Source organism: Chenopodium album, chromosome 2 (assembly GCF_948465745.1).
Source record: "Chenopodium album chromosome 2, dcCheAlbu1.1, whole genome shotgun sequence".
Taxonomy (NCBI): Eukaryota; Viridiplantae; Streptophyta; class Magnoliopsida; order Caryophyllales; family Amaranthaceae; genus Chenopodium; species Chenopodium album.
The window spans coordinates 10575093-10647181 of NC_137835.1; the positions used below are offsets into that span (position 1 = coordinate 10575093).

Below are 72089 nucleotides of genomic sequence, written 5' to 3' on the forward strand. Positions count from 1 at the left end.
ATACATATTCCGTCTGTGTAGTACTCATGGGTAGCAAAGTATGGAGTGGAGTTGAAATCAAGTTCAGGGGTGGTAGTGGTGGCGAATGGCCGGAAGTACATGACAGGTGTGGTGGGGTGTGGTAATAGCGGCCTTCCCCAAGCCCTTCTTGATAAGTTTTGTGAGCTTGACATGGTTATGGTGGTAACTGTAAAGGAAGGACTTAGGAACAAATGAGAGGAAAGAGTAGTTTAAAATGCAATTATACCCACAACAACATAATTAATACTGGCAAAAAAGGGAAAAAAATCCCATGAAATCTTCAATAACTGAGGACTTCTAATTTTAAATATAAAAAAATGAAAGGAAGTACATCTAGGAAGCTAGTTTTGTTCAACTTCAGAAGCAAAGTTACTTATTGACAAGACAATACACCTGCAAAGAGAGTACAAATTTGGTGTTGGGCTCAATGCATTTCTGACATTAGTTGAACACATTTAGGAAGGTAAGACTCATTTATGTTACAGCTGAATTGCACTATTACAGTAAATGCAACCATTGGTGTTGGGTTGTTATATAATAGTCAACAATACACTGAAATTAAATCACCACTTCCCCCATAAACTAAAAGGTCTCCACCCTGCTTCCTCCCTCCCCCACCCCCCCCCCCCCCCATTGGCAATGGCGAATAGAGGTATCATAGTTAACTCATGAAATTAAGTTTTTGTGTGTATTCCTTTTAACTGTTTAATTTCTATTTGTGATTCTTAACGCTTAGTAATTTATTTGTTCAAAACTAATGAGTAGTAAACTTAGTATAGCACCCATATTTCCCAGCGAAACTAAAATCATTGTCAGTGAATTCTATTAGCGTTTCTAATGCTTCAACTACTGTGTTGTTTGTATTGTCACCAATTCTAATGTCACCAGCGTGATATATTTATGTGTGAGCAAGAGTTATTGTCATCTCAACGACAGTTATTTGTTTTGAAATGACATGAAAACTTACATGAATATAAAGTACTATTAGAATAGTATATAGTCCTATTACAATCATTGATTGAGTGTCTGTTGGTCATGCAAGTAATAGAGAATCTGAAAGACGACGTAAGAGAGTGCTAAGGAAAGTACGCAAGTTGAAAAACGTCGGACATCAAGATCCCAATGGTATCATTCGGGATATGTATATGCCTAGGCGTAGTAAGGAATTGATGTTCAGTCATCAGTTGGCAACCATTGCTAGAGGGGGATTACACGACCCTGTTAAGGGAATAGATTTCCACCCCGAATACCCTTTCCTAATATTGTTTAGAGTAGGGCGGGCTAGGTACTTTAGAAAAGAAGCGTATTGTTTCATGTATTATTTGGTAGATGTGGCAAAGATAGCCGTCTGTTTCAACTTGCGCACTTTAAGAAGATCATTAGCGGAGTCATATGCATTCCCTAATTACCACATCTACCTTAAAAAGTTTTTCGAGTTTTTTGCTTACCTAGAAGATTGGTGGCTGGAGGTTGATGAAGCTGTGGGAAAGGGAGAGGAATGGGGAATTGTGCTACTTGGGAAAAAAATTTACAACACCAAAGGGGGGTGACATCAAAGTTACTTGGAAGTGGATGCAATACTCAAAAGAAGACCCCCTTAAGAAAATGGAGACTGATTTCGAGCAATTGGTTTGGTTCAGAAGGAAAATGCTAGCTGAAAATGGATTACAAGAAGATGAAAACATGTCTATTAATATAGCTCGACCATTTCAGTACACCGACTACCCCAGTGCCTATGTGAACCGCATCCAGCATGCACAATACCTTTTGGAAACCAACTCAAACACTGATACCTCGGCAGAAGGGTTTGGATGGACATCGGAATCAAGTTTCGAGTTCTGCTGAATAAACTTTGGGGGTATTATTTAATATAGCATATAACTATGTTGTGTTCTAATTTCTTTTGTATTCAGTAGTAGTAAAGTGCTAGGAATGCTAGTAAGTAGTCCCCATAATTCATAATGGATCATATCTGAATTAAGACTAATTCATGTTGTTCTCGTTTGCATAATTAATTAAGCAAAACACTGCCTAAATAAACAAATAAAACACCACAGTCACGACGATTGCAGTTGAACAGTATTTTCAGTACCAAATTCTGACTAAACTAAGCAAAACACAAATTCCGGTTAAACAATATTTTTTAGTAATTTTGAAATCAAACGCCTAAAAAACCTAGTTGGTCATGTGCGAACCGCCCCTACGACTCCCTCGACGTTCTTTAGGCCGAACATCCTCCAACTTTGGCTTCATCTGGTTCAGATCATTGTTCACATCAGACAGAAACAAGTTCTGCCTCAAGGTGTGAATCTTGTCCTGAAATAATAGCACATATTATTTGATTAGCAAACAGACGGGTTACATACTCCTGAAATCATAACCACGATACTCACCATGTGAAAGGCAACATCAAAGCTTCTTACACAGTGTTTGATAGCAGCTAGCATAATTGCACCACACAAGCACCTAATGAAATGGCAACATCAATCAGGCTAAAACTAGTTAAGGTTACCAAATCATACCACAAGTTTTGAGATTACATATGTGTCAGGTTGTGTGACGGGGAAAGAATCCCGGCCCCAAGTAGAAATTGTCCCCTCGTCCCAGGTGGGATACTAATTTGGAACAGCTCCCCTAAAGCCTCAATCTGCATAAAAGGAACACAAAAGTATTAAAAACTAGTAGTTTAGGATTTTTAAACTAAGACAACAATATATGAAAACAACAAACAAAGCAATTACCAGCTTATTCACATTCTTTTCATGTCTTTCGTACGCATCATCGTACATTGAATCAATCATCCAAATACGCTGACCTTTCATATCCAAAGCAAGACAATACCAGTGTTCTGCATCTTTCTCCTCTGTATCTAGGACAGGGACAAACACCTGTTGCAAAACAAACCTAATTAACAACCTAGAAGAACAGGGACAAACAACCTTAATACATTTCCCCATCACAACACACTAAACCTACACTACAAACAGAGGCAACAAGCAACTTACACTTTGAATTTGGCTTAGTTCAAAGCTTAGAAGGAACTTTGCGTACTTCTGCCCCAACTCCTTGAAATCACCTTGTCCAAGGCACACAAAATGCTGCGAAACACAAATGTTACGAAAGAATGAGAAATAGACACTCATCAACAATGACACACATACACTGTCACCTTTCCTCACCGAGTACGATGGATCAAGGAGAACCCTCTTCATAGTGTGTTGTTCTGACCAGGTTTTGGTATACAACACAGATTCCATCCTCACATACTGGTTTCCAACCCGGCTCCTCGGGGATAGAACACGGTAACAATCCCTTTGCGATGCATCCATGCCATCACACTCAATTATCGAAGGACCGGGCCTGCACAATTCACCACAAATAACTAATAAATACTATAACAGATTTGCATTCCATAAATTAATTCCATTACATTGTAACACTCACGCATTTTCTTTCTTCAACTCCTTCCACCCCCGAACAAAGTTCAGCACCCTCTTGTCCAGCACAGTTAGCTTACATGTCCTTTGTTCTTCCTCCACCACCATGGCTGATGGAATATTGTCACCCGTGCAAACAGCCGGTACTATTTTCTCAGCAGGTTTCCGATTTTGAGGAATCAGTCCACCTGTACTCCCTGTAGCTAAGTGGCTATCAGTTGAACAAAAATCATCAGTAGCATTTCCGACATTGTGCTGTGTAGTCATTTTTGTGACAAAGGCACTGAAAGCTCTTCCTACTACACCCTCTACAAAGGTCTCCAACCTTGGGGTCAACTTCTCCATCACCTACAACATTACAACCAATAAAAGCTAATATAATTCATAAATATGTTGTTAAGCATGTTTGCGGATTGTTAAACAAATTTATACCTTATCCAACACTTCTGTCACAACATCATCCACCTTTTCCCTTTCCTTTTCCTGAGTATGACTTGCCAGTGTTGCATTTCCGGCAGAGACAGATCTTCTCATACACTCTTCATCCCTTGGATCAAGAGGATGCTCCTCTCCATAAGCTATGTCCAAGGCCTATGCAAAACACAAGTTCATGACATAATGACCTCATAATTAAAAATAATAAAAATATTAACCATTAACTATTAATAAAAGGGACACTATACCAGCAGCTTTCCATATTCACCGCGGCTAATCTTGTCTTCCATCAAGGCAGCCTTTATCTGAGCAGAATTCCACACCTTCACCCTAGGGAACACACCCCATTGCAAGGGTCTCCTATGCAAATGATCTAGATAGAATATCTACAAAAACAGAGACAGTTGTGTTCATACTCAACATCAACTATAATCATAATCATAAACACATAATTATAATAGATAAACAAAACCTACAAACTCACCATCACAAAAAGAAAGCTACCTCCTGATCAAGACCTAAAGCCATCACGCAGAAACTTTGCTTGAAAACGGTGCACAGAGTCACAAAGCCAGTCCATAGTGAATGTGCACCAATCATATTCACTAGCTTGTGTCGCCACTGTCAACGACGGAATAAGAGAGGCAGCCAAATTTGACGAGTTCATCGTTGTGCATAGAAGTTTTCCAAGGAAAACAATCAAGAAAGCTACCATAAACTCCTCGTCATCACTTTCTGTCACCAAAGGAACAGGATTGTTCTCACTATCAACAGGGCACAAAACCTCAGACACCCTTTTCAAAGATATAGTTTCTTGCTTTGGCCCCACACCATACACATCATACAAGGATTTAACCAACATTATCTTGTCTTCATCCTCACCTATGTCCATTGGCACAGGTCTCGAACCCATCGGAATGCCTAAGACCGCTCTAACTTGACTAGCACACAAGGGCAACACTTCCCCTTCACCAAACACCATTGTCCCATCTTCAAGTACTCTAGCCATAAGCCAGTAGCAGAACTGCCGAGGGATATTATCCATATCCAACTCAAGCAATCCACCAAACCCCATTTGCTCTACTAATTGTTTCCTCCTCGAATCAAACAACTTCACAGAATCACAAAAGGATTCAACACGGCAGACAATGTTCGGATACTGTTCACATGTAACAAATAATGCTTACAAAATGAACTTCCAAACAAAAAAAATTAAGCGTCGACACTTTCTATTCACAAAATCCCAAAACCAAATTACACACTATTAAACATCCAAATTCAAGATCCATTACCTTCCCTACATTGTCATGGTGAGTCTTCAGAACCTCCCCTTTACTCAAAAATTTATGCCCTTCAAGTTTTGGTACCTAACAAAGAAATAAAACAACACACACCACCCATTAAACACAAGCTTCCCTTAAAACAGAACTAATCACATATAAAAATAACCCCTTTTATATTTTACCTTTTGCTTCTGCTTCCTGTACACACTTTGTTCCAATTTCCCTTTCCTCTTCCTAGACTTCATCTTTATGTACTCCATCATCAGGTTCTCCATAAAATCATCACTACTTGCTGACTGTACTTCTTCATCACAGTAATCATCATCCTCCATAACTTCATCATCTTCATCCTCAACTTGATAGTCCTCATCATCATCACTTACTTCCTGCCTTCCTTTACCTTTCACTTTCCTATCAACCACCTGGGATTTATTAACAGCCTTTACACCACCACCCTTTACACCCTTTACACCCCCACCCTTATGCGCACCACTCTTTACAGCAGCAGTATTACACTTTGAAGGACCTTTCACAACACCACAATTTTAGAAGATCAACACAAAACAGCCTTTCACATATGACATAATTAAAATGATACACAGATAAACAACTCACCAATCCCTTCTTCCAGCCGATTGCTCGCACTACTGACTTCCTCATCCCTTTATTCCTCTTTCTATCATATAAAAAAGTCCCAACACATGTAAAACAAATTCAACACTAAATACAGAGACACTCAACACAAATTTTGCTCAATAATATAACCTCACATTAATCAAATACACATATACATACCCAAAATTCAACCACTTTTACACAATGAACCTCACAATAAACCTCTCACATACACATACCCATAAATCACCTTTTAAACAATTCAATTCTTCAAATTCAACCATTTTAAAAATACCCAGAATACATAACCAACCACATTTTGAACTTCTAACCTCTACATATTCGACCTTTTTTACATACACACAAAAATAAACACCAAATATCGAACTATTCAATTCTTCAAATTCAACCCTTTTAAACTAACATATTCATGCCCAAATTTCAACTTCTAACCTCTTCAAATTCAACCTTATACTCCTGATATTCGACCTTATTATACACCTAATACAAGAGGATAACAATTACCCATAAATCAAACTTCAATAAATTGCGATTACGATTACAAAACACACATTCATAAACAATGAAGCCTAATTCAAGAGGATAACAATTACCTTATAATGAACCCTAATCTTCGCCACTAACATAAAAACCCTAAAAACCAATCAACAAAAATAAACATGCACAATTCAATTGAACCCATAAAATGAACTAACCTTGATTAACAAAATAAGGCTCCAAACACAACGATTCGCCGACTCCGGGGAACTCGATACAACGCCGACCAAGATACAACGCCGAACAACTTTAACCACCCCGCATAAAATAAAATCGCCTTCAAATAATTATTTTTTAACTTATTTGTAGAATAGAAGTATCGGAAATCTCAATTTAAAGGACTACGGGTGAAGAAGACGAAACAAAAAACAAAATTGAAATGAGGAGAGAGAGAGAGAAGAGGAAAAACAAAAAAACAAACTTGAAATGAGGAGAGAGAGAGGAAGGAGGACAGAGATCACAGAGATCAAGACAAACAGGACATTAAAAAATTCAAATAGTACAAAACGGGAAATCGAGTTGCAAAACGGGGCTGCTGAGTAAGATTTTTCAAATTCCAGGCGAATTGACAAATTAGCCCTTTGATATGTATTTGCACGTACATATCAGACCTCCCTTTGGAAGCCCTCCTTATTTTAATGCTTGCATAACTAAACTTTCGAATATTGCGTGATTCCAACTCTTTTTTTTTTTTAATTGAGCACAAAGGAGCCAACGACGTATATACGGATAGACCGTAACATGCACGAGTACAAATCACAACTTTGTCATATTCATGGTTCCATATTTAAACAATTTTAATCAACAAACCATCGAATCCAATTAGTATTCGAGATTTATGACATTTGCAAATTGCAATGGGAGTATTACATAATCACATCAATACAATGTACTAAAGTAATCACCAGGAATATTCTACAATTACACGTGTCATGTTTATATTAAAAAAATTCCCGTCAAATGCTTTTTATTTTTTATTTTATTATTTTTCTTAGAAAATAAAAAGATAATTAATGAAAAAAATAAACAACCTTTTTCAAAAAAAAAAACAAAAAAAAATATACAGCCTAAATAATAGAATAATAACAACAAATTTAAATAAATAAAATATTAAAAATATACACAATCTATAAACAAATACGGAGTACAAATTTATAATAATATATAAATATAATTTTTTTTTCCCTGTGAATATTCGAGCGTTGTTCGGACAAAAAACTAGTGAATAGGAAAAAAAAAATCACCATAGATAAAATGAATGCACTAGCCTTAAGTAATCGAAAAAGAGGATATTCTCTATTAATTTAAAAAAAAAAATAGTTTAGTCAATAAAATGACGGTTGTATGTTATGGGTGAAATTCTAGATCTAATAATAATTAACGTACGGTTTGGATTAACAATTTTGTTTTGACACAAATGAAACACACGTGGCACTGAATGGCATTTCAGGCCCACACTTACAACTTTTTAGAATTTTCCAAACCAAGATTTTACACATTTCGTGGCTTCTTATGTGCTCTCGTATATGCAAGTTGCATTGTAATAGTGTTTTCCAACATAATAAAATATGCTATAAATAACAATTCTCAAGTGGCGATTATCAAACATAAATTTTATTTTTACACAGATTTTTCTTTGGTGCACAACATAAAAAAATAAATAAATAAATAAATAAAATAATGTACATCATTGCAAAAGTATTACCCTCAAATTTCCCTGCCCTATTGTCTACCATTTTCTTCATTGTAGCTCCCTTCATACAAACATTTGTTCAACTCTTTTCCCATAATATCTTTTATATTCACTTGTTATTCAACTTTATTCTTGTTGCTATACTCAAGAAGTACACCATCCACGGCATAGCTTGCTATCTTCGCGGTGACGGAGACGGTGTTACTAATGAAGGTGATGGTGGTACTAACGAAGCCTTCACTGTAAACATAAGGTCATCGTATGATGAAGATTGCGACGGCAGTTTTTCCTCGAGATCTAAAGACAGTTGCATTGATGACAACGATAACGATCATGGTTTTGTCTACGATGATGATGATGATGACGACGACAATGGGAGCTATGATGAGATAGGATGGGAAGATGATACGGTGGTTGAGGTTGACGACGATTTTGATTTTGAGAGAGGAGCTAAAGAATTCATTGCCAAGGTATTCATGGATGGATGGGAAGATTGGTTTAAGGACAACATGATGAATTACTAGTTTAATGCAATAGCATGGATTTTAAGATTGATTTTATTCATGCATGTATGATTTTGAAATGTAGAAGCTTAAGTCAAGCTAGATTGTGACGTTTAGTGTAGTTATCTGCGAGACGATGCGTTTGCTAACGAGAGTTTGGGAAATTGAGAATTAGAGCGTGTGATGAAGGTTGAGAATTATAAAAATATCTCTAATTCTCAATATTTTAAAATTAAAAAAATGGATATTAATATAATATACATTGAGATGATTCAAACAAGATCCCACTTGACTGTGTTGTATCGATCTAGCTATAAATCACAAAAGCTAGTCAAAGTGTAGTTTGTGTATAGTTTTAAAGTCAAATGATGTTGGAAGTTGTTGGAAATAAATTGTTGCAAATAAATTGTTGTTGGAAATAAATTGTTGCAATCAAATAAATAATAACAAGAACAAGGACAGATGTTACTTTCAATGTAGATCTCAATACATTGTGACGCGTTTTACGATTGCCATAGAAGCGTATTTCGCCACCACCGGTACGAGGTTCTCAATGACAAATGCTCCCCAAAGGTAACACAACGATCCTTCAAATCCGTACCCCGAATGAAGGATTGGAATTATACCAAGAACTGCTCATCGGATCTCTTTTTGAGGTTTAGGGTTTTTGGCTTTTATTTTGTAGGTGTATTAATCTTGTAAATTGAAAAGCTTTAAAGGTTTGGTACATATAGGTTATGAAAAAGAATCAAAATAAGGAAATAAAATCCGGCCAAAAACGTGTTCTTGAATCCTTGCTCGATCGGGCGCGACAAACGCATCTGTAGGGATTATTTCAAGCATTATCCCTAGCTTGAACCCCACTGTGATCATACACTAAAGTATGGTGGCGTCCAAAGGGAAAGAAGATAGAGCAAAAGAGTCGCCAACAAGTTTTAGGAACTTGTAAACCGTTCACGAGGTAAAGGTTACACCCCTTAACGATCCAGGAGATCGTCAACTCCAATCAGGGCCGTCTCGGAGATTATGGGGGTCCTATTCTAAAATATAATTTGGGGCCCTATATATTTAAAAATATATACTAAAGTAAAAGAAAAAAATGGATACAATTGAAGATTTTAGTAAACAAATGTTGTTACAGCAAGATAAGTAAACGTTAGAAGATGCAGTACTAGGTTATTGGCTTGTAGCATTGTAAATAAAACAAAAATAAAAAAAAATTCAAACTTTGTCAAAAAATAAAATTTTAAAAAATATACGCACTTCAGGCACTTCACTACTTGTAGTTCACTTCAAAATGCAATTTTGCATAATAGTAGAGATGAAACCAATTATAAAAGTAGTATTGTTGTAGTTTACCACAAATTCCCAATATTGAATAATGTTTTTTTTTTTTTTAAATATACGTATTAGGAATTTCTAAATCTAATTGACATTCTTGTATGGAAAAGAGGGGAAGTATTGAAATTAATTGATTATTTTGGAAAAGAAAAAAAATTTAATGGGAAGCTAAAAGAAGAATATGGAATATAGAAATTAAATACAGTAATAATTGTAATTCAGATTTGATAATTTGAATAAGCGTGACTTTTTCTTTACAAAAAATACAATAAGCGTGATATGATGGAAGAGACTCTCTTCAAGAGAGAGTACAGAAAATTGATTTCCAAGCCATAAAAAAACGAGAATACAACATTGTTGGGCCCTCTAATTTTTTGGGCCCTGAGCAATAGCACACTTTGCACACCCTCATCTACGGGCCAAACTCCAATAGGTCTGGAACCATGACTGGTAATTCGGAGATGAAGGTACAAATCCAACCTAAAAGAGATTGAACGTGCCCTAATAATAGGCCTCTACTTTATTCTGATCGTATTCATGTTCGCTTTCTGACTAACATGCAATCAATAGGTTAACCCTAAACCTGTTTATCTATGTTGGTTGAATATTAATGCACAAATAAACTCACTACTAGAATCCGGACAAATAGCGACAAATTTTCTACAACAGCTAGCAAAACTGTCGCAATTTTTTAATTTTACGACGGTTTTTGTTTTAGTCGTAATATTACGACGGTTTTTGAATCTGTCGTTGATTTACGACAATTTTTATCCAATTAAACTGTCGTAATAGAAATTAAAAATTATTATAATTTTTTTAATTTTACGACAGCTATAAACTGTCGCAAATTACGACGTTTTTAAAAACTGTCGTAAATTGCGACAAATAATGGCTGTCGTAAAATTAAATTTTATTATTTTGATTATGGGTATTTAAAAACCCAACAAGCCCACACCAAACCCTATTCTTGTTTTCATCCGCCGTTTCACCTCCTCTCTTAGTTTTCTCTCTCCTCTCTCTCTCTTAGTTCATCTATCCTCCTCCTATCTCCTCATCTTAATTTCTCTCTCCTCTTCTCAATTTCCTTAGTCACAAATTCATCATCTACACAACTCTGTTCTATTTCTTTCTCATGCGAAAAAAAACATCATGGTCGAACTTCTTTAGGCTAATTCTTTCGTGGTTGCGGTCGTGGAGCACGAAACATCATGTTTGGAGTCTAATTTCGTGATGTTGGAGTTTACTTGGTCACATTCGACCATAAAAATTCCAGATCTGGTGTTTTTATGGTCGAATTTGACCATGAAAACCTAAAGAACAGAAAATTTTCGAAGGTATGTTAATTTTTTTTATATATATATTTTTTCTTTGTATTATTTTTGTGGCTTATATTTAATTTCTGGTTTAAATTCATAATTTTCTATTCAATTACCGATATATTTTGTTATTTTTCTTTTATTTTCGTGTAACTTGGTTCTTTGTGTTATCATTTTTTATATGTTAACTTTTATTTACTTTTGTTCGGTTTATTTGATGGATATTTTGTGGGTTTTTTTTTTTACATGTTGTGGCTTTTTTGTATGAATTTGCATAGTATTTTTTTTCTAGAAATTTCTGGTTTTTAATTAATTTTTTGTTCGATTTTATTGTGGTATTCTTAGTTGATGTATATTTGTATTTCATGTTTTGTTATTTATATTTTTTTTGTTTTATATTTACATTTTTATTTATTTATTGTGCACTGTTGGTTTTTTCGTTTAATTTATGTGTTTGATTGTTAGATCTAAACCTTGTACTTTTGTAATTTTTGGTGCAATGTGTGAGGGTTGTCTGTGGTGGTGGGAAGGGCGAGTTGGGGTGGGTGGGTCGGAATGAATGGGGGCAGGGATGCCTGAGTAAAGTGGGCAGGGGTAATGCCGTAATGGGGAAAGCGTTGATTTTCTTTTTTTTGTTTTTTTTTTATTATTTGCGACGGCCAGCCGTCGGTAACTCCGTGATTTACGACAGTTTTATTTCTTGTCGTAAAGTTATTGTAGCGACAAATTACAAAACTGTCGTTGAAATTAATAAAACCGTCGTAATAATTTTTTACGACAGTCAAACTGTCGTAATAATTTTTTACGACAGTCAAACTGTCGTAAAAATGAAAATTTGCGACAATGCTGATTACGACAAGCCCATTACAACAGTTGGCTGTCGTAACTAATTTTAGCGACGGTTTTTGTTATTTTTGCGACAGATTTTGGTTGTCGCAAAATCGCTTATTTCTTGTAGTGACTATTATTGGCGATCACTTGAATTATAATCATAATTAACCCTAAACAAGATTAATAATTATCTTATTAAGTGTGATTACAAATACAAATTCCCTTTAAACATGCATAAAAGGTGTGATCAAGCAATAAATAAAATATATCAAGCAACATAATAAATAATCATCATAATAATAATTATAACAATCATAATCATAAAAAAAAAAATCATCATCATCATGTTAATTATAAAGCATAATAATAATAGCAAGATCCTAGGCATGATACTAACAAAATTAATTACAAACCCTAGCATGTCATAAGCAATAAAAATCATATATTTAACCCTAACATGATACTAACAATCATAAAGTTAAATAATCATACTTTTAATCATACTTTTAATCATACTTGGAAGAACATAAAAGGCATCATACTTTTAATCATACTTGGTATTAAAGTTACCCTAGACATGATACTAGGAAGATCAAAACGCCCTAACATAACATTAGGAAGCATAATAACAACATAAGCATGATTTCTACATAATAACATCAATAAAAACCATTAAATTACTTACTTGGATGCCTCGTACCTCTTTCTAATAACAAAATACACACGTTAGTAACTTCAAGGAAAATAATAAATAAACAATTAAATTAAATAATTGAAAGAGAGATTTGGGACCAAACCCTCAGAAATTAAAATCTTTCACATCTAGGGCGAAGGTAACTTCGAATATGGCTAGGGGTATCTAGGTCTTGTGAATGTGGAATTTTGTATTTTGAGAAAAGGCTAGTTTGGAAAAGAGAGAGAAAATATCAAGAATTTCTTGATGAGAGTTGGGGAATATTCGTGAGAATTGGTGAATGAAAACGGAGTTTTTAGAAGGCTATTTATAGAGAAAATCAGCCAAAAAGATAGAAAATCAAAACAGAGTTCTGACGCGCAAAAACAAGGTTAGCGCCAGACGCTGACATTAGCGCCAGGCGCTAACGCTAGCGCCAAGCTTAGCGTCAGGCGTTAATGCTGCCGTTTGGTGCTGACTAAATTATTGACGCGTTTTCTAAAATCAGATAGAAATTGACCGTATAGGAGGATAAAATCGTATTTTCCTCAAAAACATTCTTTTATTTTGATTAAACTCTAAAAAGTCAACAACAGTCAATTTATCAATGCTAATTGAATTAGGAATGAAAAGAACCTTTTAGAAGAATCTAGAAGACTAAAACCATTCCTAATTGCATTAGGAATGATAAATCCATCTTGGGCCCTCCTCTAGATCATTGGGCCGCATATAAGGCTCAAACCAAGCCTATTTCAGTAATTTGGCCATAACTTCCTTAATATTCATCGGAATTGGACTTATAATATATCGTTGGAAAGCTCATTTCAAGCCCTATCCAACTACACTACTATTGGACTCATATCATGGACCAACCAAACTGGATTGGCTGTTTTCTTAAAATAGGTTTTCAAAAACAGAGAGAGGAGAAAAGAAATTAAAACTATCCGCAACACTAAACTTTCCACACTTTCACTTCATTCGATTATGATTCGACGTAAAAGGTACTCATCACTGGGTTTTGTTTTTGGGAGACACAAATGGGTGTCTACAGCAGCTCAAAAACCCCAATTTTAGGCTTTTCTTGGTTTGCCAGGCCGGGCAAGTCAGCCCTACCGAGCGCGCAGGATAAAAATGATACGGAGTAGTTTGAAGCGTCGCCCTGGCTGCCAGGGAAAATTCGCCTTGGCAGGGCAAGTGGGATACGAAAACTAAGGAGTTAACTATCTTGACGAGAAGCTTACTTCTCATCTCCCCACCCCCCAAGGGCAAGTCCGATCTGCCAAGGAAAGCAAGATAAGAAGCTTATCATAAAAAATAGCTTAATACAATAGATCGACCGAATCTTTCAACTTGCATTACTCCCAACAATCCCCCACAAATGCAATCGAACATGAGATCTAGAAATATGAGATAAGTGAAATAACCCATAAGGATTGAACTAACACATTAGTGGAGTGGGGTGTTCAACATTATATACACTACTAGAAAATAGGGAAATAGCGACAGACTGCTTCCGACGGACCCATTATTCCGTCGGAAAAATCGAAATTTCCGACGAATTTTAATTCCGTCGGATATTTCCGACGAATTCTACAAATCCGTCGAAATATATGTGCTTTCCGACGGATATTTCTGTCGGAAATTACTTTTTTCGACGAATTAATAGTCTGTCGGAAATTTCCGACGGAAGTTTCCGTCGGAATAAAATTTAAAAAAACCTAGAAACCCTAACACCCATGTTTTATTTCCGCCTCTTCTCCCTCTATCTCCTTCTCTTTGTCTTTCCTCTTCTCTCTCCTCTCCTTCTCTTATGTTCTCCGTTCTCACTCCTTCTTTCTCTGAATCTCCTGCTCATTCTCTCTCTCGTTCTCCTTCTTCTTTAATTTCTCTCTCGTTCTCCTTCTTCTATCTCTCCTCTACTTTACTTTCAATTCCTCTCTTTCGATCACCTCAAATCTCCAACCACCACCGCCAACACTAAATACCGACATCAACAACAACACCAGCAATAACGACATCAACAACACGCATCAACATCAACAACAATTTTCATCTTTTTCGCCCTTTCTATCTCTTTTCATGCTTAAAACAAAGGTTTTTGGGTCAAATTCGACCATGAAAACTCTAAATCTAGAGTTTTTATGGTCGAATTTGGCCTCTTAAACCTAATTTCAAGGTTATATGTGGTCAAATTAAGGTATGAAACTCTTTTTTCAATTTTGATTTTATTTTGTTGTTTTATTGGATTTTTTTTACAATTTATGGTGGTGGAATGAAGGTGGTTGTTGTTGGAGTTCGGGTTTTGGTTGTAATGGTTAAGGATTTTAATTTTTTTTTTGTTAATTTTTGGCGGTGACGGTGGTTTTCGGTGACCACTGGTGGTTTTTAGGTTGGTGGTGGGTGGTTTGCTTAGGTTGGGGGGTTCAGCCGAATTTGTAAGGGTTAGGGTTGTAAATCTGGGTTTGGTTTGGGTGGGCTTGGGTTTGGGGATTCTGATCTTTTGCAAATCTGGTGGAGGTTTCGGTGGGTTGGTGTGGGGCTGTTATGGTGCGGTGGTGGTACGGGTTAGGTGGGCTGGTGCTGTGCGTTGGTGGTACGGGTTAGGTGGGCTGGTACTGTGCGGTGGCGGTATGGGTTAGGTAGGATGGGAAGGTGTTGTGCGGTGGTGACTGGTGGTGGGGCAACCTTTTTTTTTGTTTTTTAAACCATATTTCGGCGGAATACAATCCGTCGAAAATTTCCGACGGACATTCCCATGCCCGAAAACCTCTTCAGACGGACTGATTTCCGTCGAAAAAGTGGTTCCGACGGAAAAGTGCATTTTTCCGACAAGTTATATTGCGACAACCAGTTCCGACGGAAATTCCGTCGGAAACGGGTTTTCTGACGGAAAATTTCCGTCGTAATTCAGCTGTTTTCTAGTAGTGATAGAGTATAAATTGAACTCCTAAGATCATTGAAAGAACCCGACACCACACACTATACCTTTAGAGGCTTGATACAATTCCGCGACCGTATGAAACGTCATACGAGGCCGACATTCCTTTGGATTTCTAGTGAGTGTTGTTAGGAACCTATATAGGTTCCATAGGAGGATGCCAACCCTGCTCACTCACATAAGTGTCTCATCAAGTTTATTTCAACATATAAACCACCCTAAGGGCTATGAGAGCATTAAGAACGAAAGTCCAACCTTACCGCATTGGTGCTTCCATCAAGTCTAGATCAATAGACCACTCAATTGAGCTATGGACGCATTAAAAACACAAAGTTCAACCCTTTGTTGAATATATATATCTATCAAGTCTTCTCACAATTAACTTCGCCTAGGAGGGAAATTTGTGAGGCTAGATATATCAACCACAATATTACTCAACTATTTATTATAAACTATGAGTCTTTAATTAAAATAAACAATTCATCATGTTCATCATATAAACCATTCACATAATAGAGTTATGGATACTCCTTATTAAAGGATCTAAAACATAGTAAATAAGTTACATAGGCTTCAAGCCCATGCCACTTGATGAATCCTCTACTTGTCCCTGTCTTAGACCTTTTGTAAAAGGATCCGCAAGATTCTTTTCCTTTCTCACATATTGCAAGGATCGATATAACACCATTCACAATAAATTGTCTCACTGATGCATGCCTCACACGGATGTGCCTCCTTTTTCCATTATACACACTATTGTTTGCTACGCATATTGCTGATTGTGAATCAAGGTATAAACGATTTTGATAACTACTAGCCATGATAACAACAGTAAAGTACGCTTCTAGCTGATTGTTTGAAATAAACTGTTGCAATATAAATAATAACAAGAACAAGGAAAGTTGTTACTTTGAATGTAGATCTCAATACGTTGTGACGCGTTTTACGGCTGCCCTAGAAGCGTATTTTTCCACCACCCGTATGAGGTTCTCAATGACAAATGCTCCCCAAAGGTAACACAATGCAACAATCCTTCAAATCCTTATCCCGAATGAAGGATTGGAATTATACCAAGAACTACTCAAATCTCTTTTTGAGGTTTAGGGTTTTTGGCTTTTGTTTGTAGGTGTATTATCTTGTATATTGAAAAGCTTTAAAGGTTTTATATATATAATTTATGAAAAAGAATCAAAATAAGGAAATAAAATCCGGCCAAAAACGTGTTCTCGAACACTTGCCCGGTTAGGCAAAACCCGTCCGGTCGGGCGTGACAAACGCAGCTCAAAAAACCCGATTTTAGGCTTTGTCCGGTCTGCCCGAGCAAGTCAGCCCTACAGGGCGCGCGGGATAAAAATGATACGGAGTAGTTCGAAGCTTCGCCCTGGCTGCCAGGGCAAATTCGCCTTGGAAAGGCAAGTGGGATACGAAAACTAAGGAGTTAACTATCTTGACGAGAAGCTTACTTCTCACCGCCCCCACCCCCCAGGACAAGTCCACCCTATCAGGGCAAGCAAGATAAGAAACTTATCATCAAAAATAGCTTAATACAATCGATCGACCGAATCTTTAGACTTGCATTACTCCCAACAGAAGTATTTTAAGCTTACGGGATTAAAACTCCTATGTCTACCCGCAAACTAGTTTCCACAATAAACGCCCCCTCAATAGTCACTATATCCATCCATTCCTGAAAGTTCGACTCACTTTGCATTTGCAAGGTCTGTAATGAACATCTTTGATCATTAATAACTTCGACTATGTATAAGTAAATTTTTTAAACAAGGTTATATATATATATATATATATATATATATATATATATATATATATATATATATATCCATGTTCTTTGATTGTTAGTGTATTGTAATTTTATTTGTGACATAATTTTCAATACTTATTGTGAAAATGTTCTTTGAATTTTGTCTTCAAATTATGGTGGATAAATATAAATAATGTTGACACATAATATTATCACGTTCTTTATTAATATTACGGATGTTATATAGATATATAAAAAGAATATAAAGCTAGATGTTCTTTACAAAGAAGCTATATGTTCTTTACAAAGGCTAATGTACCGTGCTTGGTATATACGCCTCTTCCATAAAAATTTCATTAAAATTTGGTTTTGAACTGGATTTTTTCCACTGAGCTATAATCTTCTTGCTCATTTTTCTTGACAGAAATAATTCTCAATTAACCTACAAAAATTAGCAACGTATTTTAATTCGGATTTTCAGATTGGATCCAAATAACCGAATCATAATTCAGATTGGATCGGATTGTATTTGGGCTAAATCCAAACCGAAAACTAAATGTACACCCCTAATTCTCATCATAGGTTCAAAACCTAATCCCTTCACTTTTTTTTTTTTTTTTTTTTAATTACACCATAGAACTTTTACAGTATTCATATATATATATATATATATATATATATATATATATATATATATATATATATATATATATATAATCTTCCTTAACCATCTATTGTGATTCACCCGTTAGGAAATACATAATCATGTAAAATCTAGTTAGATTCGTCTCAAAATCTAATTTTCAAATATAAACTTTTTATAATATTTACAGAAGCATAATTAAATGTATTACTAACCAAATTAATGCATTGATAAGCGTAAAATCAATTATGGTACAATAAAAGCGGACAAAGGTAGTATATTAAGCTTGGCCCCCTTAATAAACAATTTTTAGCTAGGTTTTCCCCTAATACCACAAAAGTATTTAAGATACAAAATATGTATAAACTGTTAAATGTCTTTTATTTTTATTTTTATTTTTATTTTTTTACGAGAACTATTAAATGCCTTAAAAAATTAATAGTTGTACAACTGTAATAACCTTGGGCAACGCTTGGATTACCTACAAGTTAAAATATTAAATCCTAATTCCTGGGCTAAACTTGTTACTTTTTTTAAAGGGAGGCTAAACTTATTTCTTAGTTGTATGACTTGTAGAGAAGGTTTTGCGTGAGTCCGCTTCACGTGAGTCTTGTTTATAATGCATACTCTCATCCCCTATCCACTGTCAGAGTGTCAGCTCTATCACTTGCCAGCCCCCATCGGCGGCCGACGACCTTCTCCCTCCCAACCCCTGGTTGTCGGCGACTTTCGCGACACTCAAATCTCCTAGCTTAATTGTGCCTGGATTTCTTACAACAAAGATGTTTTCGCACTTGAGATCATTGTGAATAATCGGTTCATTTTGACTGTGAATAAAATCTAGCCCTGTCAGAATCTATCGACGCCATTTCTTAGTTGCATAATTGTTTTCTTTAACCTGATGTTTCCGGGTGTAATCCTTCAAGTTCCTATAATAAAGCTCAGTAATAATCATGTTAAACTCAACTTTGGTTTCTGCGTCAACCCAATAATGGTAGCATTTGATTCAGTGAATGAGACTAAATGGTTAGATATTAGGTTCGTGAGGTCAGAATTTAATTTCGCTATTTTTCTCAATTTTTTAGGTTGAATTCTTCTCATCTGATATATATTACCTAATATTTGATAGAGGTCGGCTCCACCCAGCACAGTGTTGGACCAACACAGGGGTAAGGAGGTCATTTTCACATTAAATGAAAGTATTGTGGTTGTATTGACACTGTTCATACATATATCTATACAACTATAAGAGAATTATCTACTCGTTTCATTATGTATATTCCGTTGGTCATCTTCCCTAATTTTATTTGATTTCCCGCTTTATTCTCTCTCCTCAATGCTTCCTCTTCTAAGCCACCATTAATGGCCTTCCTCTACCACCAAATTCTTGCCCGTTCCCCCTCCCATCAACTTGCTGCCCTTTTTTCTTCCCTTTTTCATTTTTCTTCTTCTCGACCACCCAGCCGTTTTCTGGGTTTTCGATGACGGGTGGGTTTTGAAGATGGGTTTTTTGGTTGTGTGGATGGCCTAAGGTAGTCGAAATCAAGGATGGGTGGGTTTCGAAGGAATATACGTAGGACAATAACACCAAAATACCTGACAATATAAATGTTTACATGACAGATGACAATAACTAATCTCTATTTTCATAAGACAAATAGAAGCAAAATATGACAATAACATATTGAAATATGATAATATAAATGTTTACATGACAATAAAATTTAACTATGTCTACCCTTTCCCTATGTCCTAAACCTTATACCTAATAGTCCATATCATCAATCCAAACCTCCCAAAATAGACAACGATCCAATAGTCCATGTCATCAATCTAAACATCCCAGAATACCCCAATCACAAACAACCAATAAATATGATAAAGGAACCAATCATCCATGTCATCAATCCAAACCTTCCAAAATGGACCAATCACAATCATTCCATGACATAAAGAACCAATTACCTTTATTCTTGATCAGCTACATGGATTCAGCTATTCAGATGATAGAGCCCAAAATACTAAGTAGTGGGACAACTCAGCAAATTAAGAGACATGACAGGATTATGATACAACTAATTACTGAGAAAATACATAATCAAATTTTTTAAAAGGTTTGCTAACAACAGTAATTTACAACTAAATAAATGTAACGACGGTAAACTAATCTGACAATGACAGTAATTTACATTCAATTGACAACAATTTATTCACTTATGAAAATAATTGTTACAATTATACTAGAATCGCTAACAACTGTACTTTTGAAGTGAATTATTGTTACATGGACTTTTCTTTTAATTAATATTCAAATAGGATTGTTAAATGGTTTGTTACTCAATTAGGATTGGTAATTGGATATGACTTTGTTACCCTAATGGAATGCTTAGAATCAACTACATTTAACAAAGTCTAATAAGTTCAAGTCAACTCAATTCCTAACAAGTTCAGTTCAGTTCAATTGAGTTCAACTCAAATCAAATCCTAATGAATTGTTTATGGAATTGTTTATGAGAGAAGGAAATTAGGAAACGAGAACTAAACTAAAAGCTAATTGGACTTGAACTAAACTTAACTTAAGTTGAAGAGAAGAGACCCTTAATCCTAATTGAATCCTTTGAAGAAGCCTTTAATCCTAATTGAATCCTTTGAAGGCCCCTTTATCCAAATTGAATCCTTTGATATTCAAATGTTGATTAACATTCTTTAACAATCCTAATTATAGTTAAAAACTATTAACAATGTAATTGAAACTCAAATTGAATCCTTTGAAATTCAATTTAAACACTATTAACATTCCTCATTATAGTCAAACATGTAGGAGTTTATAGGTACTAGTTGCGGAAAAACATTAATCATATTTATACAGTACCTAATCCCAAGATTTAATGCATAACACATAAAGAACATATAATTGTACCTTTGAAGCGTGATTCCACGTGCAATCAAGCAAGAACAATGGGAGATAAAGAACCCCAAACGTGATTCCTCTACTTGGTCCACGGGCACAGATTAAACCTCCACTAATGCTAGTTAGTTGTGATTGAACGCTGCAATCAGCCTTCGACGAAGAAGAGAGACACGAGCTAACCACGAACCACCACGACGAACACCACGAGCCACCACGAGGGGGCGCCGGACGTACGGACGAGGGGAGAGGGATGGGTCGTGAGGTGAGGAGAGTGTTTAGGGTTTTGGGACTTGGTTGTTTGTTTCACAATCTACTGTTTGTTGATTGTTCTATTCAACCCTAGGCATGGATCTTATTTATAACTCACATCTCTAAATAAGAGTCCATGTCAAGCCTAAACACCTTATCCCAAACACACTACTCCAGCTCAACACTCTACATGGTATGTCATAATCTCATGAGGCCCATTAATGGGCCTCTTACTTGTTTAACCCAATACCCTTGTTGTGTGACCTCATAGGATCCATTCTATTGGGATTTGGACTTTTTAACTAGCACAAAGATCATTTGTCATATCTAGCACCAAACAATGACAACCCAAAAGAACGAACTTATTATCTCCATAATAGTGATCCTTGATATATCTAGTAATTGCACTTATCGAAGATACAATTCCTTCAAAACAATGTAATTGAAAGTTAAATCCTATATACAATCCTTATTGGAATTGAACTCAATTACCAATCCTAATATAAAATGAAATGCATTTAACAACCTTAAATGAGACTCAACTTATCCTAATTATAGTTAAAAAAAATATTCTTTTATTAATGAAAATATGATAAATAAATGCCAACAACACTTTATGTTCTTGATGTCAATATCAACATTAAGAAATAAAGGTATGACATTAACACCAAACTCAATGACAATACAGTTCTACCTCGTTGCTAATACCCCAAAACGCAATCCCCCAAACCCCATTGCATTATGACAATGTATATATCAACATTACAATATATATGTTAATATGACAATATAAATAAATAAGATAACTATGTCTATATAAAAAAAAAACATATTGCAATATGACAGTGTATATGTCAACACGACAATACATGATAATTGTCATGTTATCATAAATGTCATGTCATCATCAGACAAACCCTCTGTTAACCCTCTGTCATGTTATCATAAATGTCATGTTATTCAACCTCATTTGCATAATAACGGACCAATCGTTGTAACGGTCTTGGAAAGCGCGCCAAAAATGTATAAATATGGGCATACAAATTCATACGTACAAAATACACACCAATACAAAATAAGGGCCCACCAATAACATTTAATATTGATAAAATTGGTGTGCTGGTCCAGCACTTTGCTGGGCTAAGCGTCACCTATATTTGATATGTATAACATAATTAATTTTATAATATAATATCAGATATTTATAATCTAATATCTGAGCATTAGATTATAATCTAATTTCTGACAATTAAGACGTAATATCTGACAATTATAATCTAATACCTGATAAGATAATATAAATTATGACCATTATTACCTAATTTCTGACACTAATAATCTGATATATCTGATATTTATAATATAATATATAACTAGTATTATCTAATTTCTAATGATTAAGATTTTTTTTTCCTTCAATTATTTTATTTTTTTATATATTTTTTTTCTTTCTGTGTGTATGCACGACTTGACTCACGTGAGTCCATTCTAATTAAAACTTTATCATGACTTGTATCATGTATGACATAGAGAATTAGAGATTGAGTTCATTTCTTTTCCTTAAACGGTTGAACCGCTTCTAGAATTTCCGGATAACCGAAGCAAATCATGTATAGTACTACACACTATATTGAACCCCTTCTAGAAGTTTCCAGATAACAGATGCAAATTATGTACACTTATAAATACCTACGGAAACCAAATCCATGCTTTATTCAAAGTTATAAATGCATACAATATACTTTTTTTTTTTTTTTTTTTTTTACACAATATCCATCTTTTATGTACACTTTTTTTTTTTATACACAAATACATACAGTACTTGATAGTTGGTATAATCATATAACTAATATATAAAGCTAAACTTTTAGTCAGGTCACGAAATAACGACACTTGGCATTACAACTTTTCGCCAAGTGTCACGCCACCTTAGATAGATTTTAATAGACTTCATGCATAAAAATCGCTAAGTGTCACACCACCTTGGATATATTTGGATAGATTTCATAAGATAAAAAGTTAGTTTAGAATAAGATTGTTAGTTTAGAGTATTACTTTTGATAAAATACCAAATAATAAACTTATAATTAGGCCACAAGACAACATCATTTAGCGTTTTATTTTCACACACTAAGTCTCGTACCACGTTGGATAAATATAGATAGACTTTGTAGCAAAAAAAAAAGTTACTTAAGAATTCTATATTCAATTAAATTGAATCATAATATAATTTTGGGAAATTTGCCAAAAATAACACCACCTTTGGGTGGTCTTCCAATAATAGCACGACCTTTTGATTATTCCAGAATAACACCACCTTTCACATGCATTTGCCAAAAATAAAACAAAAAACCGGTAACCTATTTTACAGGTAATCTTGTAACACGTGTCCCAATCTGACTGGTCAGTTTATATTTTTAATTTTTTTTAAAAAAAAAACCTTTAAAAAATAAACATTTTTTAAAAAATAAAATAAAAAAAACCCCTCCTTCCACATTCCCATCCTCCCTTCCCACCTCTTTTACCGGCATCCACCGGACCACCACCCCCCACCAAGACCTCCACCTAAAACCACCTTCTCCCCAGCCCTCTTCCCAGTTTCCGGCACCCCTCCCCTTCCCGACCCCCTTTCCGTCACCCCCTCCCTTTCCCGACCTTCTTTTTGGCACCCCTTCCCCTTCCCGACCCCTTTCTGGCACCCCCTTCATTCCCCTATTCTGATTTCTGCCCCAAATTCCAGAAAAAAGCAAAAAAAAAAAAAAAAACCAAATGTCCTTGATTGTCGAATTGAAGCTTCAATTTGACGACTTGGCTAATGCCTACTTCAATGGAGAACATAATGCTCATAAAGTCAAAAGCTGCTTCAATGGAGAATTTAGAGTACGGCTTCAATCGGGTGGGGAAGGGAAGGGGAGGGTCGTGTACTCGTGTGCGGTGCACCTACTTTGATTCTTGAGCGAAAATGGAGGAAATGGGGAAGGGAAGGGGAGGGTCGTGCACCGGAAATTGATAGAGGGTGGTGTTTTCCAATGAAGTGGGGGGCCGCTGATGGGGGCTAGGTTGGGAGGCTGGTGTTTTCCGGTGTGGGTAGTGGAGGCCGGAGGGGGGTTGGGTTGGAAGGGTGATTTTCTTTTCTTTTTTTTTTTTTTTAATTTTAAGGTTTTTTAAAAATTAATTTTTATGTTTTTCTTTTATTTTTTAATCAAAATTAAAAATAAAAAGAATTAACCAATGAGATTGTGACAAGTGTTGTAGGTAACCTGTAAACCGGGTTACCAACCGGTTTTGTACCATTTTTGGCAAATGCATATGAAAGGTGGTGTTATTCTGGAATAATCAAAAGGTGGTGCTATTATTGGAAGACCGCCCAAAGGTGGTGTTATTTTTGACAAATTTTCCTATAATTTTTCCCCTCAAAAAACAAAAAAATCATAATATAATTTTATCTTAAGAGTCCATAAAAAAAACCCGGGCATCGCACGGGGCACAAAACTAGTGTATAATAATTACTAGTCAGATATTAATGTATAATGATTAATATCATTGTAAAAATATCGCCCTCAAAAATATTTCTCCTCTTGCATTCCACTTTTTTCCTTGTAATAGCCTTGTTGTCTCCCTTGATACGAGAACTCGTTCTCCATCAACTCTTTTCCGGCAATATTTTCTATATTTATTTGGTATTCTTCTTTATCCTTTTTACTTTGATTTTACTCAAGAGATGCAACACCGGAAGTGGCCACAATTCTAATGTTTACAATGAAGACTTTATTATAAACATAAGATCGCTTGATGAAGATGGTAACTACAGTTTTTCTTCTATATCCGATGATGATGACGACTACGATAACAATCACAATTTAGGATGGAGAGAGAATCATTATGATTATGATTCGAGAGGAGAGCTAATGATTTCATTACCGAGTTATTCATGGATGGATCTGAAGATTATTTGTAGGAGAACGAATTTCGATCTTAATAGAGAATATCCATAGAATATTCTCATCTTAGGTTTAGTAGAGAATATTCTCATCTTGAATTTTGAAATGTAGAAGCTTTAGTAGATAGATGTAGACTAGTAGAATTTGATGTTCTAGTATATTGATTTGCAAAACTATGGATTTGATCGACATGTATTGAAGCTTTTGAAAGTAAAGATTGGATATTTTCCTTGCTTGTTGATTGCATTTATGTTGACCTTTTTTTTTTTCAAATATAGAATGATTATGTGCAAAGGTTGTTAATTAAAGGATGTTAATTGCTCATTTAATCATCAATGAGACAATGAGCATAAAAATAACCTTTGATGCATCCTACACCCAGGATTATATAAATATTTTCATATTACGTTTATGCTTCTTTTTTATAAATGCGAATGATTGAGGAGATAGAGGTATATTATGATATTTATAACTAGTTTGTGGCCCGGGCGATCCCCGAATTCCGTTTAAGAACAAATTTTAAAAAATTATCTTAAGTTTGCATAATTTTTTTAAAGGAATGTTAATTAAGGAATAAAATGGCATTGTTGTGTTATAAAAACAATAAATACAATAGATTAAAAGGAAACTTTATTTATGGTGAATCAATGTGAAATAGTTTTCCACTTAAAGGACAATAATGGTATTAAAAGATCGAAATTCCAAGGGGTGTAAGGGTTTTAATGTGGTTCAAATAATTATATGCATGGACATGTCATTATTCATGGGGCGCCATGTCATAAATCTCATGATGACTTAAGAGTGACTCATGTCGTCAAGATGTTGTCCCTTTGAGTTTTAAACATTTTATAGATAGCAATTAACTAGATTAGTCACGTACGTTACATGATTTAAATAATTTTAATTATTATGTCAAATAGTTTAGGCGGAAATTTTTTTTCAAAAGAAATTGACACGTGTCGACTCATAATTCTAGTATGGCCTGTTTTAGTAATAATTTTTCAAGACTATGGATAGTGTTTATGTGGGAATTAGAGGGTGAGATAATTAGGATTGGAAATTTATAAAAATTGACATAGCAAATGTTGTTTGGTGGGTAACTACGTATTGATCAAAAACATAATATGCTTTTGTTAAGTATTAGTTCTAACGTTAAGGTATTATTTGTGTGTCAAAAAAAAGGTATTATTTGTGAGACATATTAATTCCGTTATTAAGTATTAGTTGTAAATAAATTTGAAGTATTATATACAGGATATAAATATTCTAAAATTGTAAGTCTTGTAACTAATACATAATATATTTCAAAAAATAAGATAAAATAAAATAAAAAACTAATACTTAACAGATCGGATCGAAGATAATATTGTAAAACAACCCATACTAATAATATGTCATATCTTTCGCTTTCCTCCTAGAATATAGAATAACTTGAGATTTTAGGGATTGGAACTCCCATTTTAGGGATAGGCAACAACGATTGACCCGTGAAGGTTACACCCCATTCATAATCCATGAGATTACTAACTCCATATGGTTTGGAACCACGAAAGGAGGATCGAGGATGATAGTACGAAGTGAGTCATGGAGTCACATTCGCCTGTATTGGCCTCTACTCGATTCTTATAGTGAAAAATGATTCCTGCGATCTCAAAGGCATGCAAACAAAATATTCAATTTGCTCCAAACTGTTATTATGCTTAATTGATTGAATATTAATGCAACATATAATTCTAAAATATCGTGATCACTTGATTTAATAACAAGATTAAAAAGGATCCTAAACCGGTTGTCCAAATTATCTTATAAAGCATGATTTTCAATTACATATTCCCTTTAAACATGCAATATGGTGATCAATAAATAATAATAGAATAAACATTAATATTGGAAGCAATTTAACAATAACAGCGTTAGTCAAATCAAATATAAATTAACCTAATTATGAATTTATGATACTAGCAATATTAAAATTAAAAATAAGTAATTAAGTGACTAATTACTCACTTTCCGCGTTTCCTTGAATTGCTACATCATGAACAAACTGTTAAAAACTTCAATAAAAATATAAATCAAATTGAAATAATTAAATTAAATAAAAAGTAAAGTTGATTTGGTTCAAACCCTCTGTTAATTATACCTTTCACGCCTTGGTTTAAGGATAGAACTTCGGGTATTGTATGGACTCATTGGAGTGCTTAAGGAAGGAATGATGTAGTTAGGAATATAGGTTTAAGGCTTAGAATATGAGAAAGAAAGAGAGAGAAGAGAATGGTTTTTACTCTAAAAGAGAAGAAGAGATCAGAGAATGATTTGATGCCCCATACATCAGAAATGAGGGGATTTTTATAGGAAAAATGAGCAGAGGAAACACGCGGAACCCTAAAAAGAAAAAAGAAAAAAAAAACCTAAAAAATAATGTCGCGACACGGTAAAGATTGTCGTGACACAGTGGAAATTATTAATGTGACGGGGAGAAAACTAGAGTGACGCAGGACAGAAATAAAATACAAAAGATAAAAACGCGTGAAGGGTTTACACGGAGAAAACGCGAGAAAATTCCGTGGCATGGTACAGTACACTGTGTCACGGTAAAAAAAGTGCGTGAGAAAACGCGGAAAATACATGGAAAAAGCACCGTGACACGGTGAGAAATACCCTGTCACGACAACAAGTACCGTGCCACGGTGGATTTTCACGCGGAAAAAAGCACCGTGACACGTTGAAAATTACCGTTTCACGGCACCAGGCACCGTGCCACTTCAGATTTTGCCGTGACACGTTGTTTTTACATTGTGCGCGGTAATTCCAGTTTTTTACGCGTTTTTAAAATCATGATAAATTTTGTACCGTAACTCGAAATAAGTAATATAATATATCATTGGAAATCTTATCAAGTCTACTTTCCAACCCAATTAAAGTCAGGTAAAAATAATTTTTACTCCCTCCGTCCCAAATTACTTGCAACGGTTTGACTTTTTGCACTATTCACACATCTCCCTTTGACCATCTTTTTTAACTATTATATGAAAGTCAATGTAATCATGTAAGATGTTGTTGGGTCTATTTTAATGTATAGTTTCTTAATATAAACTTTTTATAACTTATATAAATTTATAATAAAAGATATCAACGGTCAAACATGTGCATCGGCAAGCTTGTCCAGTCAAAATGTTGCAAGTAAACTGGGACGGAGGGAGTAGATTTTAATATATGGACGTTTTAGTAGAAGGGTGTCGATTTTGGGTCGAGTTTAGTGTTTGGCTCATATCTTCTTCGTTTTAAATCGGAATTGGGCTTATGATATATTGTTGGGAATATTATTTCAAGGCCTATCCAACCAAATAATAATTGGATCATAATTATAAGACCAAAAAATCGGTTTCTCTCGGTTTTGCGATATGGACACGAAAAGTGAAAAACAAGCTATGGTGTAGGGAAATGAGCTAAGAAATGGATTGGTTTATGAAATGTATTGAATAGAAACATGGATTTAAGCACTCCAAAGATTAAATACTCAACCCGAACAATAATGGCGGTGAAAGGTTGTTCATCATCGGGTTTGGTTTTGGGAAGACATTTTTAGGTGTCTACATTTGGCGAGATTAAATTAGGAAGAATAGGTTTCAAACGATTCACCATCACTTTTGTAACAATTTTGTAAGTGATATTGCACAACCCAATCGCCCGAAAATATTTTGTTGTTTGAGGCACTTCTACTTTTGGTATAAGCACAAGACACGCATCAATCAACTCTTGGGGAAGCTACGACCTTCAAGCACATCTTTTACTGTACGCACAACACTAGGTTGTACCGTCTACCAGAAATGTTGATAGAAAAGAGGTTGGAAACCATCCAGACCTGGTGCCTTGTAAGGGTCCATGCTCATCAAAGCCTCATAATTTCACAATTGGCAAAGGGCGTGTTTAACGTTTCCCATTCATCATCAGAAATACAGGAAAAATAATTACATAATAAATCCGATGTACCTAGAAACCCCTTCCCCTCCTTGTACAACCGTCAGCCTACGCCTGGCTCCGATGTGCCTGCGGCGGTGCTCCTCTCTCATACCCTCTAAATCGCCTAAATCCGACCCTAAAACCACCCTTATCTCAACCCAATCCGTAGAAATGCCTAGTCCTACCACAAACCCTCCAAACGGCCATCCTCCACCCTCAAAACCTTGACGACTAGGAAACTGAGAGTCGGAGTGGGTCGATTAGGGGATTTGTGCGATGGGGTTGCAGTTTTTTTAGGTCTTTAGGGTTTAAGTGAGGAAGATTTCGGGTTCAGGTTTTGGTGGTTTAGGGGGTATGGGGAGTGGCAGCACCGTACTAGGGGAGAGGGGTTCTGGTCGCAGCGGCGGTTAAGGAAGGGGGATCGAAGTAACTGGGAAGTGGGAGGAGGTGGCTGCTGGAAAGTTACCTTGGTGGTGGATGGGGTTTTTTTTTTTTTTTTTTTGTGTAAATTAATTAAATTTTTTTCGACTAATCATGTAATGACACACCTTAAAAAAAAAAAAAAAAAAACCATCTTGTAGTTATTGGTTACATGGGACTATTTTGAGCGTATAATCGCTAAAGTTCAAATTATTTAAAATTAAACCAAAGTTAAGATTATTTTGAGCGAATTAGCGAAAGTTGTGATTATTTTTAACAATTTTACCAAAAAATAATAATGATATTTAAGATAGATATACATACCAATATTTGAATTTTGAAAATCATATCAAATCAGAATAAAATTTTCAAAATCGGATTTTAATTCATTTAACCCGACCCCAATCGAACATCAAATTGACATCCTTTTATTCTACGAATAAAATAATCATTATTTTAGATTAAAGCTCAAAATAATAGTTATCCTAAAACCAACAAGGCAATAAAAATTGTTTAAAAAATTATTCTACTATCTTATTGTCTAACAAAATACGTACGTGTCTAGTCAGTTCAAATTTGTGTTTCTGCCTTAGACTTGATAGTTGATACCACTACTATAGTTTTCATTACACTTGAATACTTGATCATTATTATAATGCTTGTATGACTAATTAAACTCCACATAAATCCCACTTGGTACATTTTCCACGGACTACAAGCTGTCGTTCCGCATCAATTCAATACATACACCATCTCCAAGTTATTGGGATTGACTTATTCTCTCTACTTCGAGAATTTTATTTATTTATTATTTTTATCATCAACTATTTGCTGGTGAATATAAATACCCACAAAAATCAGATTGATCATTCATTCATTCAGAAACAAAAACACACAAACGTATAAAAAGTAATCCTACATATATCAAATTTCAGTCTCAGCTAATTGCTTTATTTCTTTAGGTACATATGATGATCCCAACAAGTATCCACGGCGCTATGTTTTTTCTTATGAATACATTAGTTGAAGAAGGTCAGTTAAATAGTGCAAATGGAGCACTTACTAAGCCTTATGTTTCCAATCATTCGTGAAATTGTTCTTTGGTTTGTAGATAATCGTTTCTACATTCATTTGCTGTTTAACTTTTTACTTGTTATCGTTATTCTACTCAATAAAAGGAACAGCGGCCGTAACTCGGATGACAACCACGGCAATACGCCGTCGGTTTCCGAGAATGTTTGTGGTGCTAGTACTGACGATGATAGTGATAATGAGCGTGAACACTTAATTATTGATATCGAATCGTACGATGAAGATAGTGATGAAGATTATTGTTGTCATTCTGATGATGATGATGTGGATAGTGATAATGGATCCGATGGTTACGACAAGGATGATGACGATGATGGCTTGAGGCGAAGATCTGATGAGTTTATTGCAAAGATGCATAATGGATGGAGGGAAGAAGGGATTAGGGACAAAATGATGAACTGCTAATAAAATTGGGTTCTGCACATATAATAACATTCCTGCTAGTTGTTACTACGTTTTTTCTTTTTTTGGAAAAACAAAATAAAAAATCGCTGTTGGCTTGCTACTTGCTACTTTGCTAGCTATCAGATCTATTTGTTTGTCATTCGGAATTAATTAAGTATTGTACGTAGTACATTGTATTGTACATTTACGAGACATTTTTAGTACTACGGAGTACAGAGTAATTTTTTTGTGAATTTTGAATTCTTATTACTGTACGTTCGTAAAGTAAGACATATATTAGCACACAAAACAAGACATTCTTAGTATTTTTTTTTTTTGCCACTTTTTATCCTTGCAAATCTTAACCGAACAATTATTTCGGCCCGTAAATGAGAAATTTTATTAATGTTCTTTCTCATTAAATTGGTCTCTAAAAAGGTCCTTCTGACAAGGTTACCAGCCCAATGATGCCATAGCTGTGAATTAAATGCCAGGAGGTGAGAGAATTGCACTATCGCATCATGCCTTGACCTTTCATTCACCTTAGAATTTAGAAAATAGGCAATTTGGCGATAAGCCGATAATCGTTGGATGTTGCAAACTAGCAAGTACATTCCTATAAGCATTGCGCAGATTAGGGATTAAACTTGGCTTTGGATAATGTCTGTGTACTCCTTGGCTTGATTTTGGCCAAGGATATGCTAAGAGTTGATGACTCATCGATGGTGCATGGATCAATGGATGCCCAATCACCTAGCCCCCGTGAAACAAAAAACAGCTGATTTGAGGGGGCTGGGGGAGTGGGTGCATCAATGACCCAAAGAGGCATAGACCTAGTGTCAACTAATGATGCCAGCTACATGACAATGCATGCTAACATAGGCTTTGGTCGTGAATCGTGATAGTACCACTGGTAGATGGCCTCTAATGATGGCTTAGCAGGCTAACAACAATCGCACGACAAGAGTGCATGTATATTAGCCAGTTATTTCAAAGCCATGTCCAAGTCCTAATCAATTGGTTAATAAATTATGCAGGGAAGAGGAAGACAAGGATGTATTATCCAGCAAAAAAGTGAATATAAACCTTGAAAGATTTTAATTACGAGATATACATTGCAAATTCATTATTAACTAAACATCATCCACAAAATCTGATTGGTAACACAAAACAGATAAGCAACAGGGATAACTACATTGCTTGAAAACACACTAACCAAGACCTGCTGTTGAATCTTTCCGAGGTGAATCAGCCTTAATCCGAGGTGGCCGCACTATACGATCAATGAGTCCATATTCAAGAGCCTCCTGAGCATTAAATCGCTTCACCCGACTTAAATCTTGGTGAACCTGCACAGGGCAAGCAACAAGCTTTTCAGGAAGATAACAGAAATCATACAGCAGGATGTGCACTCAGTCATTGTTGTCTTTCATACGTAGTATATAATCTGTAAAAACAGATAAAAGAAGAAATTGGTGTACCTTCTCTACTGGTTGACCTGTGTTTTTAGCCAACTCACTGTAGAGATAATCTCTGACCCGAAGAAGTTCATCAGCTTCATTACGGATATCATCAGCCTGCAAAACGACAAATGTTAGCAGCAAAAGGGTACAGAATTATACCACTTGTCCCTTGGAAAGAACACCTTCAAAATAAATATGATGCAGGTATACCTGGCCACGAGCAGTCCCAGCAGGAGATTGCAGTGCAATTCTTGAAAGAGGCATTGCAAAACGTTGACCCTGAATTAGTTTCAGAGATAGTTACAAATCACTAGATCATGTTTGAACAGCAAAAAACATTCAATAGTATATCACATATAAATAGGAGATTCTGTGAGGTCTTCAGAACAGCTGCCAGACCAGTTCTTATAAATCATGAATTTTCTGAGTTGGAAAATAAAATTAACATTTGATGCTTGAACATTAATATATTCTGAATTTCAGATGGAAGAAAAAAAAAAAAAGAAAAAGAAACCGAATTGATTCATTGCCCTTACGTTAGATGATCCTGCATCATGATAAAGATAAAAGGGTACAACTGTCTAAACAAGAGGAACAGAAAATTATTACCTTCTCTCCAGCTGTTAGGAGAAATCCTGCAAGATTATAGGCATAACCAACACAGTGTGTGCCAATAGGACTTTTTAAGCTCGCGATTGTATCATAAATTGCCAAGCTTGGTGTTAGCTGCAACAAGCACCGAACTCAAAATGAATGAGACGTCAAATCCAATAACTATATATTCAAACAAGTGAAACAACCAGTTCCATATATTTGCCAAGAACAAAACTCACATCTCCGCCAGGACCGTTGATGTACATATAAAGTCTCTTGCCATCATCAATACTGTCCAGATACAACATGGTTGCCAGTATCTGGTTGCTGAATTCTTCATCTATATGTTGCCCAATGAATATGACACGCTCACGGTACTGTGAATAAAAGGATACAGGTAAATAAAAGAAACTGGAAACATTAATATTTATTACAAAAGCTTTTCTTTCCATTTTACTACCTAGGAAACTTATGGTACAATTTTCATATATACATATAATTAGTACAAATTTTGTGATGGCTACATGTACTCTCTCTTGTCTCCAAATAACAATTTCACCCAAAAATCTTGTCCTGAGTCAAATTTCACCTTTATTTGTTACTGAATTACCTAGTTATAAACCAAACCCCGTTATTTTCTTTTCTGATTCATTTTTAATCAATCAAACCCAGCTATCTCAATTTTTATTCACCCCCTATAAATGCGTGCAAAAGACTTACATTACTTGATTGGGGATGCAAATTCTATCATCTTAAATGATGAAATATATACTAGAATAGCCAAGAAATATCAGATCTAAGTAACAAAACTTCTGAATGGTGAAATGATGAGATGCAACACACATTACACAACACAAATCATTCTTCCTAACTTCTTTAGCACAAGAGAAACCCTTAAGTTGTAGGAATAAAGTGAAGTTCTGAAGACATACAAGGGCATTCCACAAATCCACCCATTGCCAACTTCCCTCACCAGGGGTTCTATAAGGTACTCTGGGTGTTCCAATAGGCATCATATTGACCCTTCCTCGTGTTGGTTTAGTATTACACCTGAAACAAAAACATAAATATGTCTCGTGACTCTCATCCTACAAACAAAGGGTATTAACACATAACTCTTCACAAGATTACTATAATCTTGATACAAATAAGATAGCACAATTTATCCAATCGTCATGGGATATAAGCAAGCAAAAAACTTTTGCAATAAACTTTTGCAATAAGCCAATACTTTTAATTCATTTAAGATAATGGTAACATGTACAAGTTTCTTTTTGTCCTTTAAAAAGAGTCTCATTTCACTTTGTCAAAAAAAAAAAAAAGTCTCATTTCACATTATCTTGTCCCTATCTTACTTAACTAAAAGATCTTGTCCCTATTTACCTCATTTCACTACAAGAATTTATCCTTGTTTAAATTCTCATTTCTCTTCTACTTGTATACATTTATCCACCTTAAATCAACCAGACCCCAATTTCTTCTTGGTTTCTTCACCTTCAATCAACTAAACCCGCAATCTTATTTTCTATACACCTTTTCTTAATATATGCTCAAATTGAACAAATGGGGTTTATATTTAGAAGCAGAGTGAGTATTTCACATATAAGGATTATTAAAAGCAACTCCAATGGTTGTAGCTAGAGACTTGCTTGCAATTTCAATAATTCCCTAACTACTAGCTTGACCATTGGAGATAGAAAACTCAATTAGCTTGAGGATTAAATTTGCCAAAATAAAATGCTCATTGCACCTATTAAGCTCTTTTCATGTATTTTCTATCCAACGACTATTACAAAGCTAATAGCTAGCCATTAGAGCAAAAAGTAGCTAAAATGATAATTAGATTAAAAGCTTATGTGGCATGGCAAGCTAATTGTCAATCTAGTTTGGCATTGGAGTTGCTCTTATATTACACGAATGGAATTTTATACATAATGGTGGACCGAGTATTTCACATGTATCATATCAAGTAATCCATCCAAACTTTTGGATATAAGACATTAAAAAGTACATCCAAAGTCCGAAAAACATTGTTGCGTACGCTGGGTATTGCAACACAGCAATTAATTTTACACATCAAACAGATTAAAATTTCCCACAAAACATCACAATGTGATCCTCATTGACGAACAATTTTAAACAATCCAGTCTATTGTACACTACCAATTGCATTTGCAATGTCATTACTATCCGAAAAGCATAAATTAGCAATCATATCAATTGGTGATACATATAGCAATAAATTTACGCAATATTTCTCATCGGGTACATCAAATTTGCAAAATAGGTGAATAAATTAATTTACTAAATTTTCGAGGAAAAAGCAAAAAGAAAAGGGAAATTACGTATAATGTAGACTCTTATGAACTTTGTCATAGAAATCAACCGTCAAATTAGGTCTGGCACTTCCAAAAAGACCTGAAACACAAATTAACACATCAATTCATCGATTACAAACAAAAAAGAACTTCACAGAAATCAAATTAATTGATAAAAATTACAAAAAAGAAGCTGAAATTTGGAGGAATTACTTGAAGATTGGGGCTTTAATCCAACAAAAACTCTGGTTGCGCAACTATAATTGCGAAAATTGAAGAGTTTCAGTAAATAAATTAATCAAATTGAAACAAAAATTGAAAAAAGAAGAGTGAGTAAAAAGAGGAAGGACCTGAGAGGATGAGGAGAGACGGAAGCTCTAGCATGGAGGCAAGACGTAGAACCAGTGGATTGAAGAGATACTGCCATTGAAGAACAGATTTTGGTGGAGAGAGAAAATGAGCAAAATGAGAGAGCATAAAAGTGTGAAGATATTCAGGATTTCATTTTAATGTTGGGCTTCAATGCTTCATACTAGTAGCCCAAGTATTGCAAAACATGTCCCCTATAATTTTGACTTCTTGGACTTTTTAGTATCTAACACAAGTCATAAAACGTACCGTATATATCTTCATTTTCATATGCTTGAAAATTATAATAATTTGATTGTTAATTAAAATATATGAGACGAATTCAACAAAATCTCACATGACTATCTTATTTATTGCGAGTAACGTTTATAAATTTCTTATCCTCTCTCCACACTCTATTTGATGATCACTGGTGTGTTTAAATATAAATTTATATTTGGTATATTAGGCTTCCACATAAAAAATAAAATGACAATTTTTCTTTTAAATCTCTGATAAAATTTGCAACAATAGCATATTCTTGAACTTATTACATATATAACCCTTATCTAGACTTAAGGTCTGTTCTCATACGTTGAAATTCAGTTCAGTTCAACTCCTAATTTCCTTCTCTTATAAAATATTCATTTCAGTTCAGTTCAAATCAGCTCAGTTCAGCTCAGCTCAGCTCAGTTAAGTCAAGTCAAGTCAATGAGAACAGACCCTTATAATTCTTAAAATAAGTGGAAATAAGCTGATAAAAAAGAAGGCCTAAGACAATGAAGGATGATTAAGTGTAAAAATGGAGAATAGTGCAACAAAATGCTCAAACGAGTGAAGTAAATAATTTACCACAACAGAACTTTGAATAAGGAGCAGAAGCTCAAGAGAAACCAATAATACAAGAAAGAAAATGAAGGAAAAAAGGCTTCATAATCTAGGGATTAATCTATATGAACGTCTAATTTCAAAAGAAAAAAAATGGAATATCTATCATTTTGACATATTTCCAATTACATTATCAATTATGAAGTGAGTGCCTAATGAACTAGCAGCCAAATCCAGAAACACCACAACCACTAGCAGTTGCAGGAAAACCCGGTCCCTGAAGAAGCCGCAAGTTCAGTCTTGATGTTGCAAGACTTAAAAAGGGACAGCAGTAATAATTGTGACCTAATAGAGTTCTTCATCATCTTCCAACGTAGTCCAAATCATCCTGAAGTATTGGACAATGAATAAGCTTAATTAGTTAACGGTATTACTAGATAACCAAAAATATACTTTCTGACAATAAATGATCATTCACGATTTCAAAAGCTGGAGCAAAGGTCATTACCAAAATAATGAGAGGAACAGGATAAGCAAAAGATATCCAAGTTTGATAAGACGCTTCTTCTTTTCCCAATTTAGCAAATTGAAGATCTCGGTCACATCTACAAAGTGCTTGTTGTCCATGTACCTAAACAATGCAGAGGAATGAGACGAACTTAGAATCGAGCTTGTATTTGTGTAAGCACATCATTATATATCCGGCAGCACTGGAGTGTAATCAATTCACCAGCAAGCTGATATGACAGCAGGATAAACATGGAAGTATTTGATATAGTTCAGCAGTCAGCACTGTGGTTACGAATCACACTTAACATTGATACGGTTGACAATAATGTCACGGATAGGAGGTAGGTTTAATAAGCTATGCCCTATGCTTGATCCCATAATGAGATATTTTATCTCTGTAGCTGAATACGTTTCACTACAGATAAGCACAGATTATGTAGCTCAACTCAGGTACTAGACCAATTTTATAGAAAAATTCCATGACACTGATCCAAAAAGAAGCATAAAGTGTCCATACCCATACCAGAATGTAGAGGATCTAAAATAGACACTGATCCAAAAAGAAGCGTAAAGTGTCCATACCCATACCAGAATGTAGAGGATCTAACATAGGTGCTTGAGATGAAATAGAGTCTGAGAAACATAGAACACGATAGCAAACAACACCTAAATTGCTTAAAAAATTGAGTCATTGACTTAAGGATATATTCTTCTAGTCAATCAAACCGGCATTATTATCTGCAGCAAGCCACCATCTCACAGCATATAACAATTTAAGTAGTGAACAACTATAAATTGCTTTATTCTTTCACTTTCTTTCATGTTGATTTCAACACTCTCCTCCTTTATGTTTTCTACCAATACTTCAAAAAACCTTACCAGATGAGACAATACAAGGAAAGTAAGATACATTGGAACCTGATTCAAAAATAGTTCCTTCTTTGGAATCCAAAGAGAGATCCCAACTCTATTATGTAGAGCTCCGTCTTTTTATTATCAGTATATTTTAAAAAATAAATAAATAAGAATTACATATATAAGCCATGGACTTTAAAGCCTACATATTAGTATCAATCAAACATTTTTACCGTAAAATACCTCCTTTCGTTGATAGGCTTGAACTCTTGAGAAAATAAATAATTTAACAAATAATTGGACTACAAAATTACCCAATAATTTTAATTTTATTAAGAAAGACCACCACAATAACTAAATCTTATTTTTCTCAGGATCTTATGATGAACATGTAAGGATAGCACCAAAAGCAAGTTAAGCTGTTAAGGTAACTTGCCTAGCCAAATCAAACTTTTAAATTTCTTCACTTTTAAACTATAAAATAATCCAAAGGTTAGCTACAACACATTGTAGCATGTAAATATAGATAACTATACTAGTATAATGTAAGTTTTGTATCTTCCTTGCTTCTTAAGTGGAGTTTGATTTTCTTCAAATTGAATTAAAATAAAATATTAAGCTACCTACTAGTTTGAGCTACACCTCCTATCAAGCTTTTATATCCTACAATGGTGAGGATCCTGCTTGATATATTTACTTGATTGCAAGCAAGTCCAAAAAGCAACCATTGGAAATGCTCTATTTGTCTCTACTGTTAGAAATTTAGAATACAAATATGATATATACCAAATTAAATATATACGCTTATAATTTGCATATTTCTATTCAAACATCTTTTTCTTTTGGACTTTAACAATATTACCACTTCCTCTCCCTTTCTCATGAGCTTATTGATTTTTTAAAAATTTTTATAAATTGCTTGATACATAGCCATACACAAGAATTGGAATTCAGCAGTAATGAACTCCCTAGAGTCTAAGATGATGCCTATTATGGGGCAGAAGTGAAGGAGAAAGATGAGATGGGTGGAAAATCCAGCAGTAGCAGGTCCAAAAGACTATAAGGATCTAGGATAGAGAATGGGAACCCAAAATAGGCCTGTAAGAGAATGATATTAAATCTTGGCCGCATCACCTCACCGCATAGCAATCACATTGTAAAGGTTTTTGAGCTTACAACTACTAGAATATCAGGCTGTGGCCCGAAACAGCCACTACAACCGCACAGCCTGCAGAAGTAATGCCATGACCGTCATAGCAATTGTGACTGCATCTGAGATTCAAAACCATGGATGAAGAAACTGAAGAGCATTAGTGTTTCGGGGGCTGCATTAATTTACTAATGAAAGCATTTTCCAGCGATGAAGTTAGAAAGTTGGCCAGTGGTAGTAGTAGATTGAGAAATAAGAGCAAACATATGAATGAAAGAAAGCTGGAATCTATGGTAGTTTAATCCTACAATTAATTGGAGTTGATCTCAAAAGGTGGAGAATAAGATAACAAATATAGATAGAGGGATTTTGTATATCTTGCTTTGGTGTGTGACCTGTGGATGTCTGTTTTACACAATGACAAGACCACTAAAAGTGGTTTAGACTTTCCACTTTACCGAACGTAATTTTATTAATGGATAGAAACGAAATGGAAAAAAGAAATAAAATCATTACAGAGCAACCCCTTAGCTTTTCAATAATCATAACCTAAGGATAATGTCCAATTGTCCACAAAAACCTCTACCAAGGCATTAACTTTTATTCGCTGTAACTAATTTATTTTGCTGAGCTTTCTAACTAGCTTGGCTTATTTCTTTTGCTTAAATAAACTTATCTTTACCAAATTAAAAATTAAAAAAAAATGAAAATTGTTTAAATAAGCTGAGGATAACAGAGCCCGAGTCTAGGTTAATATCTCGAAGGAGAATATGCAAAATTATCAATCGAAAGAATAATTTAACTCAATTTCTGACATGTTGTCTCATTAATTTGTAACATAGCAACTCGAATGCTAGCATTATAAGAATTGTGACCTACAACGCATTTATATGAAGCTACACAAAATTAACAAGAATTTCGTACTACACAGCCAAAGTGAAATGCAATTAAAATATACAGTTGCAAAGAGCATCTCCCCTTCCTCCCTTTAAACAGAAAAGGAAACAAAAAAGCAGCAAAGAAGCTTACGTTTTGACATTGTAGTAGAGGTAAGGGGCACATAAAAGTGCCATAATCCAATGACCCGTCAGAAGAAAAAGGAGGGTAAGTCCTGCTTGGATTACATATTCGGGCAAAACTACTTGATTTATCCGAATTGCAGAGTCATATGGGTTGATGTAATCAAACTCGAGGTCTGCCAAGCACATAAGCTGCAAGAAACTTCTGAGCAGTAAGAACAGATCTTTTAACATATTTCTTAGGTAAAACATAATCTTTATCACTAAGGCAATGCAACTATTAAAAATAATAAATAAAAAAGCTTATGTTGAAAAGTGACTATATTCTGGCAAAACTAGAACTGTACAGTGTCACCATAATTACTGTCAAGCATAGCAGCAATGACTTCACGGAATAATCAAATTTAGTTCATGTAGCCAACCCCGCTAATGGGATTAAGGCTTTGATTGATTGATAGCAGCAAATAGCTATCAATTTCATCTGTACAGCTGAAACACGGGTAAAACATTCTGTGTCCATTGTTTCATGAGACATTCAAATTTAGAAGGTGTATACGTATCAAAAATCTCTCTAAAGATAATAACCGATATGAAAAATTATATAGGAATAATCCAAAAAGGGAAAAAAAAAAAAATACTTATACGCAAAGACAGAAGCAAGTCAAAACATAGCATTAGTCAATCTTTGGCCAACAAATTAAATATTTGAAGGAGAGGCTGATCTACAGAATGCTCCAAAGGGATTACTGACAAGAAAAGCTTCTATTCATGAAACTATAAGTGATTGAAATTGCCAATTGATATCCTTGCAACCATAATTGTAAGCACAGCCACCGTCGATTTTCTTACAGTAACATACTTTTTTCAATTCTTTCCACATCCTAAGAGATGAAGCATTATAATTTACACTTCACAATATCATAGACAGCTATACTTCCTCCCCTACAAGAAGGCAACAATTCCATAGATGATTTGAAGCACCTGACTATATTTGATATATTTTCAAGTTTCTTCTTCAATTGAATTGTCAAACTAACCCTACAACTCTGTCTTACGTTCTAATAACAAACAGGTCTACCAATACTTACACTGGAAAATACTCGACTTAGGACCTTGCTAATCAAAGACAATTGCATCTTGATTTTACATTTAATTGTCTTAAATCAAAAATATGAAGAGCTTTAAACACAGTATGTCATAAACATGAAAAGGTACAGAAATAAAAAGTTGTAGCTGCCCCTGTAAGACCGGAAAAGCTTCCAAATAGACACTGGTCATGCCTTTCTTTAATATGAAAACAGTTTAAATCAGCACACCATTATCCCAATTACCATTCAGAATCTTCCTCTGTTACTTTCCACTAATACTCTTATGACCTTTGACTAGCTAAGAGATTTCCCACCCGATAACAAATATACAAACAAATAAGGACATTAAAGTTGTCCTCTTTCTAAGTTCCTATATGAGCTGCTAACAGAAAGCTTACTTGCACTACTTCCTGTGATATGAAAACAATACACAAGCTCCTTCACAAGCACATCATCATGCAACTTCCTCACTCAGTATTTACTTTTGTTTCCTACTACTCAAGTTCCTAAATGGACCAAGCCGATCAATAAACTACTCGGGTTCGAGCTCGGTTGAAGCTCGTTCATGTTCGTTTATTTAACACATGAGTTGAGTTTGAACAAATTTTGAAGCTTGTTTAATAAATGAGCTATGTTCGTGTCAGATATGTTCATGAACAACTCGTTTATTGATTTTCACGAACTACTCGTTTATTTATGTTCATGAATTATTGATTTATTCACAATTTGTTAATTTAATTCTTAAGTTTATACGACGTGATTAAGATTTAATTATTATGCTACTTTTCAGATTTTCAAATGTCAAAAGTTAAAGCTCGTTTATTGTAAAAGCTTGTTTATTATTAAGCTTGTTCATAATCACTCATTTATCAACTCATTTAATAAACGAGCTATTCATGAACCGTTCATGAACATATATTGTACTAAATGAACAGAGCTTCAACAAATTTTTGAGCTCGAACTCGCCTAAGTTAAATGAACTCAACATGAACAAGGTAGTATTCAGTTCGGCTCATTTACACCCCTACCCTTATGTAGTAGACCCCAGCAGCTAAGAAAAACATTCTCAGAATCTTCTGTAGCTACTAAATGAGATTATAACAGATCATAATTTCAATATAACCTCCAAATTACCTAAACAGAGGAAAAACTCCAGCCCAAATATTTCAGTATAACCTCCAAATTACCTAAACAGAGGAAAAACTCCAACCCAAACATTTCAGTATAACCTCCAAATCACCTAAACAAAGAAAAAATTCCAACCCAAATGTTTCTAGAATATGTAGGAGACACAAAAGAGTGAGATTGCTTCCAAAGCGATGTATAAAGGCTCAAGGCACACCAAGGCGTTTTAGAGTTCCCTGTGCCTAAGGCACGCCTCTATGTGCCTTGGTGCGCCTTATTGAAGTAACGCACATAGAGAACATTAATATATATATATATATATATATATATATATATATATATATATATATATATATATTGGTGCATGACCCCTAAAGCCTTGCGCCTTCAAACACTGTTCCAAAGTCCACATATATCTTTCCAGGACAAACACTTCACCAAAGTTTATTTCAAGATAGGGTATGACTTCCTTTGGAACACATGGAGATGGCAACTCTCTCTCATATTCAATTGCAAGTTTCCTCAAAGTAAGGTTTGTATATCAGCTTCAATACGTTTACCCTTCTTAAAACCATAAGGATAGTTATACTCAAACAAAGCAGATGTAAAATCTCCCACCATACAAGATATATTAGCCCTATGAGGTTTACCACTGATTCTTTCAGAAGCTTCCTTCATCGCAACAAAAGTCCTCCCTCCAGCAAACTTTTCAGTTTTCACACTATGAGTTGTTATAAATTTGTGCCTCATAAATACAATGTTTTTTCTAGGTGCAAGACAAAAGTACCTCCCTCCCCCCACCTACCCTCGCCCCAAAGGGATGGGGAAAAATCAATACTCAAATTGACTGCAATAATTATGCTAAAAAAGTAGCAAAAAAAGTCCACTACAAGAATATATATGAGGTAATGACATGACCAAAATCTTCTACCTTCATAACTCAATTCAATCCTTATTCTTCAAGAGCTTGATTCTCAAGAGAGAGATATGTCTTTGTAAGAACAAGTTGTCATTTAGCAAATTTCGTAAATCTTTGAAGTATAAGATTAAAAGTTTAAAACTAATAGAACACTCAGATGTAAAGTAGTTAGTTGATTCCATTTAAAGATTAGAGAAAACTTATTTAACAAGATAGTAACTTTTCCTTTGAATGGGATAAATTCAACAAGTATGATATGGATCAACAACTCATGACCGGTAAGAAATTCAGCAGACGGTCTACCTCAAGCAAGAATAAGTTGTCTGTAAAAACAAAATTGAGGTTCAAAGCCAACTGTAACTTGTCACTTACATGGATGCAAGTGAAGCTAAGATCAATAAGAAGTTGTGTGAGATTGTTTGCATATAGAATGTAAAACAATGGCATGTTGATGAATGACAAAGGCGGCAGACCAAGAGATGGATTTGACCTTTATATTCCAAACATCCAAATGAAACAGAGAATAAAAGGCATGCATTTCTTCCATCTGATTCATTTCCTCTCCCATACAAGTATACAATAGCCAATAGTATTCCCTACCGAAATCATAATCTTTTAATGATTTTACTAACAAGTATCTCAAAAACCCATCTACGTACAGAACCAACTCATAAAGTCATAATCCACCTAGCAATATACCTATCTCTATACTTCTTAAATCACACAGTATGTAACTTCGGTCAGAAAGTATAATTCGCCATCAAATCAATCAATTCAATCCAAACAAATCCTTTTCTCCGATTATACGCAAGAATAATCCGAATTCCACATCACAAACCCTAAATGGACAAGCCTTAAGCTAAGGAAAACAAAATGGCAAAGCCCCCAAATTATCCGCTCCATTGAACAAAGATATTCCACCCAATATAACTCAATCAAACCATCGTCTCAACATAAAGCATTTTCGATGAGGATGCATCCAAATATACAGAAGAATCCAGCACTGCCACTCAACTGAACTCCCTCACTAATAGCTAAGACTTCCATAGTACTCCAATATCTCAACAAAACATTATCCCAAATTCCCAATTATAACACGAATACACGATTCATCAATCTTCCAATATACCAACCATTTCCAATTCTGGTTGCCTACCGAAAAAGTTACTCCATATCACCTTTCTTTCTCCAAATCAGTAATCTAACCCAATTACACAACCAAAATCCATAGCTTTTCTACAGTGTTTTAATTCAATTAAAGCCCATAAAAATGAATGCATTCTCACACTTGCCTAAATCCTAAATATAACGCTTCCCAACTTACAATTCTAATTCTAACCCCAAAAAACTTGAAATGAACAATTTTTATTAATTTTTAGTTCTATCAGATAACGCAAATTCAACCAAAATACATATTAAAATTCTCAAAATCTAAACCTTATATTCCCAAAAATGTTCACATTAATAATCAAAGGATCAAATAAAGGAAATTCAATTGAAATAATAATAATAAAAAAATCGAAACAAAATAGAAACGCAATTCCCAAAATCAAAAAGAGGAGAGAGAAAAAAGGGAACCTGGTAAACAACGACGACAAGAAGGGCGATGACGACAAAGAAGGAAAGCAGCCATGCGAAAAGAGCGAGCATGATCTTATTTCTTCAATGGAATACTCTGTAACTTTCTCTCTCCTCTGTCACTCTATTAGATAACGACGACGAAGACGACGACGGTGTTTTCCGATGAGAGGAGAGAGAAAGAGAGGGGAAGAAATTGGGACGACGACCTTGAAGGTGGGGTGTTTTGCCGTGAAGTCGTGGGAAAGAATCGTGTGAAGAAAAGATGAAAGACAGGTAATTTGTTCTGTTTTTAGTAAGAAGAGGAGTTTAATTTAATACTATTAACGGGGTATTTTACAACTTAGTAAGGGGGCGTTTGGTTCACGAAATATAGGTATGAGGTATGGGTTTAGAATGACTAAAACCCATACCATATGTTTGGTTGTCAAAAATATGAATTTCAAACCCATGAGGTATGGGGTTTAGAAACCTTGGGGGGAGGTGGGTTTGGCTCATTCCATTCCCTTAGGTATCAAATAAAAGGAGAAAAAAGTGAGATATTCCATTCCAGAATTAAACCAAACACATGGTATTAAGTATCAAGTTCCAACCCGATACCACCTTAACCCCATTCCTGATTCCAACCCCATACCACTCTGTGAACCAAACGCCCCTAAGTAGTTGGTTTCCATTTTTATTAAGTGGAGTTAGTCTAAGTTTAACGAATCTAATGGAGGTATTGAAGTGGAACTAGTTCACAACTCTTTTACATGCCACCATGCTCATTGGGATACTACTTCTATGCAACTATGGAAGTGCTTCTTATCGAGTTATGGGAACTACTACGGTGTTAAAAACTAGAATAGGGATTGTAGTGGAGTTGGTAGTGGTACAAGCTACAATGTACCTCATCCATGGATATTATCGCTAATTAATCAATGAGAAGATACAAATTTATCTTTTTGATAAAAAATAAAAAAATATATAAAAAAATATGTAGTAGATGTTTATCAAATGGCAAAATTGTAAATAAATATGACATGCTGACTAGGTAAAATTATAGATTTATTTCAATTTTTCCAATTGATAAACATATTTTGTTTACCAAGAAGATAAACTAGAGCTCCTTCTTAATCGAGATTAACAAATAAGTCACTATCCAATTTGCCTCGTAATAGATGTGTTGAATACTCCATTATTTATAATTGTTGAGAAGAAGACGAATGTTGCAATAACATAACTATAGTGTGATAGGGCTACCCAAAAACTTTTAGCCAAGCATAACAATGAGGTTGATTTTTTTTTTTTTTAAAGGTTAGATGAAGGCTTGAAAGGGTTAGTGCTGAAACCCCTAACAGGTCAACCAAACTCGACTTAGCGGGCTAGACATTTTGGGAGAGTGGAGGAAAGGTGTAAGGGACTCTCGCCCCCCAAATTGTCTCTAATGAGGATTGAACCTCCAACCTCATGATTGGAAGGTGCTCTCATTTTCCCTAGATCAAGCTTAGCTTGGGTATAACATTGAGGTTGTTGCCTTCAATGTAATTTTTTTTTTTTTTTTTTTTTTTGGAAAGACGCCTTCAATGTATGTGATGTCTTGTTTTACCACAAGAAATATGACCTTGTGAAAAGCAAATGCTTCGGCTAAAAAAAGAAACTCTAGCCTTCTCCAGGTTGAAAGTGTGCGTAATTAGTATATTGCTAATGATCTTTAGAATGATGATTCTCATTGTTGATTAATTATGTTGAATTGAGCCGTTGAAGTAAAGTTTGGAAGAAATGGTGGGTTGTGCCTCCAAGGTGAGCAAGATGGAGCTTGTTGTTGATGAAAAAGGTGAGATAGGGTGGAATTTCAAGAGTGGAGACACAATGAAGTTTGTTTGAATCATATATGCATGTTTTGTTTACAATTTTGTACTTAATATTTTAAGAAAAATAAACCTTTATTATGAGATTCAATTAGGGCAATATAAGCTCTATTTACAACTAAGATAAATTATGATAAGTTTATGCAAGTTCTCATAAGTTTAAGAATAAGTTAGATAACTGATTATATGTAAAAAGAGATCATACTCTTTGGTGGTTTTTACTTAACAAGATTCTTAAAATAAAAATTAAACTACAATTTAATATTGTCGAAGATGGTTTTCCGCACTATATCCCATGAATTCCAAATGTACAACTGTTTCTTCGTGTCCATATTTAATCTGTACTCGCATACGTTTTCATGTTATATAAGTTCAACGTATCTATTGCACGATATTTATAGCATAAGTATATAATTTTTTAATGGTACGAAGAAGGGGACTCATTTGATCAAGGAGGGAGATAAGGGAAATCACTCGTTTGATCCTAGATCTCAGGTGTACAAGGTAAGAGCGATGTCACTACTCAATCACCTCAACTTCTTATAGAATGAGTATATCAGTATATGATTAATGCTTATTAATACCACTTTTAAATAATAACTAGTTTGAGGCCCGAGCGATGCCCCGGGTTATTTTTTTATATAAAAAACTATAGTAAATTGTTTCAAAAAAAAAACTTTAATAAATTAAAGTGAAATCTATTGGTGGTTTTATAATTTTTTTTTTAAAAAAATCATTTTTTTAAAATTTTTATTAAACACTATCAAAATTCATTATGAAATATGTAGTAACCTAACTTTTATACTTCATATTAGTCTATTTTATTTGTTAAAGGAATTTTTATTGACCATTATAAATTTCTTCAAAGTATGGATGAGCAAACGAAAGAATGGGGATTAAAAAATAAGAATTTATGAGCATTAATTTTTTGTGAGGAAAAAATTAATGATCAATTTTAATATGACATGAATCACATGAGTACATGACCCACATCATTTATCAATTCATGACACGTGGCATGATTACATTTCTTGCCTTGGGTTTTAATATATATATAGATATACTCCCGCCGTTCTTTTATTAGAGTTTCATTTATGTTTATTATGTGAGTAATAAGTATTAGAAATGAGACTTTAATAAAAGAACGGAGGTTTGTTTATGATATTGATTGCTAAAATGCCTAAATAATGAAAGAAAACAGAGTTTAAACCTCAAATTTCCTTTTTCTTAAAACAGGTAAAAGTTGATCACTTGCTAGTTGCTAACTTGCTATATATATATGATACATATTTATTGATAGTTTGGTACAATGTTATTATTGTGAAATGTGAATTATGATTCCTATATAAATCTTACATAGTACTGTATTATAAAAAGCTACAAAATGTCCTATATCAAATTATCAATGTATCGTCTAATAATATTTAAAAAGCTTGCTATGGCAATTGGTTGCAGTACAGAGATTTCGTTATCAATATTTAAAGCAAGAGCTCCATGAACTTGGCCCATAGAAATGGAAATAAGTCCATCTTTTCTGATTGGCTGATGCATGTTGTTCCTGCATAGCATTCTTTAACAGGCTTCTGACACAAAAAGAATTTCCTTGAGCCCAAATTTTTTAGTTCCTCCTCTTGTTTCAAGCCTGCAAAACCACAATTTTGAATTGGTGAGGATCGGTTTTTTAGTTCAGTATTTATAGGTCAAACATTCAAAAGTAGAGGGGAGGATAAGAGAATTTCTACCCCAAACACCCTTACTTGGTAGGCTTCGAATCCTAAAATTTAGAATTTGAAGTAAGAAACTTACCAATTGAGTGTCTGAGCCAACACTTTATTGGTTGTAAACATTTTTAGTTAGTCATTGAAACTATTAAAATAAAGAACACAGCACACATGATAAATAAGATTAGAGTGTTGACATTTGTGATAGAAAAACTTTTACAAATTTTTAACTTTGTCCCTTTTTTTTCAGAGAATTTTTAACTTTGCCCCTTATTAATTAGATAAGATTAATATGCAATGTTGAGGAATTATAGCATACAATAAATTTCAAGCAAGAATAATTAAGCAATTTATTGGTCACTAAACTTTCACTTGAGTACATGATCATTTGATTAACACATAAAATGGGAAGAAAATACAAGTTTATCTCCTTGATAAACAAAAATTGTTTATTAAATAATATTCAAAATGTAAATAAATCAATAGCTTTTTGTCATATATGGATCTCATAATTTTTTATTTATTTATAAAAATTGACGTTGATCGACTAGAAACAATTGTTAATTTATTTACATATTACTACTTGATAAGACGATATATTGCAACTTCCTCTAAAATGGGAAATATAACTCGATTTACTTCATTTTTTTTTTATAGGAAAAATAAAGTTTTTGATAAGCAAGTCAGACATCTACTATCTACAAGATATAAATTATTAGTATAATTGCACAAACAAAAACTTACTTTGAAGGCTGAAAGGGGAGTAATGAAGCTCAAAGCAACTAGGATGATTATTATTCTCACTCAACAAAGGCCTTCTCCTCTCCTTCTGATACACCTCTAACACCGCCTTTATCAATTGTCCTACGGTATTCTCCGACGACATAATCATCTGAACCGACCCAACTCTTCCCTGAACCGTTACGCTTATCAGCAACTTCGTCAGCCGCCTGCGAACAAGCGGCTTGGCAGGATGATCATGATTTTGTATGGGATGGTACATCATTTATCCTAGATTACCAGTGTATTGTATATTCGTAAGATCTCGGTGCGAATTATATATGTTGGCCACATGTTTTGTAAGATAGTTTTGATGTACATTGCTTATTTGGTGTTTATATAGTTGTTGTATATGGGAGAAGAGTTTAGGAGGCGAAGTTTCGTCGAAAGTGATGAGCCAAAAAAAATAGAGGCCAACGGTTGTTTGATGGAGTTATATGGCGAACAGGCGAATGAACGTGAAGTTTCTGAGTAGTGTTTGTTTGTTGTTACAGATTTTGTTGATCTTGTCATCTTTTATTTATGCGTTCAAAGGACAATGATAGCACATAGCATCATAGAGTAATTTCAAAATTCAATGATAGCATGATATATATAATGATAGGGATGGATTGCATTATTTGTTATACAATATTTACCTTACTTCGTTAGTGTAATAGGGGTTACATGGTCAGTATTAAAAGAGTTACTTTGTCACTGTTATAGGAGTTACTCAATAAGTTTTAGAGGTTTACTTAATCAGTGTTACAAGGGTTACTTTAATATTTTATAAGTGGTCACATTGTCACACGGTATGACCAACCACACATAAGACAAACCGGGTTTTTTTTTAGTACATCACTTCCTTTTTATAGATGTTTCTTTTATAAATACATCACTTTTACATTTGGTACCTTCATACTATATTTTATCATTTCTCTTTCTTACTTTAAACCACATTTAAATTCTTTATCATTTCTCTCTCCTTTATGGTCCACACTTAAATAATAAAAAGATCTAGTCTTTCACACATACCTTTTCTTTTATGGTCCCTTCTTACTTTTACTACTACCTCTGTTACAGGTTATGTGCAACGATTTGACATAAAGCAGAGAGGGAAAATGTCTAATCGTTGCACATAACTTGTAACGGAGGTAGTATAATAGATTACTAGGTTAGTTCTCGTGTCATCACTAGTACAAAAGTGACATTAGGTAACACCAAACGGTAACACTTTCAATGTTATAAAGTTATTCGATATATAAGTAACACCCGTGTAACACTTTAGGTTTACGTAACACTTGGCTGTAACACTTTTATATTAGGTAGCACTTAGTTGTAACACTTTGATTGTATATCATTGGTTAAAAAAAAAAAATTTTAAAAAAAAGGTTCTTACTTCAATACTTCATATGACTCTCCCTCCTTTACTCTTTCCCAACTCCCTATCTTAAAAAATCAATTTATCACTCACCGAACCACCGTCAACCCCACCCCCACGCCTACGGCCACCCATTAGCCAACGAAATTCTCACCGGCCACCCCATGTCTCCACCAACTGGCCAACCAAGGCGGTTCCCCATGAGCACACGAGTCTTAGCCATGCCTTTTACTTCTGTAGTACATATTATACGTTTCGCTTTCATCTGCCTTCTTCCTTTAACATGGTCTACATCTTCCCTATCAAATTAACCACTACGATCGTCCATTTGGTGGTTAAAACTACTTATGTGGTAAGATTGGTAAGATTATCTTTCTTTTTTGTAATTAATCGTTGAACATCAATTTAAAAATTTAGGGTTTATCGAAATTTGCTTATGAGTATAATCAATTTGGGGTTATTCTAAGATAGACTATTAAACTATTGGATATAATCTCTGAACTCATGACAAATTACAATGAGCGATTGTTTTTTTTTTTTTGCCAAAATAATATGTTAATATTGATTGATTGTTTCACCCACCCTTTAATTTTCTACTATACTTCCAATTTACTTTTCAAAATTCCCCGATTTCATGCTTTGACGCCCTTTAATTCAATTTAGATTTTGTTATTTGGGCGTATCGTCAATGCCCCACTCATTAATTGATGAACCAATTGCTTAATCTAATCGTATTTGGTTTATTTAATTTGATTCGTTAAGTGGGGTTTATTTGGTCTTTGAGGTACCCAATTTTATTTTAAGTTAAATTTTAGTTTAACATTGATCAGATTTTTTTTGGGTATGAAAAATTTGGATCTGGGTGAGAAGCTTATCTATATATTGACTGAATTAAGGAGTAAGGAGTTGATTGTGTGTGTAAAGCTTAGCAATTTCTCAACTGAATTGTTGGTTTGAGCACTTCACTGTACGTATCTTTTGAACTTTAAGATTAAATTTCCTGTGGCAGGATACTCAGTGTAAATGAGACATTTTGATTGCCATCTAATTTTGAATTAATTGCTTCTTATGTGATTTGGTAAGCTAAACTAGGAAGGAATATTCCAATATGAACGCAATCAAAGTTTTGAAGCTTAATCAATTGAGTGGGAGTTCCGTAATGTCTAATCAGGTTATTTTTCTACCTTATTATAGTTATATATACATATGCTTTGCAACTACTTAATTTTATAGAATGCTATCAATTCATTGTTATATTTGTCAAATGTGCTTTAATATTTGTATAACCATACTTCTGTAATTTAAGAATTTATAATTGCTTGTTTAAAAGCTAATATATTAATCTATTATTGACTCTTTTGAGGAGTAAGGAGTTAATTGCGTGTGTAAAGGTTAGCAATTTCTCAAATGAATCAGTTTAAGCACTTCACGTAGCTTTTAAATTTTAAGTGTAAACTCCCTGTGACTCCAAACTTGGTGTAACAAGAAATTTCGAATGCCATATAATGTTGAATTAATTGCTTTCATGGGTTTTGCTTCAACTATATGTGTAAGTATATTTCTTGTTGGTTCATTTCGTAACTTTGGCATTAATCTAATTTAATTAATCATTTATAGTAATATGCTTATATACGGAATATATAATTTGATTTTACTTTATTTATTCCACAATCCAATTTAGCCGCTTATGATTAATTCTACAAAATTTTATCAAGCTTATTATTATCAACTCATTAAGATATACTTCGTATGATATATTTTATCAGAGCTAGCCTACAACTTATTAAAAATATGCCTGCTTATTTTATGAAGAAATTTAGATTCTTGTGGTTAATTAAATGAAAGTTAGTCACAACAGAAGGGTTCCTCTCATATTGTCATGCCGGTATATGTTGGCTTTGCACTTAGATTGTATTCAGCTTCTCTACCTTCAGCTGATAATTACGAGTAAAAAGTTTATTCATGACCAATGTTGCACCTACCAAGATAACTTTTGGTTGGCTAAATGATATGTGTTCGAATGAAACTTTGAAAACAATTAAGTCGGTGTTGGTATTGCAGTCAATCGGTGTTGCTGTTGGTCGCTGTTATGTAAAGCGTCTTTTAGGTTTTGTTTGAATTGTTTGGTTAAAATTGAATACATTGATCTCTAGTTTGGTTTCTTCTTTTTTTCGTGCTTTGAAACGAATGAAACTCATAATATTGACTTATGTTTTACTATGGTACGGAGTGAAGAATAATCTTATACTACCTTGCTATTTTATTTTTAGCTGCTAAAGACTCGAAAGCCTTACACAATAACCAAGCAACGTGAGCAATGGATAGAAGAGGAGAACAATAAGATTCTCGAGGCCTTGAAACTCTATAGCCGAGATTAGTAGTGGATTGAAGGTTTTACTTTGCTTTAAACCTTTTCTTTTAAGTATTGTCGTTGAGTTTCTATGTCTATGAGTTTGGTCTTTCAAAAGGACATTAAACTGAATGACAAAGTGGGTGATAGTTTCACTACTTAATAGAAAATGAGAGTTATTCTATATAAAATCAAATTAAGGGAGAGCTGGGGCCATGGGGGCATAACAGACTAGCTAAGTTGAATCATTTGATTGTTTGTTATCACTAAAGAGCATATCAGTCCGCTTGGCATGCTCACAAATGAAGATTTTGAGTAATATTTGAATAGAATTGTATCAGAATTATTTTATCAATAATTCTTATGTTTTCTCACACCAAAACATGTTTGTTTACCATCATGCTAAGGTAATGTTAAGTGTTTATAAGCTGTTTTTTTTACTGATGGTTTTTCCTCTAAATTATGTGCTTCTTTTGATGATTTCTGAGTGTAACTAATCTCTCTCCAAACTCTTGTTTGCTTGTGCATAAATCTCTTTCACATTTTTAAAAATTAACATCATTATTACAGAATCATATCCTTTTAACCAACTTTGGTCCCCCCTTAGACTTTGTTTCTCTATTATTGTTGGCATTATCAAGTTGTTCTTGTATGCTTTGTTGCATGATATCACTTGGTAACTTTCAAGAATCAAGATTGTAGTTGAATAAGTCAACGCTTAAACGTACGCTAAAAGTTTACTTGTGAAGCAAATTTCAACGATTAGTTACTTGTGAAAGCTTTTGTGGGATATTGTAATGTTATTTACAAAATCAAGCCATGTGAGATGACATACGTACATGAGGTTGAAATTAAAACTTAAAAGTTTGTAACACTTGACTGAGAAGTGATATACTATATGTGTGTAAACTCTCCGTAAGGGCACAAAAGTAAATTTGTATGAATTAAAAGTTCTTGCCTTTTCAACTTCTTGTTGAGATGGGTTTTTTTCTAGGATGGGGTTAAACTCGATATTTTATAAAGCAATTTCCATTGTTAAACCTTGAAATGCCACAAAATGTGAATGGAAGATGCTTTGTATAACTAAGGGTTTGGTTACATCTTAACATCTCATAAAACGCAGTGTTGTTGTTACTTTATACTCTATACATTTTGAAAGATAACTGTAACATTTAATCAAGTATAATCTCATAAACAGTTAAGGAGTTTCTCAGGCAGTGAAGTAGGCACATTGTACACTTGACCAGTTTGCACAGTAAACTAGTGTCCAACCTTGTACAATGGATCACCATGAATCCCAGTCCACCACCTGTTGTACTTGTATACATGCAGTAGGAACTAACCCAAGTAGCAACCCAGATTGTAGTTTATGCCTATATTCTCTTTTAAAAAGCACTAACTCTTATTATTGTTTTATTTCACTTTTGTTCTAATTTTTTGATATATGATGATTTCACACAAGATCAAATGGATCAAGATGAAGAATTGGGGTAACAAGTGATGATGCTATAAGAGGCACTTACTGTAACTGTTGCTTTGCTGCTGCTACCGTTGTTTTGCTGCTGCTACTGCTGTTTTGTTGCTGCTACGGCTATTTTTTACTGCTACTACTGTCTGTTGCTGACTTCTGCTACTGTTGGTTGCTGCCACTGCTAGTGCTGTCTGCTGCTGACTTCTGTTATTGCTGGTTGTTGCCACTACTAGTATTGTCTGCTGCGGTTGTTTGTTGCCACTGCTGTTTGCTGCTACATACTGCTACTGGCAGCTTCTGTTACTACTATTGTCGTTTTGCTAGCTAGGTGTTGTTATTAATGTTGTTTACGTCGTTGACTGGTTTTTGAAATTCAGAAGTTTATCTTATTTCCTCACTTTTTCTAAGTTAGAGATCGAAGTTGATTTTCTTTGTTGTATTATTATATTGTTTGGCCAAACATTAAAATTGGTGTTTATGGATTTTTTTTTGTAAGAATTATGAAATTTATCAATCCAAATTGCTGGCTATCATATATGTAATTTGTAATTCATAGTTGTTGTGACATATTATTTTTATATAATAATAATAATAATAATAATAATAATAATAATAATAATAATAATAATACCTATTAATTAATATGGTATCACATTAGTTTGCAAAAAGTGATACATAATGCTGAATAAAGTGTTACTATATGTCAAAATATGATAGAAAAATGTTACCTAATAATCAACAAAGTGTTATATTAGTTCGAAAAAGTGATACATAATATCGGATAAAGTGATACTATATGATAAAAAATGTTACTAAAGATAAGTAAGTGTTACATAAGATATAAAAAGTAACACTTTAAAAATGATACTAATAATAGAAAAAGTGTTACATAAGATGGTTTATAATAACACTTTTGAAAGTGTTACCATATGTTACCCAAAGTGCTACATATAACCTTAGGTAACATGGGCGGAAGTATCACCCAATAAAGTGTTACCTATTGTCTATAATAACACTTTTACCACGTTATGTAACATTTTTTGGGTGTTACTTGAGGTTAGTTTTGTACTAGTGCATGCACGGTAATTATCAATAATCTTTATTAAACCATCATTATAATTAGGTTTATATAAAGAAAAAAAATTACATAAATGAAGCTTATAAATTATGATCAAAATAAAGGATTACGAAAAATATCTTAGATATAAAATGATGTAGATTATGATCAAAATTAAGTTATGTTTTTTTTTTATAGCTATACAAATATTATGTGTTAAAGATATGTCAAATATTTTTTTATTTTAAGTAATTATATTGTATAAGGTTAGTGGACTATTATTTATAAGATTTGTTTCTTTAATAGAATTTTTTTTTTTTTTAAAAAAAAAAAAAAAAAAAAAAAAAACTAAGGACACGCCAGAATATTACACATGTCATTACTGGTGTGTCTTTTAGTATATATATATATATATTAATTAATTGATTGTTATTGATAGAGGTGTAAATGAGTCGATATGTTCATAAACTACTTGCGAACAAGCTAAGCTCGGTCAAAACTCGTCTGTTAAGCTAACAAACAAGCTTGAACAAAAGTCTTAAGCTTGTCAAATAGATGAATAAAGCTCGAACAATATCATGTTCGACTCAATAATGTTCATGAAAACAACTTGTTTAAGTTCATTCATAAGTTTTTTCACACCCAAATAAAAACTCGGACAATTTATATATCTTTTACTCATACATATTTGTTAAAAGTACTAATTATTTCATCATATATAATCATAAAAACTCGTAATTACCTTTTTGCATAAAATAGATGCGTTGGAACTTGAAAAAAAAATCATTATTAATGATATAAATCAGGGCTCGTGTAATAAATTAAGCCCGATTTAAACTTGTTTACACTTGAATTTATAATCGTAATGCAAACGAGTGTGTTCGTCAACAAAGCTCGAACAAGCCAAATTCTTAACGAGCCAAGCTTGAAAAAGATTTTTAAAAGCTCGTTCAAGCTCGAGATAATTCGAACACGAATAATTCTTATCAAGCTTATTAGCTCGAACAGACCAAAACTCGGCTGAATTCGGTTCGTTTGCAGCCCTAATTATTGATGATTATTGATTATTGATTCACCCACTCACAATATTATATTACTGTCTTAAAATTTTGCTCATCGATCACCAAGTGATGCTTTTAAAAAAAAACGAAGGGAGTAATATTTGTAAGCTTAAGCTAAAATGATGGAATCCATAGCTTAGCTTAGGGCCTGTTCTCATACGTTTATTTTCAGTTCAGTTCAGTTTAGCTAGTTCATTTCAGTTCAACTCCTAATTTCCTTCTCTTACACTACTAAACTTCGGTCAAATTACGACCGTCATTAAAACGGTCGCAAAATATAATATTTGCGACCGTTTTTAAGGCAGTTGTAGATTTGCGACCGCTTTTAGGCTATTTAACGATCGCAAAAGAATTTTAAAATTTCTTAAAAATAATATATATGTTAAAAATAATTCTAAATTAAAACAATTCTATTGCGACCGTCAAAAAGCGTCGCAAATTGCGACATTTACGACGGTCGCAATTTGTGACCATTTGCGATCGCCAAAACCGGTCGCAAATTGCAACCATTACGACCGTTATAGAAACGGTCGCAATTTTCGACCATTTACGACCGCTAAATAAAGTAATGATTTTTTTTTAATAAAATGGAGTATAAAAGTGCTGCGCAACCCACCCTAACCCTAATCTTTGTTGGAGCAGCCATTTCTTCTCATCATTTTTATCTCTCCTCATTTTCTCCATCTTCTCCTTCCTACTCCCTTCTCAGATCACGCCTTCCTTCCTTCTCCCTTCTCACGCCCTCCTTTCTCTTCATCTCCTCTTTCTCTTCTCCTCTTTCTTTCTTTCTTATCTCCTCTTTCTTTCTCTTCATCTCCTTTCTTCATTAAGCCATCACATCAAGCCCCACCATCACAAGCAAGCAACGAATGAACGAGCCGCGCCGCCACCATCCTTTTCAAGAATTTCGGTTTTCATGGTCAAATTCGACCATGAAAACTCCAGATCTGGAGTTTTCATGGTCGAATTTGAGCATATAAACCCCATGAGGAAGAAATATTAGGAAAGGTATGTTGATTTTCTGATTTTTTTTTTTAAATTGTTTTATTTTCGATTTTTGTTGTTTCATTTCAGTTTTGTTCGAATTTCTGTTTAAATTTTGGTTCAAAGTTTTTTTCGAATTTTGTTGATTTGTTTTTCGGCTATTGGTTCGAATTTTGTTCGAAATTTTTTGTGATTTTTGTTCGTTGTGGGTTTCAATTTTGCTGGGTTTAATTTTTTTTTTGTTAATTTTTGTGGGTTTGATTTTGTTCGATTTTTGTTAGTTTTTGTGGGTTTGATTTTGTTTGATTTTTGTTCAAATTTTAATTAGTTTTTGTGGGTTATATTTTGTTCGAATTTTGATTTAATTTTTATTCAATTTTTGGTTTGATTTGTGTAATTTTGTTTGAACTTTTGTGGGTATTTTTTTTTTGGTTTAATTTTTTTTGATAAATTTATACAATTTTTGGGTTGAATATGGGTGGTGGTGATGGTGGGTAAAGGTGGTTAAGGCTGGGCGGTGGATGGTGGTGTTTTAGGGTGGCCAGTGGTGGTGGGTAAAGAGGGTTTGGGTGAGAAGTGGTGGTGGGGTAGGCTGCGAAGTTCAGGAAGTGGCTTCATTTTTTTTCTTTTTTTTTTGTTCTATTTTTTTTTAGCGACCGCCTAAGACCGTTGCTAAATCCAGATTTGCGACTGCTTTTGTAACCGGTCGCAATTTGTAAAATTTGCGACCGTTATCTATCAGGTCGTTGAAATTAATAAAAACGGTCGCAAAAAATATGCGACCGCCAAATGGTCGTAATAATTTTTTTTTGCTACGACCACCGCATTACGACCGTTGACGGTCGCAATTATGAGACCGTTTTTGCTATTTTTTGCGACCGTTAGAGGCGGTCGCAAAAACGTTAAATTTTAGTAGTGTTATAACATATTCAGTTAAGTTCAGTTCAGTTCAGCTGATTTTAGTCTATTAGAACAGGCCCTAATTATTCTTCCTGTTTTATATTACGTACGGGCCTGTTCTCATACGTTTATTTTCAGTTCAGTTCATTTCAGCTTATTTCAGTTCAGTTCAGCTCCTAATTTCCTTCTCTTATAAAATATTCATTTCAGTTCAATTCAGTTCAGTTCAGCTGATTTCAGTCTATTAGAACAGGCCCTAAATGCATCAATTTGATTGCACACAACTTATTTATAGAGTACTAACTAAATACATTGTTTTTTTTATCACCAACATATGAAAATTGAACATTATTATGTGATATGATGTTGGAAATGGATTGGTCACAAACTCACCATATCTTTCATCGATTAAAATTTTCCTTTCAGAACTAATTTTTCTGTTCTATTTTACTCGCAACAATTTATCACTATTTACGCTTTTTTTTTTGTCTATCTGTATTAACTGATATGTAAGGCAAAATATATTTAAGGGGGATCATCTTATTTTCATCTCAACATAACTTTTTACCATATCGGTTATATGCTTTTTTTACTTTATCATAATAAATAATATTAATGGTTAAAATTATGCATCAGCTAACATAAAAAGACAAATTATTGCAATTAAATGAAACGAGGAAGCATGCAATTAAATTTATGAGCTAGTGGCATTAATGTTAGCAAATATATCAATTGTCAAGTTAATTGATGCGCTTTCCAATCTTCTCTTTTAAAAAGTTTTGAGATAATTCTTATGAATAGTATTTGGATAATTGTATAAAATATTTATTTACTAATTTTTCCTCATTAATGCTAATTGCCTCATTTTTAAACTCTTAAAAATAGTGCATGTGCGAATATTTATACTCCAAAAAAAAAAATTGTTTACATATTTTCTCTCATAATCTCATTAATATTACTAACAACTAAATTTGTGACATAAAACCAGACCCAAAGTGTTTTGGGTGTTTTTGTCCCTCGAGAGAGTTACAACACGAAGACTGATCCGGGATGAGCTGTACCTGCAAAACAAACGGAGACACCTGTTGAGTGGTGCTCCGCCTCCAACGATCAAGTTAGTAACTTGAAAAGGAATAAAGAGTACGGAAATTTAGGTGGGGATCTGCTCGGATTCCAAGCTCAGGATGTCTCTATCAAAGAGTAAATGTGTAATGAATGATAAAAACGTGCCCTCAAAATGAGGGACATCTCCCTATTTATAGGGTCTTGGGGAATTGCCCCTGATTAGGTCACTGAACCCTAATCATTGGTGGGCTGCGCCGTTTTTCGGCGTTCTCGGGATTTGGGCCTGAAGGTCGCCTTTTTCCCTAATTTTCTGGAATGACACGTGTCGAGCAGGGATTGGTCCACTTTGGGCCATCATGAGGCTGACACGTGTCATCCTCTGATTGGACCACGTGGCGGGGTAAAATTACCCTAAACATTTGCCCCTCACAGATGTGACGTGGCACGCCACGTGGCATCTGTGACACATGTCACGCTCCGGTTGGCGGTGATTTTACTGTTACAAAGAAACTGTTCACCTTCTGGGTAAATTACGGAAATGCCCCCAATTTTACCCTCTATATATAGCCGTTTTACCCTCATAATTTTGTACGTTTACAAAAATTTCCAAGAGAGAAAAACTTTGAGAGAGCAGAAGTCACTTATTTGAGTCAGACGTGAGCAAAAAGGGCTTGCTCTTCAGCGATACAGCCGGTCCCGCCTACACTCAGATACTAACTTGAAAGGTACCGTCTCTGTCTCTCTCATCTCTTTTCTTTTTTCACCGCTTGTACATATTTCTTGCAATAAATGGATGCATCACCAACACACACGGCACGACCTAGGTTAGAGTCCAGCCGGTCACCAGGGTCGGCTGAGTCTAGGACTGGGAGTGCCGGCTCGGGGTGTTGGGACCACCCTTTGCCATGGATTCCGACCAGTTATGTGTCTGTGCAGGAAACCATGGCTCGAACAATGCAGACGGCCACGGACCCAAATTACAAGAGCGAAGGCTCAGGCGGCCAAACGCCTGAGGGAGAAACGTCTGGTCAGGGAAACCAGACGGCTCTGGAGAGATCCCCTCCGCGTGCCCCTTCAACCCCTGCAGACTCTTTTTTGGAAGAGTGCGATCAAGGCGGCGACGAGGCCGCCTCTGCCCCCATAGACCAAAGCGAGGGGGAGACGGAGAGCGACAGCTCCGCCTCTACCTCTGAGAGCAGCGACGACTTGCCCCCTCTTCCGGATAGCGAGGAGGAAGAAAGGAAAAAGTGGAGTGAGAAGGACGATCCCTTCAGCATCCACGTCTCCTCCAAGGACCAAATCCAGATGGGGGAGAGTTTAGAAAACTTTAAGAAAATGCACCCGCTAGGAGACGGGTATAAGATCCGGGTGCCGCCTGAGCTGGGCACCATTGCTTGGGGAGATGATCAAGAGAACGCCAATAGCTATTTTGGCTGTTATGAGGCGACGTTCAAAGCCGGCCTTCGCTTCCCCCTTCACCAGGCGGTGAAGGCAATTTTGAGAGGCTACGGCCTGGGGCTCTGGCAACTTACCCCCAACTCCTGGACCAACATTCTGGGGTATGTTGCCGCCTGCGAGTCCCAAGGGCTTAACCCCGGCTGGGAGGCTTTTGCAAGCATGCATTACCTCAGCAGGAGCCCAGGCGGCTGGAGAGCATGGTATACTCTAACCACACAGCCGCAATACATGATGACCTTGGACAAGGTCTCAAAGTTCGATGGCTGGAAGCACAGGTTCTACCTGATGTCAGCCCCAACCAGACGGGAGAATTATGAATTCCGTCTGTACAATAAGAAGCCTGACTTGTTGGCCAGGAAGTGCGCTCTTCCCCGGATCCCAGAGGAAGATTTTGACAAAATAATCGAGGCAGACTTTTTCGGCCTCACAGACGCAACTCTGTCAACCGGGGAAACAATAAAAGTCCCTAAGAACTGGACTCCCAAGAGCGTCTGGTTCAGGGATGAATGTTTCCTAGCCGCCTGCGGGCTAGGGCACATGTTTAACAAACGTATGCGCCCGAGTTCACACCGTCTGTAGTATTTTTCTATCGGAATTGATTTATGATTGACCAATTTCTTTCTTTTTGCAGAAGAAGCGCTAAACATGTTGCAGTCGGAGAAAACCCCCAAGCGGTCTTCTGCGACCATCCGCAAAGATCTTGCGGAGAAAGCTGCGGCCGAGCTCAGGGCCAAGGTAATGAGCGCCTGACCCTTTCTTAAGTTTATTTTATAAACTGTCTTGCCCGGATGCTAACCTTGACTTGGTTTATTTTTGCAGGGAGAGAGGTTGGGAAGTCGTTTGAGAAGAACCTCAAACGGGCTAGAGAGGAGGCCCCAGCCGTTCTAAATAAAATAAAAAAGTCCGCCTCTACGTCAACTCCTGGCGCCTCAGCCGGGGCTAAGACGATACGGATAGCGGGGCGACTCGAGAAGGTAGGCGGCAGCCTGTTCCTTGATCTTGTCAACCCCTCAGCAACCGCAGGGTTCACCACGCCTGCAAGCGGTTCCCGCTTGGCCGGCTCTGAAGGTAAGAACTCTTTTGAATCCCCGCTTGAGCTGGGGTGGCCTTTACGGGTGAAATCCCACTCCCAACAGACGTCATCCTCAGACGGTCGGCAACAGATAGGTGCTGCCTTAGTTTCGCACTCATCACGTGTTGATTGTGGTGCAGATCAATCTCCCCGCTGGCCAGACGTCCAGAAGCACGCCAAGGCCATGGTGGACGCCGTCCGGAAGAGGGATAAGGACAATATCCCTGGGATAGAGACGTTCAATCTTGAACGCATTCTATCCCTTCTGGCTGAGGTAAGAAACTTGTCAATTCCATGTTATATTTTCCAAGTAATTACCCCGCCTGTAATTCTTATACCGCCTGCTTTTTTGCAGGCCATGCTGCGAGTGGACGGGCTCAAACGTCCTTATTCCCGCAAACGGGAAGAGGTAAAAAGGGCCAAGAAGTCTGCCATAGACGCTGATAATATTGCTTTCCACTCAACTATCGTAAATGAACTTGAAACTAAAGCAATAATTATGACACAGGCGTCTAAAATCCAGCAGCTAGAGCTAGATCTGAAGGCGGCCGACCAGCGGGTAACGGATGCTGAGACGGCCAAGAAGGGGGCGGAGGAGGCTCAGAAGAAAGCAGACAAGAGCGCCAAACAGGCTGAAGAGGCGCTCAAGAAGGCCCAGGCGGACCTTGGCAAACTGAAATCCAGGGTTGAGAGGCTGGAGAAGGATGCTGCTCAAGCTCAGAAGAACTTTGCAGCAACCTTGGAGGCGGAGCAAAACCGCCTTGTTGCTGAAAGTGATGCTGACAACGACGCCCGTATGAAGATTGCTTGGGCTGCCTTGTATCCAGACGCTGATTATAGCATCTGGACAATGGCACACAGCTATGCCGAGTACGTGGTGTACTTGAGAGAGCAAGGTGACTTGGTTTATTTTTGCAGGGAGGAGAGGTTGGGAAGTCGTTTGAGAAGAACCTCAAACGGGCTAGAGATGAGGCCCCAGCCGTTCTAAATAAAATAAAAAAGTCCGCCTCTACGTCAACTCCTGGCGCCTCAGCCGGGGCTAAGATGATACGGATAGCGGGGCGACTCGAGAAGGTAGGCGGCAGCCTGTTCCTTGATCTTGTCAACCCCTCAGCAACCGCAGGGTTCACCACGCCTGCAAGCGGTTCCCGCTTGGCCGGCTCTGAAGGTAAGAACTCTTTTGAATCCCCGCTTGAGCTGGGGTGGCCTTTACGGGTGAAATCCCACTCCCAACAGACGTCATCCTCAGACGGTCGGCAACAGATAGGTGCTGCCTTAGTTTCGCACTCATCACGTGTTGATTGTGGTGTAGATCAATCTCCCTGCTGGCCAGACGTCCAGAAGCACGCCAAGGCCATGGTGGACGCCGTCCGGAAGAGGGATAAGGACAATATCCCTGGGATAGAGACGTTCAATCTTGAACGCATTCTATCCCTTCTGGCTGAGGTAAGAAACTTGTCAATTCCATGTTATATTTTCCAAGTAATTACCCCGCCTGTAATTCTTATACCGCCTGCTTTTTTGCAGGCCATGCTGCGAGTGGACGGGCTCAAACGTCCTTATTCCCGCAAACGGGAAGAGGTAAAAAGGGCCAAGAAGTCTGCCATAGACGCTGATAATATTGCTTTCCACTCAACTATCGTAAATGAACTTGAAACTAAAGCAATAATTATGACACAGGCGTCTAAAATCCAGCAGCTAGAGCTAGATCTGAAGTCGGCCGACCAGCGGGTAACGAATGCTGAGACGGCCAAGAAGGGGGTGGAGGAGGCTCAGAAGAAAGCAGACAAGAGCGCCAAACAGGCTGAAGAGGCGCTCAAGAAGGCCCAGGCGGACCTTGGCAAACTGAAATCCAGGGTTGAGAGGCTGGAGAAGGATGCTGCTCAAGCTCAGAAGAACTTTGCAGCAACCTTGGAGGCGGAGCAAAACCGCCTTGTTGCTGAAAGTGATGCTGACAATGACGCCCGTATGAAGATTGCTTGGGCTGCCTTGTATCCAGACGCTGATTATAGCATCTGGACAATGGCACACAGCTATGCCGAGTACGTGGTGTACTTGAGAGAGCAAGGTGAGCCAGAGCCTGCCTCCTTTGAAGCCTGGCTCAGCAACAATGAGCCGTCCGCGCCTGAGCTTCCTGGTCCCGGCGAAGCGCACCAAATTCTCTCAGATGATGAGGAGAAGGGGGAGAACCAGGAGGCTCCGTCTGCAGGCCAGAAGTGACTTTTCAGCGGCAGTATGCCAATCTCTGCTTTTGTCTTTTTCTTTTATTCAGCGGCTGTATGCCAAAACTTGCTTTTTCCGGCCTGCGTGCCGAGTATTCTTGTATTTACCGGCTGTGGAGCCGTGTTAATTAACAATTTCTTTCTCCCAGACGGGGTCCGGTTAACATTTGATCCATTACAACCGTTTGGTTGGATGGACTTTTATGAATTGCACCGACTAAATCGGTTTTGATTATTTTGCATTTGAATTTTTAATTTTTGCCTATCTTATGAAAAGCATGCGGCGATTCTTTGCCTAACTAGTCAATAGTCTGGCTGTCCTTGCCCCTGGACGGCTGTGTGATTGGTTTCAGTTGGAGCTGGTTGATTGACTTGAAAACGTCTGATGCTGCAAAGAGCATGATATGTTTGTAAGTCAATCAATCACAGTAGTGATTTCCCCAAACCAAGTGCACAGCCGTACACCCACAGGCGTTCCGGTCACTACCCAGATGGGTTACGCCCGTCTTGGTAGAGATTTCATAGCCATTGAACTCTTGCCCCAATTGGGGTGAGGTGCAATTTTTGGAATGGATAACCTAAGTGAAAACTTCAGCCGGTGACCGACTGATGCCTATGGGCATCCGGTATTTAGGGACTCATTCGTTCTTCGTAGGTTATTTCGGTCAGACGGCTATGAGTTGACCAATTCGGTCGTTCAATTTTTGCCGTCTGCATGGATACGTAGAACCGACAGATAATCTGTTCTCTGCGACGATTGCACCCGGAGGGGTGTCGCCGGACGCCTTTGTCCATGTTGGGACAGGCGATTTTATAAAAAGAGCAACCATCCGGCCATTTTAGCCTCTGGTCTTGTTTGAGACCGGTTGTGTAGCCACTAAACGTTTTTGTGCTTAGTTTCTTAATCAGTGTTGAATTTACACTAAGTATCGAACTTAGTTTTTTAATCAAACGAGTCTGTCTGGGTACTACTCAGGCGGATCATGCTAAATATCAAACTTAGTTAGAAAAATGGAGAATCCGTCTGAGTATTACCTAGGCGGATCATGCTAAGTATCAAACTTAGTTAGAAAAATGGAAAATCCGTCTGAGTATTACCCAGGCGGACAGTTAAGCAGTTGAACAAGCAAAGTATCCAGCTTAAGTAAACAAGGGATCCGAGCATTACCCAGGCAGATAAATGTAACCTTCACTAAGTATCGAACTTAGTTAGGTAGATGGGGAATCCGCCTGGATATTACCCAGATGGATAATCAAACGATAACTCAATTTTGCAAACAAAGGCTGAATCTTCAATAATTGATTCATTGTTTACAAAGAATTACATTCTCAGAAGTAGTACTTTTTTAGACTGTCTACATTCCAAGTTCTAGGCAGGCGCCTACCGTCTGGGGTTTCCAGGCGGTAGGTGTCGTCCCTTACTTCTTCATAGATCCGGTAGGGGCCTTCCCAATTTGGTGTTAGCTTTCCCAACTCATTGGCCCTACCGGTTGCCTCCATCTTTCGTAACACTAAGTCGTCAACTTTCAAAGGATGCTTGTGTACTTTTTTGTTGTAGGCTCTAGTCATTCTCAGACGGTAAATCTCATGACGCAAGGCGGCATTGCCCCGGCGTTCTGGAAGTGAATCCAATGCCAGGCGCATTGCTTCCCAATTTGCCTCTTCATCATACAACATGACTCTGAAAGTCGGCTCGTAATGTTCGATGGGCAAGACGGCTTCAGCACCGTAAACCATGAGAAATGGGGTTTCACCGGTTTCCCCTTTCGCTGTTGTCCGGATGGCCCATAGGACATGGATTAATTCTTCTGCCCATAAGCCACCGGCTCTTTCTATTTTCTTTTTAATGCCGTCTGAGATGAGTTTGTTGAAAGCTTCAACTTGGCCGTTTGCTTGGGGCCGGCCAACAGATGCAAAATAACTTGAGATCCCCTGATCTCCCAACTAAGTTTTTAGCTGAGGCGTCTCAAACTGAGGACCATTATCAAACACCATAGACATGGGTACTCCGTACCGGGTGATAACATTCTTCCAAATGAAGGAAATGACGTCTGAGGTCTTGATGTTTTTGACCGCCTCAGCCTCAACCCACTTGGTGAAATAATCCACAACCACTAAGATATAGCGCTTTTCGCCTGGAGCAGGCGTGTAAGGACCTAAAATGTCCATGCCCCACTTTGCAAACGGGATTGGACTGTGGATGGCCGTCAGATCAGTAGCCGGACGGTGAATAAGTTTTCCAAACTTTTGGCACTTGTCACATTTTTTCACCAATTCCTTGGCGTCTGCTTCAAGAGTGGGCCAAAAGTAATGTCGTCTGGCTCTGACGGCTAGGGACCTGCCGCCTATGTGAGAGGCGCAGAATCCTGAGTGCAAGTCTTCGAGAACTTCTTTCCCCTTTTCTGGGGTGACACACTTCAACAAAGGCTTCAGAAACCCCGCCTTGAAGAGTTCTCCATTTTTCAACTCGAATCTTGCAGCTTGCTTTTTCAGGACGGCTGCTTCCTGTGGCGAATCAGGAAGTGTACCGTCTGAGAGATAGGCCCGGATGCCATCCATCCAGGTAGAGCTTCGGTCAAGAATTCCAACGGGATCCTCATAGATGCTTCTCTTTTCAAGAACTTCCCAGAAGACTGACCGAGGCGTATCATGGCAGGCGGAAGATGCTAGTTTCGACAATGCATCCGCCTGGTTGTTTTCCGACCTAGGCACCTGATTCAGCCGGAATTCCTCAAGTGCCTTGGTCTCTTCTTTGACTGCCTGAAGATATTTAATCATAGCCGGATGGGTAGCCTCATAGCTTCCCTCATACTGGCTAACAACCAATTGAGAATCAGAGAAGACGTCAATTTTCATGGCCCCTGCCGCCTTACACATGCGTATGCCGGCTAGCAGGGCTTCATATTTCGCCTCATTGTTAGAGGCCTGAAACTTGAAGCGTAGTGCATATTCAAATCTGTCTCCTTCAGGAGACTCATAAATTACGCCTGCACCACAGCCGGTCTTTGTAGAGCTCCCGTCTACATATACTTTCCAAACCTAATCAAGATTATCCGGAGCCACCGGACGAGTCATTTCTACAATGAAGTCGGAAAACGCCTGACCTTTCACTGCCTTTCTTGGTTCGTAAGTGATTTCAAGACTTTGCATTTCAATAGCCCATTTCAACATTCTCCCGGATGAGTCCAAGGTAGACATCGGCCGCTTGAGTGGCTGGTCTGTGTAGATCACCACCGGATGTGCCAAAAATTAAGGCTTCAATTTTTTGAATGCCATATACAAAGCAAGGCCAAATTTCTCAACCATGGGGTACCGGAGTTCAGCATTTTTAAGAACATGACTAATGAAGTAAACCGGGAGCTGCACGTCGTCTCTCTCAGTAAGGAGAACGGCACTGAGGGCATGGTCTGAGACGGCTAAGTACATGTACAACGTCTCTCTAGGCAAAGGACTGACCAACCTAGGCAGAGAGTGCAAATTCTCTTTCAACCTCTGGAACGCCGCCTCAGCATCATCCCCCCACTCAAATATGGTCTTCTTCCTGATTGTTTGGAAGAAGTAGAGGCATTTGTCGCCTGACCGGCTGAGGAACCTCCCCAAGGCGGCCAGGCAACCGGTGAGTCTCTGGACTTCCTTGACAGAACGGGGTGACTTCATGTCTATCACCGCCTGTATCTTTTCAGGGTTAGCCTCTATCCCCCTTTGATCAATCAGGAATCCGAGAAACTTCCCAGACTCTACACCAAAGACGCATTTTTTAGGATTTAACATAACCTTATGTCACCTGAGGGTGGTGAATGTTTCTCGGAGATCAGCAAGGTGATCCGTCTGCAGCTTGGATTTGACTATCATGTCATCAATGTACGCCTCCACATTCCTCCCAATCTGATTAATGAAGACCGTATTAATCATCCGTTGGAAAGTGGCAGGCGCATTTTTCAAGCCAAACGGCATCACAGTATAACAGAATAGCCCCTGATCAGTGACGAAGGTCGTCTTCTCCTGATCTTTCTTCCACAGGGGTATCTGATGGAAGCCGGAGTAGGCATCCATAAAGCTCATCAAGGCGTGACCGGCTGTTGAATCGACCAGACTGTCGATCTTTGGAAGCGGGTAACTGTCCTTTGGACACGCCTTGTTGAGGTCTGTGTAGTCAACACACATGCGCCAGGTCCCATTCGGTTTCTTAACAAGGACCACATTGGCCACCCAGTCGGGAAAATTACAGGGCCGGATGAACCTGGCGTCTAGCAGCTTTTTGACTTCGGCAGCTGCTGCCTGACTTCTTTCCTCGCCGTGGTTTCTTTTCTTTTGCCGGATGGGCTTCTTTTTGGGGTCCACGGCGAGCTTGTGGACAGCAAGATCCGGGCTGACGCTTGGCATCTCTTCCACTTCAAAGGCAAAAATGTCTTTGAATTCTTTCAGCAGAAGGTGCAAGCTTGCACCCAAGGTAGCATGAGCTACCGTCGCAACCTTAACAGTACGTTCTGGACGGCTGTCGTCCAGAACGAGATCAATGCTTTCACCAGCCGGTTGGGGACGGAGCTCGTCTGACCGTTCACCGGTCAGTGATTGCTATTTTTTCTCTTTCTTCACCTCCACCGGCAGGGGAGCCTTTATTTTCTTCCCGGCTACTGATGGGGCGGGAACTGGGTCGGCATCCTTGACGTTGTCAAGGTCTATTGGTTCCTGGCCGCCTGGGGTCACTGTATCTCGGACGGCTGAGAGATAACACTCTCGGGCCGTTTTCTGATCCCCATTCAAGGAACCAACAAAGCCGTCATCCCTCTCATACTTGATGAGCATGAGAGACGGGATGATTACGGCCTTGGATACGTTGAGGGTTGGCCTGCCAAGGATGATGTTATAGGCGGTCAATTCCTCAACGACCAAGAATCTGACGACCATATGTCGTCCCTGGCCTTTCTCTCCCAGCCGGATGGGTAAGTCAATTCTCCCGGCTGGGTAGACCATCCCACCCCCAAAACCAATCAAGGGGTGGGTGACCGGATGCATGCTGCCGACGTTGTATTTCAGCTTTTGCAGGCACCGGAGGCTGATGATGTCTGATGAGCTGCCGGTGTCTATAAGGATCCGCCCAACTAGCTGGTTGGCAACCTTACATTCGATAACGACCGGGTCATCATGCGGGCGGCGGACGCTGCCCCTGTCCTTCTTAGTGATCAACACGTCTGGGAAGGAGGAGCTGGCTTCCGCCTGCTCATCATCATCTTTGTCCATCTTTCGAAGATGGCTCTTGGTGCCTCGGATGGTAGGGCCACCACATGAGAACCCGCCTGCTATGGTGTAGACCGGCTCCTTGTCGGTATCCGAGCTACTAGCAGGCTGGGGGGTAGTCTTGGAGGACTGACCCTTGTTTTTCTTTTTTGCCCCGGCTGGGGACTTAGAAATGTAGGACTTTAGCAGCCCTTTGTCAGCCAGACGGTCCAACGCTCGCTGAAGACTAAAGCAGTCGTTGGTGTCATGGCCAACTTCCTCATGGAACTGACAAAATTTATTTTTGTTCCGTGACTGGACAGAACTCTTCATAGGATTCGGCTTCTCAATGGACAGCCGGTCCTTTACCTCCATGAGGATGGAGTTGCAATCTTTGTTAAACTCGTACTTGGGGACGTACGACTTAAACTCTTTCTTTTTCTTCTGGGACGGCTGGTCAGACTCAGTAACCGCCCATACTTCTTTTCTTTTCTTGCTCTCTTCTTTGTTTTTGGCCGGCTGAGCTGACCGGCTGGCTTTCTGTTTGTCGGACTTCTTAGAGTCCGACTGGCTACCAGGCGAGCAGAGGTCGGTAGCTTGGATGTAGCTTTCCGCCTCCCTCAGGGCCGCCTGTAAGGTGAAAGCCCCTTTTCTGACGAGGTCGAACTTAAAAGTCGACCCGTCTCTCAGACCCTTGAAAAAGTCTGTAAAAGCTACCTCGTCAGACAGTCCTTGAATCTGAATTCTTATCAGATTGAACCGCCTGACATATGAGCGCAACCCTTCTTTCTCTCCCTGCTTAACAGTGCTCAAATCAAGGCTCGTTTTCTTAGCAGGGATGTTCATTGAGAAGTTGGAAGCAAACAGGAAGGCAAGCTTCCTGAAGCTGTCTATGGACCCGGCTGGCAGGTTGCCAAACCATTGTTGGGCAATGCCCTTCAATGTAGCCGGGAAGCATCGACACCAGGCGGCATCATCCAACCCCTGCAGATACATGAGGTTGGTGTAAGCCATGAGGTGGTCTTCCGGATTGGTGGTGTCATCATAGGTACCAACCAACACATTCTTAACCTTGGACGGCTGTGCCGCCTCGGTTATCTCCCGAGTGAACGCAGAAGGTTGTTCACCCAGGCGCAGCAGACGAAGCTACCAGTCCAATGGCTGGACATTTGGATATGCCGCCTAACCCCCATAAAAGGTCGGCTGCATGAAGTGAGGAGGATACTGCCCGTAAGCCGGAGAAGGCACATACGGGACAGCTCCAATCATATGAGGGCCAGAATGGACGGTATTACCGCCTGTCTGACTCTCATGCAAGGAGGGTGCACTCCCTGCAGAAATGTTGTTGAAGCTGTCTGGAAAGTTCGATGTTGAAGCCGACTCAGACAGCGATTGATTTCTCTTCCGGTTAATAATTTCCCGGGCATCAGAAGTTGGTTTTTTACTTCTCACCGGCTGTTGGGGCCGGCGAGTGTTATTGGTGTTCCTCCCAGGAAGGAGAATCTTCGACCAATCAATGGTCCCGGCTGCCTTCTCCTTTGGATGAGGAGTGGGCTGCCGGTTTCTGACTGACTTCCCCTTCTGTGGAGGAGTCTTCTTAGCCGACTGACCTTTACTTGGGCCAGCCCGGCTTTTGGTGATCAGCTCTGTAATTTCACCCTCGAAACTAGTCATGAACCTCATGAGTTCGTCTCGGGTGACAGGGGCTGATCCAGCTGCCGTTTGGGTTGCCCCTTCCGGCTGCCCAGTGGGTCTGCTCGGACCCGCCTGGGAGGCGCCCCGCTCCAGAGTCTCTCTGGGCCGGATGCGCTTGACTCTGAGAGAGCCATCCTCAGCTGTAGAGGTTTCGACCTGAGGATCCTCATCCTCCTCATGGTCTGTAAAAACTTCTGGGTCTTCACCCAGACGGTTAGGTGGTACAAACTCTTGAACCATCTTCGAGGTACTCTCCCCACAGACGGCGCCAAATGTTTTGGGTGTTTTTGTCCCTCGGGAGAGTTACAACACGAAGACTGATCCGGGATGAGCTGTACCTGCAAAACAAACGGAGACACCTGTTGAGTGGTGCTCCGCCTCCAACGATCAAGTTTGTAACTTGAAAAGGAATAAAGAGTATGGAAATTTAGGTGGGGATCTGCTCGGATTCCAAGCTCAGGATGTCTCTATCAAAGAGTAAATGTGTAATGAATGATAAAAACGTGCCCTCAAAATGAGGGACATCTCCCTATTTATAGGGTCTTGGGGAATTGCCCCTGATTAGGTCACTGAACCCTAATCATTGGTGGGCTGCGCCGTTTTTCGGCGTTCTCGGGATTTGGGCCTGAAGGCCGCCTTTTTCCCTAATTTTCTGGAATGACACGTGTCGAGCAGGGATTGGTCCACTTTGGGCCATCCTGAGGCTGACACGTGTCATCCTCTGATTGGACCACGTGGCGGGGTAAAATTACCCTAAACACAAAGAGCTCATGAACATAAATACCTATGAGTCTATGACGCGCACAATTTGAGCGATACACGCCCTAGTATTTAGATATGGAGGAAATATTTGTAGCTTTGTAAGATAAGGACATAAGGTAAAATCATTCACATAAAGAAGGAAAAAAATAATACTACCTCCGATTTTTATTATTTGTAACTTTGGCCATTGGGGTATTATTTGTGAAATATAAAATATTCCAAAGTTACAAATAATAAAAATTGAAGGAAGTATTATCCTCCAT

General features: G+C 36.9%; 3 protein-coding genes and 2 long non-coding RNA genes across 5 annotated transcripts; 1 reads left to right on the forward strand and 4 right to left on the reverse strand.

Moving 5' to 3' along the window:
• Nucleotides 1-1999: 1999 nt before the first annotated feature.
• Nucleotides 2000-4513, reverse strand: LOC145582829 (uncharacterized). The gene is made up of 10 exons (XM_081639857.1): nucleotides 4378-4513; nucleotides 4142-4279; nucleotides 3891-4049; nucleotides 3466-3806; nucleotides 3201-3381; nucleotides 3027-3119; nucleotides 2763-2909; nucleotides 2562-2668; nucleotides 2415-2487; nucleotides 2000-2337 (listed from the first exon to the last, which is right to left on the reverse strand). The coding sequence occupies exons 1-10, from the start codon at nucleotides 4378-4380 to the stop codon at nucleotides 2197-2199; spliced, it is 1383 nt and encodes a 460-aa protein (XP_081495983.1). The 5' UTR covers nucleotides 4381-4513; the 3' UTR covers nucleotides 2000-2196.
• A 27552-nt stretch (nucleotides 4514-32065) lies between these two features.
• LOC145582838 (ATP-dependent Clp protease proteolytic subunit-related protein 2, chloroplastic-like) lies at nucleotides 32066-35888 on the reverse strand. The gene is made up of 9 exons (XM_081639869.1): nucleotides 35732-35888; nucleotides 35595-35638; nucleotides 35409-35481; nucleotides 33996-34113; nucleotides 33303-33440; nucleotides 33079-33195; nucleotides 32680-32748; nucleotides 32488-32583; nucleotides 32066-32355 (listed from the first exon to the last, which is right to left on the reverse strand). The coding sequence occupies exons 1-9, from the start codon at nucleotides 35806-35808 to the stop codon at nucleotides 32218-32220; spliced, it is 870 nt and encodes a 289-aa protein (XP_081495995.1). The 5' UTR covers nucleotides 35809-35888; the 3' UTR covers nucleotides 32066-32217.
• A 654-nt stretch (nucleotides 35889-36542) lies between these two features.
• On the reverse strand, nucleotides 36543-45101 carry LOC145582846 (protein cornichon homolog 4-like). Its single transcript, XM_081639877.1, has 4 exons — nucleotides 44802-45101; nucleotides 40102-40283; nucleotides 37066-37188; nucleotides 36543-36945 (listed from the first exon to the last, which is right to left on the reverse strand). The coding sequence occupies exons 1-4, from the start codon at nucleotides 44871-44873 to the stop codon at nucleotides 36903-36905; spliced, it is 420 nt and encodes a 139-aa protein (XP_081496003.1). The 5' UTR covers nucleotides 44874-45101; the 3' UTR covers nucleotides 36543-36902.
• Nucleotides 45102-48045: 2944 nt separating this feature from the next.
• Nucleotides 48046-49615, reverse strand: LOC145582854 (uncharacterized). The gene is made up of 2 exons (XR_014099965.1): nucleotides 49117-49615; nucleotides 48046-48293 (listed from the first exon to the last, which is right to left on the reverse strand). It is a non-coding gene; the product is annotated as an uncharacterized LOC145582854 (long non-coding RNA).
• Nucleotides 49616-50689: 1074 nt separating this feature from the next.
• Nucleotides 50690-52897, forward strand: LOC145582861 (uncharacterized). Its single transcript, XR_014099967.1, has 3 exons — nucleotides 50690-50873; nucleotides 51596-51683; nucleotides 52783-52897. It is a non-coding gene; the product is annotated as an uncharacterized LOC145582861 (long non-coding RNA).
• Nucleotides 52898-72089: the final 19192 nt, after the last annotated feature.

Bases quoted from the DNA above. Each gene is read 5' to 3' on its own strand.
- LOC145582846 (XM_081639877.1), bottom strand. From the start codon at position 44,873: ATGCTCGCTCTTTTCGCATGGCTGCTTTCCTTCTTTGTCGTCATCGCC. The intron at 40,284-44,801 runs GTTCCCTTTTTT...AGTTTCTTGCAG, and splicing joins TTGTCGTCGTTGTTTACCAG to CTTATGTGCTTGGCAGACCT. The intron at 36,946-37,065 runs GTAATGACCTTT...CCAATACTTCAG, and splicing joins CTGTTCCTCTCATTATTTTG to GATGATTTGGACTACGTTGG.
- LOC145582838 (XM_081639869.1), bottom strand. From the start codon at position 35,808: ATGGCAGTATCTCTTCAATCCACTGGTTCTACGTCTTGCCTCCATGCT. The intron at 35,482-35,594 runs GTAATTCCTCCA...TTTGTGTTTCAG, and splicing joins ATTAAAGCCCCAATCTTCAA to GTCTTTTTGGAAGTGCCAGA. The intron at 32,356-32,487 runs GTACACCAATTT...TGCCCTGTGCAG, and splicing joins CAGGTCAACCAGTAGAGAAG to GTTCACCAAGATTTAAGTCG.
- LOC145582829 (XM_081639857.1), bottom strand. The intron at 3,120-3,200 runs GTGAGGAAAGGT...TGTGTTTCGCAG, and splicing joins TCCTTGATCCATCGTACTCG to CATTTTGTGTGCCTTGGACA. The intron at 2,338-2,414 runs GTGAGTATCGTG...CTATTATTTCAG, and splicing joins TTGATGTTGCCTTTCACATG to GACAAGATTCACACCTTGAG.